The sequence below is a fragment of the Dama dama genome, chromosome 13 (assembly GCF_033118175.1).
Source record: "Dama dama isolate Ldn47 chromosome 13, ASM3311817v1, whole genome shotgun sequence".
Classification (NCBI taxonomy): domain Eukaryota; kingdom Metazoa; phylum Chordata; class Mammalia; order Artiodactyla; family Cervidae; genus Dama; species Dama dama.
The window spans coordinates 66,416,329-66,477,276 of record NC_083693.1 but is presented as its reverse complement, the minus strand read 5'-3'; the positions used below and the strand labels follow the sequence as shown (position 1 = coordinate 66,477,276).

At 48.7% G+C, this 60,948-nt stretch overlaps 4 protein-coding genes across 10 annotated transcripts; 1 reads left to right on the top strand and 3 right to left on the bottom strand.

Moving 5' to 3' along the window:
• Nucleotides 1-1,129: 1,129 nt before the first annotated feature.
• LOC133068208 (uncharacterized) lies at nt 1,130-8,856 on the bottom strand. 6 transcript variants are annotated; one of them, XR_009695468.1, is made up of 4 exons: nt 5,688-8,856; nt 3,748-3,921; nt 2,249-2,335; nt 1,130-1,928 (listed from the first exon to the last, which is right to left on the bottom strand). XR_009695468.1 is itself a non-coding variant. In XM_061159358.1 (2 exons), exons 1-2 carry the CDS (start codon nt 4,403-4,405, stop codon nt 2,070-2,072), a joined length of 924 nt encoding a protein of 307 aa, XP_061015341.1. In that variant the 5' UTR covers nt 4,406-5,680; the 3' UTR covers nt 1,130-2,069. The 6 variants fall into 6 exon arrangements, 1 of the variants encoding a protein (XP_061015341.1); XR_009695467.1 differs by having other exon boundaries at nt 1,130-2,335; nt 3,748-3,949; XR_009695466.1 differs by having other exon boundaries at nt 1,130-2,335.
• Nucleotides 8,857-22,128: 13,272 nt separating this feature from the next.
• On the bottom strand, nt 22,129-30,621 carry LOC133068209 (serpin A3-7-like). 2 transcript variants are annotated; one of them, XM_061159359.1, is made up of 5 exons: nt 30,545-30,621; nt 28,121-28,756; nt 25,943-26,213; nt 23,532-23,682; nt 22,129-22,520 (listed from the first exon to the last, which is right to left on the bottom strand). In XM_061159359.1, exons 2-5 carry the CDS (start codon nt 28,752-28,754, stop codon nt 22,320-22,322), a joined length of 1,257 nt encoding a protein of 418 aa, XP_061015342.1. In that variant the 5' UTR covers nt 28,755-28,756; nt 30,545-30,621; the 3' UTR covers nt 22,129-22,319. The 2 variants fall into 2 exon arrangements, with proteins under 2 accessions (XP_061015342.1, XP_061015343.1); XM_061159360.1 differs by having other exon boundaries at nt 30,549-30,584.
• Nucleotides 30,622-36,947: 6,326 nt separating this feature from the next.
• LOC133068487 (AP-4 complex subunit sigma-1-like) lies at nt 36,948-37,724 on the top strand. The gene has a single exon (XM_061159708.1). It carries the CDS (start codon nt 36,996-36,998, stop codon nt 37,428-37,430), a length of 435 nt encoding a protein of 144 aa, XP_061015691.1. The 5' UTR covers nt 36,948-36,995; the 3' UTR covers nt 37,431-37,724.
• A 12,656-nt stretch (nt 37,725-50,380) lies between these two features.
• LOC133068486 (serpin A3-1) lies at nt 50,381-58,465 on the bottom strand. Its single transcript, XM_061159707.1, has 5 exons — nt 58,426-58,465; nt 55,987-56,613; nt 53,115-53,385; nt 51,835-51,982; nt 50,381-50,780 (listed from the first exon to the last, which is right to left on the bottom strand). The coding sequence occupies exons 2-5, from the start codon at nt 56,609-56,611 to the stop codon at nt 50,595-50,597; spliced, it is 1,230 nt and encodes a 409-aa protein (XP_061015690.1). The 5' UTR covers nt 56,612-56,613; nt 58,426-58,465; the 3' UTR covers nt 50,381-50,594.
• Nucleotides 58,466-60,948: the final 2,483 nt, after the last annotated feature.

Genomic DNA, 60,948 nt, shown 5'->3' with positions numbered 1-60,948 from the left:
CAATTTTTAAAAGACATAAAGAGAGTAAAAGAGTTAGGGATGACGGAGACCCATCCTGGGGAGGGAATCTTGAAGGAGGAGAAGTTTCCACACAGCAGGAAACCCTTTCACCAGCAGATCTGTGGGGAGTTTTGGAATCTCAGAGGGCAACATAACCGGGAAGAAAAAACAAAACACAGAGTATGCTCCTAACCACAACTGCAAGCAGAGAAGTAGCCCAGATGTTCGCCTCTGCCACCAGCAAGTGGGGGCTGGACAGGGAGGTGCAGGCTGCGTGCTTAGGATGACTGGGCCTGAATGCCCTGAGGACAATCTGAGGGAGCTTAGGTGAGATAGCAACCCAAACAGTGGGATAGCCAGAGAGAAAAAAAAGAGAGAGAGAGAGAGAGAGAGAGAGAGAACTTTCCAGCAAAAGGCTCTAACCTGATGTGCAACCTGGCCCTCTCACAGAACAAAGGATTGAGCGAACACCAAAGGAAAGCTAGCCACCTGCATACAGGCCCCTCCCCGACCACTGGAGGCAGAGAGGCAGGCGAGCCATAGCCAGAGTTGGAAGGCGAGGGGCAATCTTGGCCCCAGAGATGGCACCTTCCACCAAACTGTGAGCAGGCTCCCAGTTGCTAACCATGTCTTCCTGGGATCCTGGATGGTTGACATCCACCAGGAGGGCTGCAGCCTGAGATCAGCTCTCCAGAGCAGACACAGGGCACATCTGAGACAGTGTTCCCCAGGGGGGTGGGTGGGGGGAGTGGGCAGAGTGTCTGAGACCAGGGAGGTGATTAAGATGCCCGGCCCACACAGGACAGTGCACTCACCAAGCACCTGGTTCGCTGAGCTGCTCGGACTTGGGAAGGGCACAAAATGCATGCTCAGCTGAATCTGTGCCCTTGTGGAGTACCCGAGAAACTGAACCTCAGCAGCATAGACCCGGAATGTGCACGAAATGCAGGCTTGCTTTGGACAGTGCCCCTGCAGAGCAACCTGGAGCCTGGGCAGTGTAGACCCAGAAAACACATGCTGCTGTGAGCTGGGGCACACTCATGTGTGGTCCATATACTGCAGGCACTCCCAACACATGCCAGCTCTATTTGTTTGCAGTGTTCACCCCTCCCCACAACACAACTGAAAAAGTAAGCCTAAATAAAGTGACCACCTTCGTCCCCTTCTGTCAGGGCAGAAATTAGGCACTGAAGGGACTTGCAAAGAGAGGAAGCCAAAATAAACTGTCAGGTGAGTGTATGCTCCTCGGTTCTTTGTCTCATCACAACAAAAATTTGGAGTGACGGACCTCGAAGCCCCTTGGTGGGTCACAGCTCTAGGAGGACAGACGGTGTTATAGCTCTTAAATAAATCAGTGTTACAGCTTTATTTATTTAGATAATAGCAGGAAAATCCATCTTTGAGGCGTGAGGGCACGTCGATCCAAAGACACAAAGAGAAGAGTGCCCCATCGTGCGGGAGAGAGAGAGGGGAGAGAGAGAGAGAAGAGGGCTTTGACTCCTCTTTTTATATGTTTTTTTGTTCCCCCTGGGCCTGTCCTATGCAAATTGGGCTTAGGCAGGAGCGTTGTTTGTTTTATCTGAGGTTCTCACTCTGGTCCTCGGACCTTCCTTTGTTCTATTTTCGCGGGCTTTTCCTTTCCAGGTCTTTTAGCCACCGCCATTTTAGACTCCTTATCCCTATTCTAACTAACTAACATTCCCCCCTCAAGAGATGGGAGGCCCAGTCCTTTGGGAATAGGGGTGTTGAGGTCTCTCTGGCTACTTCCTGCTGAACTGGGATGGCGAGGGGCATTGGGCCTCCCCCTCTTGCTAGTCTCAGGCCTCAGAGTCCTTCTAGCGGTGTCCGTCTAAGGGTGACTGATGTTTTCCGTGGTTGGCTGTAGTTTTGTATCTTTGTTGAACTGGCGCTGCATGTTGTAGCTTGACCTGGGCAGAGACAAGACAGGTTAGACCATTGACAGTACATGGAACAGTCATTAGCAGCATCAGTGTGGCATAACAAGGACTAGTAGGGGCATTAGCCAATTTTAAATTCACATCACCAGGATGGCTCAAGTCTCTCCTTGTTCAGAGATCAGAAGAACTATCTCCTGTCTGTTTTGGAGTATTACTTCTGCAAAGCTGTGTTGGCTCTTTAGAGCTGTCTTGAGAAATCTTATCCCCAGAGACCAGATTTTGGGGTTGTTTATTAGAATGGCACTCATTTGTAGTTCTGAATCGGTATCTGAGATCTCCCAGGGGCTCACAGGTGTATTGAGTGTCCTCTTCTGTTTTCTTCCATGGCTTGACTCGTGAGTAGTGAATCCAGGAGTCATGTCCTGGCACCTTGACCGCTGTGGGAGTAGAAAGTATTACAGGGTAGGGGCCCTTCCATGTGGGCTGGAGTTGAGCCTTTGGGGACCCATCTTTCCAGACTGTAATTAGGACTTCAGTCCCTGGAGCATATAGTGGTGACTCCTTGGAGTCTTTTGGGTCCTGGCTCATACCCCACAAGCATATATCCTGTTGGAATTGCCCAATAGCCATGGTATAAGACTGGAGGGTCTGAACCTCTGGATCTAGGAAGAGGTCATTGACATAAACAAAAGGTCTCCCATATAGCATCTCATAAGGACTAAGACCAACCTGTTCCTTAGGGGCAATATGGGTACGGAGGAGAGCTATTGGTAAAGCCTCCTTCCATCCCAGGGAGGTCTCTTGGGTTATCTTTTTTATCGCTGATTTTAAGAATTGGTTGGCTCTTTCTACTTTTCCTGAAGACTGAGGTCTCCAGGCACAATGGAGATAATAAGTAATGCCCAATGCTTTACAGACTCCTTGGGTGATCTTAGAGGTAAATGATGTCCCATTGTCACTTTGTAATGACCTGGGCAGCCAAACCTTGGAATGATTTCATGGAGCAGTTTTTTTTTTACTACCTCTTCAGTCTTCTCAGTTCAGGTGGGAAAGCCTTCAATCCATCCTGTGAATGTATCTATCATGACTAATAGGTATTTATACCCTTGAGAAACTGGCATCTGGGTGAAGTCCATCTGCCAGTCCTCTTCTGGATAGGCCCCACGTTGTTGGACGGGCTGGGCCAGCTGGGGTCTTTGAGCTCCTTGGGGGTTGTTTAATTGGCAAGTGAGACAAGAGGAGACCACTTGTCTTATAGTTGTTTGGAAGCCTGTTCCTCTGAAAGACCTTTCTAGTAATCTTTGGAGGGCCTTTTCTCCTAAATGAGTGGTAGCGTGTAAGGAGTTAACCAACTTCCATTGGAGGTTTCCAGGCAGAAAAAGGAGCCCCTCCTTTTGGAATCACCCCATATGATCTTCTTGAAAGCCCTCACTCTTAGCTTTAAGAGTTTCACCTTCAGTATATGAAGGAGTTTCTGACAAGTTAGTCTGTGGAACTAAGGTGGCAACCCCTATTAGGTCATGGTTCTGTAACGCTGCTCTCTCAGCTGCCTGATCGGCTGCTTGGTTCCCTCGTGCCACTTCAGTGCTCGCTTTTTGGTGTCCTTTACAGTGGGAGACTGAAACCTCAGCGGGCAGATGAACTGCCTCCAAGAGTCTAAGAATTTGATCACCATATTTGATTGGGGACCCTCGGGTGGTCAAGTGGCCCCTTTCTTTCCAGATAGCTGAATGTGCATGTAGCACCAGAAAGGCATACTTGGAGTCAGTGTAAATGGCTATTCTTTTTCCTTTTCCCAGCTCTAAAGCTCGAGTCAGGGCTATGAGCTCAGCTAATTGGGCTGAAGTACCTGGCAGCAGAGGCTTAGCCTCTATGATCTCAAAATTGGAGACTACTGCATATCCGGCTCTTCTTTTTCCATCCAAGACAAAGATGCTTCCGTCAGTGTACCAGATTTCTTCAGGATTGATCAGAGCATCTTCTGACAATCCCTCTCGGGGTTTTGTCCAGTGGTCCAAGGTTTCTAGACAGGAGTGAAAGGGGAGAGAGCCCTCGGGGGTAGGCAGGAGGGTGGCTGGGTTAAGAACCTCACAAGGGGGTATAGTGAGGCCTGGATTTTCCATCAGTATTACTTGATATCTGAGGATTCTTTGATCAGACATCCTTAAATGGCCTCTCCCATTTAGGAGTTGTTTTACTTGGTGGCTGGTAAAAATAGTTAGTTTGCCCCCAAAGGAGAGTTTTAAAGCATCTTCTATCATGATTGCAATAGCTGCAAGATATTTGAAGGTGGGGGAGGGGGGCCAGCCTTGGGCGGTTGGATCAAGTCTCTTGGATAAGTAAGCTACAGGCTGGGGCTCAGATCCCAACCTTTGAGTTAACGCTCCCAAGGCTATTCCCTCTCTTTCATGGAATGCTTTTTTTGGATCTGGCAACCTCAAGGCAGGTGCCTGAGTTAAGGCCTGTTTTAGTGTAGCCTCTGCCTTCTTTTGAGGAGTTCCCCACATTAGTGGGATTGAATCATCTCATCCTTTTAAGCTTTTATATAAGGGCTGGGCAATTAGACCATAGTTGGGTATCCAGATTCTACAGTACCCAGTTAGCCCCAGGAAAGCTCACAATTGTTTTCGAGTCGTGGGGGAGGGCAACTGGAGGATTCCTTGTACCTGAGGACAAGGCCTCAGAGGACAGCCTCCTGGACTCGTGTGTAATCTGAACTCCCAGGTAAGTGATTTTTGTCTCGACCATCTGTGCCTTAGCACGGTAGACTTTATATCCCCTTTCTGCCCAAAAAGTTTAGAACCTGAATTGCATGCTGTTGGGCACTTTTCTCATCTGGAGAGCAGATTAGTAGGTCATCTACATATTGTAATATTTTCCCATTAGGTCCCAGGTCCAGATCTAGGAGATCCTGGCTAAGGGCCTGTCCAAACAAGTGGGGGCTATCTCTGAACCCCTGAGGTAATACTGTCCAGGTCATCTGTTGGTGTTTTTCTCCTGGGGCCTCCCACTCAAAAGCAAAAAGATATTGGGATTCTTTAGCCAGTGCTATGCAAAAAAATGCATCTTTGAGATCCAAGACTGTAAACCACTTGGCACTGGGTGGGATTTCTCCCAAGATTACATAGGGATTGGGTACTGTGGGATGGACGGGGACTACAGTTTCATTTATGATCTGGAGATCTTGAACCATTCGCCAGATTCCATCCTTTTTCTTTACTGAGAGGATTGGGGTGTTACATGGTGAACTGGTGGGGACCAATAGCCCACAAGCAAGGAATTTATTTATTAAAGGCTGTAGTCCCTCCCGAGCCTCTCTTTTGAGAGGATATTGTTTCTGGTTAGGAAACCGAGTGGGATCTCAGAGGACAATGATGACCGGTTCGGCTTGGTGGGCTCGTCCAGGAATCCCCTGGTCCCACACCTGGGGGTTAATTTTGTCCTCCCATAGTCTTTGTTCTCTCTCTCTTGGAGGTGTAATGGGTTCCTCAGTAGTAACCAGAAGCTGTAGGGCCCTAGGGGCTGAAAAGCTTCCCATCACAAGGGTGGTCCCCAGTTTAGTGAGTATGTTTCTTCCCATTAAGGGAGTAGGACAGTCAGGGACAACCAGGAACTGGTGGGAAAATATCTGTCCATCCCAGCAACAAAGAAGTGCTTGGGTGAATCTTCTAGTAGTTGCTTTTCTTATAGCACCCAAAATGGTACAGGTTTGGGAGGAGAAGGCTCCAGAGTAGGAGATCAAGACAGAGTAGGTAGCCCCTGTGTCAACCAAGAAATTCTCGGACCTACCTGCCACATCCAGTTGCACCCTTGGCTCCAGCCCCGTGATGGTTATCCGTGACAGGCAGGCTGGCTGGAGCAGGCTGCTTCAGTCCTCTTGAACCATCGTGAGGGAAGGCTTGGCGCTTGACCTTAAGGCTCTTGGGTCCCGAGGGCAGAGTGCCGCCCAATGTCCCAGTTGATGGCATTTGTGGCAAGCTGTTCTAGGAGACTTGTCACGGTTAGGACACTCTTTGGCCCAATGCTCCGCTTGTCTACAGATTAGGCGTTTGCTTCGTGCCTTGTCATTCAAGGGCTCGGGGTGTGCCATAGGGCTTCCCTGGAGGGCGGCCAGCATCTGGGCATGCCTTGTCTCTTTTCTTCTCTCCCTCGCTTGGGCCTTGGCCTCCTTCTCCTGTTCTCTGTTATAAAAGGTATTGGTGGCTGTCTGGATCATCTCATCTAAAGAGGCAGCAGAGTCCTGCTGCTATAGCTGTTGTAACTTAATTCTGATATCTGATGCACATTGGGACAGGAATTTGTCCTTTAAAATCACCTGTCCTTCGTAAGAGTCTAAGTCCAAATTGGTAAACTTTTGGAGGGCCTCTTTCAGCCTTTCCAGAAAGGCAATGGGGTTCTCATTGGACTCCTGAGTTATTGCTGAGACCTGGGCATAGCAGATTACTTTTTGCTGGGCTGCTTTCAGTCCTGCCTTTATACAGATTAGAAAATGATCTCTTTCCCAGATGTGCTCAGGGTCATTATAATTCCAGTTAGGATCAGAGGAGGGAATTGCAGTTTCCCCTACTGGGTATCTATCGTTTGACATGTGAAGCCCTGCTGCATACCTCCGGGCTTCCTTTAAGACCCTAGTATGTTCAGGGTCAGATAAAGTTTGACTAAATATGACCATGGTGTCCTTCCAAGTCAAGTCAAAGGCCAAGGTAATATGTTGGAACGTATCTATGTATTTGCCTGGGTCATCTGTATAGCTTCCCAGGTCTTGTTTGATCTGTCTTAGTTCTAAGAGGGAGAAGGGTTTATGGACTCGGGATGGTCTGAATTCTCCTCCAGTTTCAACTAAGGGACATACTCGAGCTGACTTTTGTGGAGGGGGTGTTCCTGGATATGGGGGAACGCTTGGAGGCAAGGAAGAAGCACCAGGCAACTCGGGAGCTGTGGGAGGTGAGCCTTCACGGGGGGCTTCCTTCTCTTGGTTGCCTGTGCCTAACACCATTTGCCTAGTGGGCTCACTTTTAGGGCGTACAACAATCCCATACTTAAGACAGAGTTCCTTCATATCTCTCAGTCTGAAGAAAATTTGGACATAGGGGATCTCTGTCCATTTCCCTTGTCTTTTGCAGAATAATTCTAATTGCAGGATGGTATTGTAATTTAAAGTCCCATCCTCGGGCCAGTGTTCCTCGTTCCCCAGTGGATACCATGGCCACGCAGTGGCACAAAAGAATTTCAAACGACCCTTCCTCAGAGCTAGAGGATCGAACAGCTTCCAGTTGTCAAGGATGCATCTCAAGGGCGTCTGCCGGGAAATGGATTGGTTATTTCCCATCTGAAAAACAGTCATGTTAGGGAGGAAAAGGAAAAGAAAAAAACTAATAGGCTTTTTGAAGCTTATCCTACCCAGTACTGTAGCAACCTGAGAGCCAGGCGTCCCCGGGTCAGGATGCAGATCTCCAGGCAGGCTGAGGCGTGACAGCCTCCTGAGATCGAATCCCTGGGCAGGTCGAGGCATGACGGCCTCCTGAGAATTGAGCCCCTGGGCGGGTCGAGGCGTGACGACCTCCTGGGACCCTTGGGACTGGCGGATCCCCAAAAGGCTGAGGCGTGACAACATTTCAAGAACCAGATCCCTAGGCAGGTCAAGGCGTGATGACCTCCTGGGACCCCTGGACTGGAGTTTGGGCGTCCCCAAGATCTCCAGTGTGACCAATGCTAGGTAGGACTAAGGGGTTGGATATTATACAGTACTTGCCTCCTAAGGCCAGCTATTTTTTGGTTATCCCTCTAGAAGACTGTAGAGGCAACATTGTGGGCCCGGATGGGGCTGAGGAAAGGAGCATGAAACAGGAAGGAAGAGGGGCAGAGCACAACCTTTGGAAGAATGACATAGCACCAGGGCATAACGTAAACCGATTAATAAAGTCAATTGGGTCTATCAAGACAAGTCAAATTCCAGCAAACTTTAATCCCCAATCGGTAAACCAAAAGACACACCCAGAGATGACAGAACAGCCCTAAGGCACTGTCAACAGAGGGAGGAGTGGGTGGTTCCCCAATGGCTGGGATGATCCTCCCACTCATTAGCATATGAATTCTCCCCGTTTGCAAAACTTAGTTAGGTCACATTCCATGGCCGGTACCCTATAGAATGGGTGCTTTTCTCTGAATCCTAGCAAATCCACCTCCCACTTATCGCTTTGTCTATCACTGAATTTTTGTAATAAGACCTCAGAGCCTGAGCTGGGCATCCTGGGTTTTGGTCGGGCTCGCATCCCGGGAGAGAGAGCTGAAGGAAAAGAGGGAAAAGCAGTGGGAAAGGTGTGCCAAGGAATCCCCTTCATAGCCTACTGGAAAGTTTGCTAGATATCTAGCCGGTGCTCACAGTTTTCATTGGCCTGATTTTTGGCACAAAGAGTAAGAACAAAAGAACCCCCACCAGCTTCGGTAACCGCTACTGGGGCCCAGCAGATAGTGCCTTTGGGACATACTGAAAAATAGCCTCTCCAGAGTCCCTCAATTGCACCCACTGCCGCCTGCCTGTTCGCGGGAGGTTCAAGGAAATGAGAAACGAGAGATTGTAATTGTTAGGCATGTCCTTCCAGCCATAGGAGCGAGGACCTCCTACCTTAACCGGAGGTCGTCTGGAATGTGAGGCTGAGCCACGTGGGCTTTCTGCCGAGTTCGTTTTTCACTACACCGGTTTCCAGCACGACGGCCTTCCACTGCGCTGGGTTTTCTTCGCGTTCCACTTCTACAGGAGCTTCACTGAGTTGGGCTCCTGCTGCGCTTGGCCTCTTCAGCTTGGAGGTTGTTTCAGCCAGGTTAAATCCGAGTCACGGCACCAGAGATGTCACACGAGTGTATGCTCCTCGGTTCTTTGTCTCGTCACAACAAAAACTTGGAGTGATGGACATTGAAGCCCCTTGGTGGGTCACAGCTCTCAGAGGACAGACCGTGTTATAGCTGTTAAATAAATCAGTGTTACAGCTCAGTGTTACAGCTCTATTTATTTAGATAATAGCAGGAAAATCCATCTTTGAGGCGTGAGGGCACGTCAACCCAAAGATGCGAAGAGAAGAGCGCCCCATCGTGTGGGAGAGAGAGAGCAGAGAGGGGAGAGAGAGAGAGAGAAGAGGGCTTTGGCTCCTCTTTTTTTATGTTTTTTTGTTCCCCCTGGGCCTGTCCTATGCAAATTGGGCTTAGGCAGGAGTGTTGTTTTTTTACCTGAAGTTCTCACTCTGGTCCTCGGACCTTCCTTTGTTCTATTTTCATGGGCTTTTCCCTTCCAGGTCTTTTAGCCACCGCCATTTTGGACTCCTTATCCCTATTCTAGCTACCTAACAAAACAAAGAGGAGGGAACTGCTCTGGAAGTGACAGAGCAACAGATGAAAACACCCTAGTTAACATTCACTAACCATTGGAAGGGGCCTACACACCTTGAGAAGAAGGACAAGCTGGAACAAGGAACTATCTGAAACTGAACTGACTCCACACTGCCCACAAAAGCTCCAGAGAAATTCCTAGATAGATTTTTACTATTATGACTTTTAAAATTTTAAGTTCTTTATTACTCCTTTAATTTTTATTTTTATAACCTACTGAAGTGAAGTGAAGTCACTCAGTCGTGTCTGACTCTTTGCGACCCCACGGACTGTAGCCTACCAGGCTCCTCCCTCCATGGGATTCCCAGGCAAGAATACTGGAGTGGGTTGCCATTTCCTTCTCCAGGGGATCTTCCTGGCTCAGGGATTGAACCCAGGCCTCCTGCATTGCAGGCAGATGCTTTAACCTCTGAGCCACCGGGGAAGCCCTATAACCTACTATTACCTTCCTGGTCACTTCTATCTCCTCCTCCCTCTTCTGTTCTTCATGTAACTCTGTGAACCTCTCTCAGTGTCCCTCACTGTGGAGAATTGTTTCACCATTAACCTTGATGTTTTATCATTTGTGCTGTATGGATGGAGAAGTCTTAAGGCTACTGTAAGAATAAGATTGAAATCCAGAGGCAGGAGGTTTAACTCCAAAACTTGATAACACCAGAGAACTCCTGATTCCAGGGAACATTAATAAACAAGAGCTCATCCAAAAGCCTCCATACCTACACTGAAACCAAGCTCCACCCAAGAGCCAATAAGCTCCAGAGCAAGACATACCAAGCTAATTCTCCAGCAAAGCAGGAACACAGCCCTGAGCACTAAAAGACAGGGTGCCCAAAGCCATGCCAAACTCATAGTTAACTCAAAACTCACTGCTGGACTCTTCATTGCACTCCAGAGAGAAGAGATCCAGCTCCACCCACCAGAACGTAGATGCACGTGCCCCAACCAGGAAACCTTGACAAGCCACTAGTCGAACCCCACCGACAGGGAGCTAGCTCCACAACAAAGAGGAACCACAAACTTCCAGCCTACAGAAAAGCCACCTCAAACACAGCAATCTAAACAAAATAAAAAGGCAGGGAAATATTCAGCAGGTAAAGGAACATGATAAATGCCCACCAAACCAAACAAAAGAGGAGGAGATAGGGAGTCTACTTGGGAAAGAATTCAGAATAATGATAGTAAAGATGACCCAAAATCTTGAAAACAAAATGGAGTTACAGATAAATAGACGAGAGACAAGGATTGAGAAGATGCAAGGAATGTTTAACAAGGACCTAGAAGAAATAAAAAAGAGTCATCAGTAATGAATAATGCAGTAACTGAGATCAAAAGAACTCTGGAGAGAAGCAACAGTAGAATAACTGAGTCAGAAGAGAGGGTAAGTGAGGTGGAAGATAGAATGGTGGCAATAAATGAAGCAGTGAGAGGAAAAAAATTAAAAGAAATGAGGACAGCCTCAGAGACATCTGAGATAATGTTAAATGCCCCAACATTTGAATCATAGGAGCCCCAGAAGAAGACAAAAAGAAAGGGCATGAGAATTTACTTCAGGAGATAATAGTTGAAAACTTCCCTAAAATGGGTAAGAAAATAGCCACCCAAGTCCAAGAAATCCAAGATGAAACACCCCAAGACACATATTAATCAAATTAATGAAGATCAAACACAAAGAGCAAATATTAAAAGCAGCAAGGGAAAAGCAACAAATAATACACAAGGGGATTCCCATAAGGATAATAGCTGATCTTGCAATAGAAACTCTTCTATTGCAGAAGGGAATGGCAGGACATAATTATAGTGATGAAAGAGAAAAACCTACAACCCAGATTACTATACCCAGCAAGGATCTTGTTCAAATATGAAAGAGAAAGCAAAAACTTTACAGACAAGCAAAAGCTGAGCGAATTCAGCACCACCAAACCAGCTCTTCAACAAATGCTAAAGGATCTTCTCTAGACAGGAAACTCAGAAAAGGTTTATAAACATGAAGCCAAAATAACAAAGTAAATGGCAATGGGATCATACTTATCAGTAACTACCTTAAATGTAAATGGGTTGAATGTCCTAACCAAAAGACAAAGACTGGCTGTATGGGTACAAAAATGAGACCTCTATACATGCTGTCTACAAGAGACCCACCTCAAACCAAGGGACACATACAGACTGAAAGTGAAGGGCTGGAAAAAGATATTTCATGCAAATGGAGGCCAAAAGAAGGCAGGAGTAGCAATACTCATATCAGATAAAATAGACTTTGAAATAAAGGCCATGAAAAGAGACAAAGAAGGACACTACATAATGTTTGAAGGACCAATCCAAGATGTTCAGTTCAGTTCAGTTCAGTCGTGTCCAACTCTTTGTGACCCCATGAACCACAATATGCCAGGCCTCCCTGTCCATCACTAACTCCCAGAGTCCACCCAAACCCATGTGTATTGAGTCAATGATGTCATCCAATCATCTCATCCTCCGTTATCCCCTTCTCCTGCCCTCAATCTTTCCCAGCACCAGGGTCTTTTCCAATGAGTCAGCTTTTAACATCATGTGGCCAACGTACTGGAGTTTCAGCTTCAACATCAGTCCTTCCAGTGAACACCCAGGACTGATCTCCTTTAGGATGGATGGGTTGCATCTCCCTGCAGTCCAGGGGACTCTCAAGAGTCTTCTCCAACACCATAGTTCAAAAGCATCAATTCTTCGGTGCTCAACTTTCTTTACAGTCCAACTCAATGTCTCTGCTTTTTAAAATGCTGTCTAGCTTGGTCATAACTTTCCTTCAAAGGAGTAAGGGTCTTTTAATTTCATGGCTGCAATCACCATCTGCAGTGATTTTGGAGCCCAGAAAAATAAAGTCTGCCACTGTTTCCACTGTTTCCCTATCTATCTGCCATGAAGTGATGGGACTGGATGCCATGATTTTAGTTTTCTGAATGTTGGGCTATAAGCCAACTTTTTCACTCTCCTCTTTCACTTTCATCAAGAGGCTCTTTAGTCCTTCTTCACTTTCTGCCTTAAGGGTGGTGTCATTTGCATATCTGAGGTTATTGATATTTCTCCCGGCAATCTCCATTGCAGCTTGTGCTTCTTCCAGCTCAGCGTTTCTCATGATGTACTCTGCATATAAGTTAAATAAGCAGGGTGACAATATACAGCCTTGACGTACTCCTTTTCCTATTTGGAACCAGTCTGTTGTTCCATGTCCAGTTCTAACTGTTGCTTCCTGACCTGCATATAGGTTTCTTAAGAGGCAGGTCAGATGGTCTGGTATGCCCAGCTCTTTCAGAATTTTCCACAGTTTTTCCACAGTCTACTGGACCATTCACTTTTATAGGCCATTTATAGTCACATTCTTATAGACCATTATGGTATGACCTAAAACAAATCCCTTATGACTATACAGTGGAAGTGAGAAATAGATTTAAGGGACTAGATCTGATAGAGTGCCTGATGAACTATGAAGGGAGGTTCGTGACATTGTACAGGAGACAGGAATCAATACCATCCCCAAGAAAAAGAAATGCAAAAAAGCAAAATGGCTGTCTGAGGAGGTCTTTCAAATAGCTGTGAAAAGACAGGAAGCAGAAAGCAAAGAAGAAAAGGAAAGACATATCCATTTGAATGCAGAGTTCCAAAGAGTAGCAAGGAGAGATAAGAAAGCCTTCCTCAGTGATCAATGCAAAGAAATAGAGAAAAACAATAGAATGGGAAAGACTAGAGATGTCTTCAAGAAAATTAGAGATACCAAGGGAACATTTCATGCAAAGATGGGCTCAATAAAGGACAGAAATGGTAGGGACCTAACAGAAGCAGAAGATATTAAGAAGAGGTGGCAAGAATACACAGAACTGTACAAAAAAGATCTTCATGACCCAGATAATCACAATGGTGTGATCACTCACCTAGAGCCACACATCCTGGAATGTGAAGTCAAGTGGGCCTTAGGAAGCATCACTATGAACAAAGCTAGTGGAGGTGATGGAATTCCAGTTGAGCTATTTCAAATCCTGAAAGATGATGCTGTGAAAGTGCTGCACTCAATTTGCCAGCAAATATGAAAAACTCAGCAGTGGCCACAGGACTGGAAAAGGTCAGTTTTCATTCCAATCCCAAAGAAAGGCAATGCCAAAGAATGCTCAAACTACTGCACAATTGCACTCATCTCACACGCTAGTAAAGTAATGCTTAAAATTCTCCAAACCAGACTTCAGCAATATGTGAACTGTGAACTTCCAGATGTACAAGCTGGTTTTAGAAAAGGCAGAGGAACCAGAGATCAAATTGCCAACATCTGCTGGATCATCGAAAAAGCAAGAGAGTACCAGAAAAACATCTATTTCTGCTTTATTGACTATGCCAAAGCCTTTGACTGTGTGGATCACAATCCAAGAACAAGATATAACAATTTTAAATATATATGCTCCCAACATAGGAGCACCGCAATTCATAAGGCAAATACTAACAAGTATGAAAGGGGAAATTGTCAGCAACACAATAATAGTGGGAGACTTTAATACCCCACTCACACTTATGGATAGATCAACGAAACAGAAAATTAGCAAGGAAACACAAATTTTAAATGATAAAATGAACCAGTTAGACCTAATTGATATATCTAGATATCAAATTAATTTGATAAATTCATTTGAATTTATGAATTTCACCCTTTTCTCAAGTGCCCACAGAACATTCTCCAAGATGGATCACATCCTGCACCATAAATCTAGCCTTGGTAAATTAAAAAAAATTTGAAATCATTTCAAGCATCTTTTCTGATCACAATGAGGTAAGATTAGATGTCAACAATGGGAAGAAGACTATTAAAAATACAAACATATGGAGGCTAAACAACACTCTTCTGAATAACCAACAAATCGGGGAAGAAATCAAAAAAGAAATCAGAATATGCATAGAAACAAATGAAGATGGAAACACAACAACCCAAACTATGGGATTCAGTAAAAGCAGTGCAAAGGCAAAGGTTCATAGCAATACAAGCTTACTTCAAGAAACAAGAGAAAAATCAAATAAATAATCCAACTTTACACCTAAAACAACTAGAAAAAGAAGAAATAAACAATCCCAGGGTTAGTAGAAGGAAAGAAATCATAAAAATTAGGGCAGAAATAAATGAAAGGAAACAAAAGAGATTATAGCAAAAAATCAACAAAACTAAAAGCTGGTTCTTTGAAAAGATAAATAAAATAGAGAGACTATCAGCCAAACTCATCAAGAAAAAAAAGGGAGAGGAATCAAATCAACAAAATTGGAAATGGAAATGGAGAAATCACAACAGACAACACAGAAATACAAAGGATCATAAGAGACTACTATCAGCAACTATATGACAATAAACTGGACAACTTGGAAGAAATGGACGAATTCTTAGAAAAGTATAACCTTCTAAAACTGAACCAGGAAGAAAGAGACAACCTTAACAGACCCATCACAAGCACGGAAATTGAAACTGTAATAAAAAATCTTCCAACAAACAAAAACCCAGGACCAGATGGCTTCACAGCTGAATTCTACCAAAAATTTAGAGAAGAGCTAATACCTAACCTACTCAAACTGTCCAAGAAAATTTCAGAGGAATGTAAACTGCCAAACTCATTCTACGAGGCCACCATCACCCTAATACCAAAACCAGACAAAGATGCCACAAAAAAAAGAAAACTACAGGCCAATATCACTGATGCACATAGTTGCAAAAATTCTCAACAAAATTCTAGCAAACAGAATCCAACAATATATGAAAAAGATCATACATCATGACCAAGTGGGCTTTATCCCAGGGATGCAAGGATCCTTCAATATTCAGAAATCAACCAATGTGATACACCACATTAACAAACTGAAAGATAAAAACCATATGATTATCTCAATAGATGCAGAGAAAGCCTTTGAAATTCAACATCCGTTTATGATAAAAACCCTCCAGAAAGCAGGCATAGAAGTAGCATACCTCAACATAATAAAAGCCATATACAAGAAACCCACAGCAAACATTATCCTCAAAGGTGAAAAATTGAAAGCATTTCCCCTAAAGTCAGGAACAAGACAAGGGTGCCCACTCTTACCACTACTATTCAACATAATTTTGGAAGTTTTAGCCACAGCAATCAGAGAAGAAAAAGAAATAAAAGGAATCCAGATTGGAAAAGAAGAAGTAAAATTCTCACTGTTTGCAGATGCCATGATCCTCTACATAGAAAACCCTAAAGACACTACCAGAAAATTACTAGAGCTAATCAATGAATATAGTAAATGTGCAGGATATAAAATTAACACACAGAACCCACTCACAACCCCACCTGGGACGATTGTCAGCAGCTGGTGCAGGTGCTCTTCACCACAGAAGAACGGGAGCGAATTCTGGCAGAGGCACGGAAACGGGTCCCCGGGGGCCGACAGGAGACCAACCGCCCAGCCTCATCTCATGGACGAGGGGTTTCCTCTGTTGCGGCCTAACTGGGATTTTGAGCGAGCGGAAGGTAGGGAGCGTCTCCGAGTGTACCGCCAGACTCTGATGGCTGGCCTGCGGGCCGCAGCAAGAAAGCCGACAAATCTGGCAAAGGTAAATTTAGTAAGGCAAGAGCCCACTGAGAGCCCAGCAGCCCTCCTAGAGAGGCTGATGGAAGCTTTCAGGCAATATACTCCTATGGACCCCCAGGCTGAGGAGTCACGCGCTGCAGTTCTGTTAGCGTTTGTGAATCAGGCAGCCCCAGATATTAGGAGGAAATTACAAAAGATAGAGGGATTGGGAGAACAGACGATACAGGATTTACTGAAAGCAGCTGAAAAGGTATTTAATAATAGGGAGACCCCAGAAGAAAGGGAAGAACGAATTCGACGGGAGGAAAGGGAATTAGCTGAGAAGATTAGGAAGGAAGATAGAGAACATAGAGCGAGGGAAAGCCGGAAGAACCAGAGGGAGCTAGCCCAGATTCTTTTTGCGGGGATAAAGGCTGGAACAGAATTGAGGGAACCTCGAGACCCCCGGACGAGAGAAAAAGAGAAACCAAAAAGGCAGGCCCTAAAGAAAGATCAGTGCGCCTACTGCAAAGAACAGGGGTACTGGAAAAACGAGTGCCCTAAGAGGGACCCGAGGAGAGGAACGACCCAGAGAGAGAGAATCTCCCCTAGAACTCGAGTTCTATATGCGGGGGAAGACAGTGACTAGGGGAGTCAAGACTTGGCACCCCTCCCCGAGTCCTGGGTAACCATACATGTGGAGGGGAAACCCGTTGACTTCATGGTAGATACTGGTGCCCAGCACTCTGTTTTAAATAAAAAACTGGGACCAATGTCTAAGAAAACCAGCTTGGTGCAAGGAGCCACGGGGACAAAAAGATATTGTTGGACCACAGAACGAAAAGTAGATCTGGGGACCCACCAGGTGCCCCATTCGTTTTTGGTGATACCAGAATGCCCAGCCCCTCTACTTGGAAGAGACTTGTTGACTAAAGTTAATGCTCAGATTCATTTTGACCCTGGGAGAATGACAGTCACGGATGGACTTGGACAGCTGATACATGTCTTATCCCTAGCCTTAAGAGATGAATACAGACTTTTTGCGCCTAAGCCTTCAGAGACCATAGCACCAGATGTACAACCGTGGGTCCATAAATACCCTTTGGCCTAGGCTGAAACGGCAGGGATGGGACTGGCCAAACAGAGACATCCGGTCATCATCGAGCTAAAGGCCGGGGCAACTCCTGTGAGGGTGAGACAGTACCCCATGAGCCAGGAAGCTCGGCAGGGGATCACTCCCCACATTCGACGTCTCATGGCTCCAACAGGGTGGGGTGTGCCCGGCTCTGGGAAAAGAATGTTGTTTACAGATACCAGAGCCCAAGACCCCCCGCCAGGTGAGAGAGTTTCTGGGGACTGTTGGATATTGCAGACTGTAGATCATGGGGTTTGCTGAGAAGGCCCAGCCCTTGTATGAGGGAAGTAAAGAGACCCCAAACTGGCGCCTGGATCAACGAGGATACCACCCTCCAGAAGGATGACAAAGATGGATGGTACCAGGATCAAAACAACAACCTGATATTGCCTGCCATCCTGGGTCGTCACCTATGTGAACACCTGCACACAACTGCACACCTGGGAGAGAAAAAGACCTTAACACTTCTCCAGACGGCCTGCCTGAGGTTCCCTCGACAAAATGCAACTGTACGAGAGATAATTCAGGAGTGCAAAGCGTGCCAGCTAGTGAGGGCAGAGAAGAAGGAGCACAGGGGAACGAGGTACTGAGGGGAAAAGCCAGGGCAACACTGGGAGATAGATTTCACTGAGGTAAGGCCTGGCAAGTACGGGTATCGCTATCTATTGGTTCTGGTAGATACCTTCTCGGGGTGAGTGGAGGCCTTCCCCACTAAGGGAGAGACAGCAATAGTGGTTGCCAAAGAGATCTTGGAGGAGATAGTGACTAGGTACGGGCTGCCATTGACTATGGGCTCTGATAATGGACCTGCCTTTTTGAGCCAGTTTGTACAAGGGCTGGCCCAAGCTCTGGGGACGAAATGCAAGTTACATTGTGAATATAATCCCCAGAGCTCAGGACAGGTTGAGAGAATGAATTGGACCCTAAAAGAAACTTTGACAAAGTTGGCAATAGAGACTGGCAGGGACTGGGTGACCCTCCTTCCCTTTGCACTCTTTCGGGTGCACAACACCCCTTATAAGCTGTATCTTACCCCTTTTGAGATTCTGTATGGAAGACCCCCTCTTGTGTGTCTTATTTTGAAGGAAAATGCCTGCCACCCCCTCTGTGTCTTGGTTGCTGTAATGCCAAAAATCTTATACCACTCTGAAGAGGTTATGTACTCACATTGGGACTGGGAAATGCTAAGACAAAAGAGAGAGCCAATCAGTGCGATCACCATAGCAGCCTTGTTCAGTTTTGGGCTGGCAGGAGCAGGACTTTGGGACAATTCCAGCAAACTCTGATGGCATGAAGTAAGGTGCATAACCATGTTTGGATATTGATTCAAGAGATACACGAGGGTCAAAATAAGGGGGCCATCCGCTCACATAATATTGGCCCAGGTGATTGGGTTTGGGTAAAACGGCACCAATCTAAAGTATTAGAACCTTGATGGAAAGGCCCTTATGTTGTTCTCCTTACCACTCCTACCGCTGTCAAGGTCGACGGGATTGGACCCTGGGTTCACTGCAATCACGTGCGGATCTGAAGGGAGTCTTCCCCGGGGAAGGACCCCAGGGGAAATACCCACAATTCGGGCCATGGGGGACCATAGGGACCGGGAGAAAACTCGGCCAAGAAGGGTTCTTTGCGTGCCTGGGCAACATAAGAAATAACTGGAAAACCTGTGGTGGCATGGAAAGCTATTGTTGCAGGAGCTGGAGCTGTGTAACCTCTTGTGATGGGCCCTGGGAACGGGACATAGGAAACAGAGATTAGGTAGCCCCGAGTGTGGTGCAATCCCCAGGGCCCAGTACCTCAGATACAGGTGCAATTTAACCAAGCTTCACTATCTCTGCAAGGCCAAGGGCTTTCCTCCCTACGAGCCGCTGTAGATGCTATGCAGACCATACAAGAGTGGTAAGAGAATCTATGGCAAAAGTGAGAGAGGGACTGGTGCAATGAAAGAGAGAACGGGAAGCCCAGCAGAGATGGTTTGAGTCTTGGTTTCAACACTCCCCCTGGCTGACTACCTTAATTTCCACCCTCCTGGGTCCACTTATAGTCCTATTCAGTATCAGCCAGTGGCCCAAGATGGAAAAGAGGAAGATTCCTCTACTTGAACAACAGACAGGGGGGAATGTGAGCCGAGCAGAAGTCATGCCATGGCAGGCAGCTTAGATTAGGAGTAGGCCTTCCTACTTCTGGGTGGTAAGATTATCAGGCCACCTGGGTCAGCTTTCGCTTAACACCGACCGCTGTTGCCAATTAGGAACGGGGTGGAAACCCCTGGGAAAGTCCCGCGCGTGCAAAAGTTTTGACCAATGAAATTGCTTTGCAATCCGCTTAAGCCAACTACCAACAGCGTGTGCTCACCCTATAAATTTGTGTAACAGCTTGGGCTCAGGGCTCTCTGACCCCACACCACTGTGTTGGATGCAGCAGGAGCCCTGACTCGAGTCAGCAATAAACTTCCCTTTTTGCGAGTTGCATTGTCTTGGAGGCCTTCTCTCTTCCCGCTTGGGGATGCGGACATCAGGCATAACAGACCTCCTGTCTTCTCACACGTGTTCATACATGTACACACGCACACTGTCACACACACACACTATACCGTTTATCCCACTGTCAATGAGAAAACTGAGGGCCAAGGAGGCCCACCCCTGTGCCAGGGGGCAGAGTGGGCTTTCTCCGTCTAACCGACACCCAACAGACTGTTTATGCCCATTCCGGTGACCCCAGGCCTCTCACCCTCAACTCTTTCTGCCCTAGGCTGTGTCCTCCCACGCTAAGTCTCAGACCCGTGACTACATGTCTCTCTGGGCCGTGTTTTCAGGCCTCTCCACCTCCATCCTCAGCCCTGCAGATGGCATCTCAAACTCCACAAGGAGACTGACAAGGAGGGAGACAGAGAGCCCACAACTCGGAAGGGCGAGAATCAGGAATTCCTGGAATCAGACGTCAGGGAACCCCTTGCAGAGCCTGGCAGATCTACATGACACCATGGTCCCCTCTGTCCCATCTCAGGCTTCCCCCTACCCCACCCACAGGGCAAATACCACACAGCAAGGATGTTGGCTCCTACTCTGGAAATCAGCAGAGGCTTTGGAACTAAGGAGAACCCACAGCATCCTGTCAGGAAACCCACCTGTCCCTCACGGGGGACGTCTTGACCTTAACTCTCATGCTCCACTGGTCAGGATCCCCTCCCACCTCCTCCATCCCAGGCACTCTGCTCTCTCCAGGGATCCTGGGTGCCAGCCCCCTGGGTTCTTCCTGTGGAGCCCCAGGTTAGGGGTGCGGTCAAGTCACATCTATTAACTTTCCCTTAGGACTGTGCCATGCTGCAGCCTTGCTGCTGGTCATCCCACCTCCTGAATCTCTCCTAAGTCCACACAAACAGACCCAAGGAACTAGCAGCATCTTTATAACACGCAAGCCAACTCCAGCCCAGCTCTTGCCAGGCTGAAGGCTAACCTCTAGGAAAGTTGACAGCACCCCCTCTTGGCTTGCCTTCTCTCACCTTCCAGCCAGGGTGGGGCTTCCCTCATTCTGCTCACCTTGTCCTTGCCCCGCCCCCCTGTGGCTTTAGATCACTGCATCCCAGGAACCGCTCATTCTCCCCTTACCCCTAAGTCCCCTTCCTCGTCTCCCGTCTGCCTCTCCCGTGGTCCTGGGGTGATGGCTTTCCCCTGGGCTCCCTGCTCCTCCCTACTCTGTTCCTCTCCCTGGTGCCTTTCCCTTTTGGGTGTCCTCCTCTTTACACCCCTTGGCACTCAGCTTAGGGGACCACCTTCCATCCATGCTCACCTGCCCATCCTGGGAGGATGAATCCTGATGTTTCCTGCCTGTCTGATTCTCTCCTGAACTTCCCCTGAGCAGATCCTTAACCTGCCTCCTGGAAACCATGCAAATCTCATATTGACCCTCTGTTTAAATCCCTTTAAAGCTGCCTAGGACCCTATGGAACTTTCCCAGATCCCTCGCTGAGCCCCAGGCCGCCGGTTCTCCAGCGGCTCCATCATGGCCCCATGCTCTCTGCAGTTCCTCACTGTCTGCTCCAGTTGTGCCAATTTCTTTCCCTTTCTTGAAAATGCTCCCCTCACTTTTTCTCTTGCTGGGAACACTTTGCTCTCTGTTTACCCACAACCTTCTACCTTTCCTTTGTTGGCAGCACTGCAATCCCCTCCTCCAGGAATCCTTCCCTGACTTCCCGCTGAGTCTGGTCCTCCCCTCTCAGCCTCCAATTCCTTTGTTCATCACCCATCTTCCCCATTATATTCTAAGTCCCAAGAGGGCCATGGCTGCAAAAATCTTTATGGCTTGAGTGACTCTGTGGTTTAAAGTGTTCCTCTGACATCCGTCTGGTTGGGATAACATCTTGCTGGCAGTAATTTCTAGCTGTGTGGCCTTGGGGGAATTACTGAGCCTCTCTGTTCCTCAGTTTCCCCATTGGTAAAATGGGATTAGTAACAGCAAGTATCTCATGTGACACAAGGACTAAATGGGTTATTCCAGGTAGAGGTCTTAGCAGCTTGCTTGGAGGAGAGATCTCTTCCAAGTGACGTCAGTTGTGGGTGATATTGTCATTACTGTGTGCTCTTCCTAGACATCTCACAGCCCCAGTACATCAGGGGGATGAAGGGCTGTGTGTTCACTGCTCTTTCACTCCTAGGACCACCATAGTGGCGGCTGATGGGGATCCTCTGTCAGGGGAGGAGGTGGGACTGGCCAGGCGGTGGAGGAGCTCAGCTGGGAACCTGGAAGTCGCTGGTCTCCCAGGTTGGGGAGCTTGGGGGCAGAGGGGTGATCCTGGGGGAGGAGGCCCAGCTCAGCCGCAGGAAGGAGGGGTCCAGGGGCTGTGCCAGCAGAGGTCAGGGTCAGAGCCCCTGCATGTAGGCACGAGGGGACATCCCAGGTCCTGGGGAGGGAGGAGTGAATCTTGACCTGGACCCAGAGCCCCTGGAAGTGGTCATCGGCAGCAAGCGCCCCACCCAGTTCTAGTCCTGAGGTCCAGTGGGCTTGGTCACAGGCTCAAAGCCTGCTCCTGGGCTGGCTGGTGAGGCTGAGGCAGAGGGGCCCAGAGGTGGGGTGGGCTGAACGTGTGTGGCAGGTCAAGGAGCTTGGCCTTGGGACCCAGCAGCAGGGTGGAGACGCACAGGAAAGCATCCAGTCCAAGGAAGGAGCTTTATTGTTCTGTGGCTCAGAGCCTCCTTGTCACCAGGCACACAGCCCCTGGGCACACGGAGCCCCTAGCACTGTCGCGGTCACCTTTCAAGGATGAGCAGATGGGGCCAGGCAGCTGCAGGGGGCGGGCCGTGCCTCGGTGCACAGGGGCCAGGCTGCTCCCAGGGACCTGGGCACCCAGCTCCTTAGGGAGGAGGGGAGCTCTAGGCTTCCTTGGGGTTGGTGACTTTGCCCAAAAAGATGATGCTCTGAGTGTCTTTGTGCAATATGGAAATCAGAAACGGCCTGTTGAAACTGATAGTTAATGCGTTAGTGATCAAGGATGTACCCACCACTAGGACAGCTGTGACGGCAGCTCCTTCCGTGCCCTCCTCGCCCACGTCGAGCACGGCCTTGTGGACCACCTGTGGGGACACCAAACGTTACCCACTGGAGTCGGGGGAGGCAGGGTGTGAGCAGGGGCCCGAGTGCCTCTAGAGACCAACATGCATCCACCTGCTCCTGGTCTGTCACTGCGCTATCAACCTGTTCAATCTGTCTGTCCTCCCATCCGACTGTCAGCTGGTTTGTTGCTGTGATGCATGGATGTGGAAAGTGACCTGAGAGTCCTGCGCCCAGGGTCAGAGAGGCAAACAGCAGGGGCTCCTGGATCTGGATCCCTCTCTGTCTGAGTCGACAGACTCTGCTGTCCCCCAAGCACCCCCTAGTGTAGGGGAAGGGGCCAGATCAAGGCGTTTTTCTTGCAGGGAACTGTCCACAGTCCTTCCATGCTGAAGTTGCACATGAGTGGCACTGCTTTCTGCACCACTGTGGCCCTCAGCTATCTTGCCTAAGATTGGCTTCCCAGCCCTGGACCACGAGGCCCCATGGCCCTGTATCTCTTTTACCAAGCCCTCTGGCAGGTGGGATGCAGGGGAGACTGCAGGGCTATTCAGCCACCCCCATTCATTCTAACCTCTGCTTCTAGGATGGCAGTACCAGGACCCCTGGTGTCCTTCTCTCTTGCTCTTAGTATATATTCATCACGCTGGCCCTGAGCCATTGTTAGTACCTCTTACCTGCTCTGCCAGTTTCTTCATGCTGGGTAAGAACTATCACCATATTTTATAAATGGAAAAACTGAGGGCCACAGGACTTTAACTATTTGCCTCTTTAGGCGTGAAAAGTAGAGCTTGGCACGGGGTCCACGGATTCCACTCCAGGGGAATTCTTTCCCAATGATGGACTCCTGGTCACATTATATTTCAGGGAAGGTGGGGACAACTCCCAGTATGATTGCAACCCAGTCCTGGGGAGAGTGATTAATTTACAGGAAATTCAATGAATTTGCAAATTCAGAATTAGCCAAACATCTGCCTGTCTGTCCCCGTTCAAGTTCCTATAAGAAGGATGAATTCTCCAAAGTTTAGACTTACCTGGGAAACTGCCAGCTTGTGTTCATTTGTGATTCCTGAGAAGTTCGCATTGCTGGTGAAGATATTCTTCATACCCAGCTGGGAAAGGATGTCTTTCAGCTTATAGTCGCTGGAGATGGAAAACCTTGGCAGGTTGAGTTTATGTATATATCTAGGAAATGAGAAAGATAAACTTGAACTCACACTGGACACAGTGTCTGCCTTTCTTCCACCTCACAGTTTGATCTGTGGTTTCATCTCCAACCACCTCCTTAACACTGGAAAGATGAACTTCCTTCCTCAGTGTCTAGACCCCTCAGGCTAACTCTGCTTAATTCCTAATTATGCATTTCTGACTGCAGGAGTCTAATGTCCCAGGGATCTAATGCAGGATCCCTGGGTCAGGAGGATCCTCTGGAGAAGGAAATGGCAACCCACTCCAGTCATCTTGCCTGGAGAATTCCATGAACAGAGGAGCCTGGCAGGCTATAGTCCATGGGGTTGCAAAGAGCCAGGCATGACTGAGCAACTATCACTCACTCAATGTCCCTAGGGCTGGGCTGTGGTGTTGCCCACAAAGGTCCCACCTTAAGGCTGCAGGGCAAGGAAAATACCCTCCTCCAACAGGGATTTCACAATTTCTGGGAGATTGTGCTGGGGAGGCTGCTTCACAGGCACCAGGAAGGCTTCCTGCAGGAGGTGGCATGGAGCCTGAGTCCCAGGGGAGGGGATGGAGCTGACTGGTGAAGAGGAGCCTAGGAGGAGGTGGATACACTTGCAAGAATGTGGGAAGCCAGAGGGGCTGCTCCACAGCACAAGGGCGGCCTGAGTGTAGTCAGCAGGGAAGGAAGGAGCTGAACAGGGGCTTGGAGGGGACATGGGGGCTGGGAGCTGCAGTCAAGGGACTTGGGGACTTGAATCATCCAATTCAGAGTCTCCATCTGGCCTTCCCATTTGAGGACAGGACAGCTTCAGCTTCTGAGCCAAGCCGCCAGCAGGTTCTTGGAGCAAGAGATGCTGTCTCCCACCCTGAGGCTTCCCTCCCTCTCTCTCAGTCTGTATTTCCTTAAAGACTCTTGTCAGGGCGTCTGGTCTTAGATGCCAAATATGAGGAGGTTGAGACTCCCCTTAAACTGTGGGGTGCCCCCACACAGCTGCCCACACCCCCTCCCTATCTGCCCCCTTCAGACCCTGGCCCAGCACTGCCTCACCCTCTCCTGTCCCCCTGAGATCCGTCTCCTGAAGCCCACCTCCTGGCCTGTGTGTCTACCCTCAGTTTACCCAGAACTCAACCCCTCCCCACTCTTCCCGGCTCCTCCTGGTCGAGCCCCCAGCGCCCTCCCCTGGGTGACCCCACTGGGCTCCTGGCTGGCCTCCCTGCCTCCTTGCTTGTCCTCTGCTGTCTGCTGTCCACTCGGCACCTTGGGTGATTCTTCTAAAACATCACTCAGATCTTTTACTCTTTGACTCAAAATCTTGTGATGAATTTCCATTTCCCTTAGATGGTGGGGGAGTCAAGGGGTCTGCAAGGCCCTAGTGACCTTAGTCCTCCCTGAGGACCCCGACCTCACCCAACTTCCTTCTCACTCCCTCTGCTCTCCTGCTCTGGCCTCACTAATCCTCAACCACGCCAGGCTCGCTCCTGCCTCAGAGGCTTTGCACTGGCTGTTCCTTTGGTTCAGTGATGCTTTTCCTGCGACATCCACATGACTCAGTCCCTCACCTCAAACATCACCTAAGGGCTATCCTAATTATTATCACAAACTACCCCTGGGTCCAATTTTCTTTCTCTTTTTCCTTTATTTTCCCTCACCCCACCATTTCCCATCTCTCTGAATACAAAAATTATTTAGTTGTTTATTTCTTATCTGTCTCCCCCAATTACAAATTAAGTGCAGTGAAGGTGGGGAATTTAGTGCTTTATTTGCTGACTCAGGATCTAAATTATTCCCTTAGACATTGCATGACCTTCATTAATTAATTCAACCAGTGCTAAGTGGATGAGTGAATAAATGAGTGACTATGATGGAAAGACAGCTTGTCCTCAGAGCCTGTCTCACCTGAGCCCTCATCTGATCCCGATTCTATCTCTTCCTCTCCACTGTCGGAAGGTGGAGCCAAAAAAGAACCGCATGAGCGGTGGGTGATGTGTTGAGAATCCTCCTGACTCAATACATGTTGATGTAAGAGGGACCCTCAGTCCTCTTGCCCTCCCCTCCTCTGATGTCATCATCCCATGGAAGGAAAAATTTTGGCTTAAAGTCCCTAAGGTAGCAAAAGGCAAAGTCACCTCAGTACGGGCTCTCCCACCACTGTCCCTCCCCCGAACCTGCACATTCCTGAGGCCCTGTTGCTGGGGGTCAGGAGTCCAGGAAGAGGGGGAAGGACCGAAAAGGCAGGTGAACCCACAGCTCCGGGTCCTGGGGAGTCACCTGGGCTGCAGAGATTTTCGCCACCTCGTCAGGGTCTCCGCGTTCAGCTTGGCTTCTAGGTCCTGCATCTTGCCCTCGTCGGGGAGGATGAGGAGGGCGCTGTCGTTGCTGGTGTACGTGAGCTCCACCAGCGTGCAGCCCAGCTCCTCGTCCCGGAAGTAAGGGGTTTCCAGGCCGAGGGTCATCATGGGCACCTGCACCCTCGTGTCCTCGCTCACGTGGAACTCTGAGTCGTATGTACGGTGAGGATCAAATGGCGTCGTCCACTGGGCTGGAGGAGAAGGAATAGATGAGGACTCTGAGTACAGGGCTGTGTCCTGTCCCTCTTCTGCCCTGGGCCCTCAGTGGGGAAGACCCTCCCCGCACCAGCTGTGCCCCCTACCACCTGCCTCTAGGGCTGGGCCTGCCAGGGGTGCACATACTCCTGGGAAGATGGGTAAGCCCTTGGGGATGGCGGTGAACCCCACCGGTCAGGATTGAGAAGGGGGGCATGAAATACACCTGGTTAGTTGTGCTCCACAGGAAATCAACAGGAATGTGGAAGGCAAAGGAGAGACGGGGGTATCTGAGTCTGGGGACAAATGGGACCTCCTGGTCCTTCAGGGGAGTAGGTTAGTGACCAGGGGTTAGTCGTTGACTTTTCAGGGCGGACACACAACCCGGCAGCCTCGTGAGCCCAGCTGGAACAGGAACCACATGGGGACCCGGAGGGCAGGGCGGGGTCAATAGAGGAGAGGACTCGGGTCTCCACCCAGGAGGATGCATCCTCCCTGAGGCTGGGGCTTCTAGAGGAGTTTAGGGCTCTGGGGCTTCACAGAATGTGTATCTACCCCCACCTCCTGCTTTGTTTCCAGCCCTGCCTGTGCCCTCAAGGTTAGAGGCAGGGGTAGACAGAAAGGGAGGCTACCTGGGGTGCCCCTGGGGAAGAGACTTGTAAGGAGAAAGTCCGAAGGTGGAATAGGAAAGGGAAGCACAGAAAACTCAAAAAACAAACATAGCAGGACAGGCCTGGATGCGTTGTTAAGAATAATTCAGTTCTAAGCTTTCATTTACAAACAACCACGGTGGCCCAAGAGGGCTGCTCTGGACTCTGCCAGGAGTCCGCAGCTCTGGACTAACTTGTCTCCAAGAGTTGGTGTGTCTCTACACAGCTGACCGCATCCTGACTTGATAATTCACCTCTGGGTCCCTATTTGCCCTTCTTGCTCCCTGTGCAAAATCCATCTGCTTTTCTACTCCGCCCCTTGTGAATATCCAGCTGGGGTTTGCCATGCTGACCTCCTGACACTGGGACCGGGCGTCAGACCAGCTCAAAGCTGGGAGAGGAGGCTGTCTAGGGGGCTCCCTTCTGCAGAGGCTGCTCCCGGATGGTGGCCTGGCCTGTTCCATCTTCAGCTGATAGAAGAGCACCAATGAAGACCCTGGGGATGCACAGGCTCCTCAGAGTCTGTCTCACCGTGAAGACCACCAGCCTCACCGGGAGCCTCCAGAGACCAGGTCCCGCAGCAGGTCAGAACCAGTCCATGGTGGGCACAGCTGAGGGTTCCCGCGGGCTCCTACACCACCTCATCAGGAAGGACACACGCACGAGTGATGGGAATGGGAAGATCCTTCCTCTAGCAGCCGGGGAAGAGTAAGTCAAAGCAAAACTCTCCCTCTGCATCAGACAAAGGGTTAGCAGCTTCCCTCCACTAACGTCCTGTAATGACCATTGAGTTTGGGAAATCCCTAGACAGTCAAATCCAGTGGTTGGGGCAGGGCCTTAGTGCCCGAGCCCCTTAAGCTGAGGGCTGCTGCTGCTGCTAAGTCGCTTCAGTCGTGTCCAACTCTGTGCGAGCCTCCTCTAACTCCTCCTCTATAGTGTTTTTCCTAATGACAGTTGGCTGAGCCAGGAAATAGCCCTGCTGCTGCTGCTAAGTCACTTCAGTCATGTCCAACTCTGTGCGACCCCATCCCTGGGATTCCCCAGGCAAGAACACCGGAGTGGGTTGCCACATCCTTCTCCAATGCATAAAAGTGAAAAGTGAAAGTGAAGTCGCCCAGTCATGTCCGACTCTTCGCGACCCCATGGACTGTAGCCTACCAGGCTCCTCCGTCCATGGGATTTTCCAGGCAAGAGTACTAAAGCCTCATAAAAAAAAAGTGTCTGTTCCACTGAACCCCAGACTAGGCACCCACCTTTAAAGAAGATATAATTCAACAAGATTAAATCTGTGAGCTGGTCTTGATCATTGAAGAGCTTCTCAATTTTTCCATGAGTTTTATTCTTCACATATTCATTGATAAGCTTTATGGCAGCTTCGGAATCCTTGAAGTTGATGGATAAAACCTCAGAGGCGTAAAAAGCCTCGGCATCTTTCCTGAACTTGTCCAGCAGCTCCAGCTCCTCTGGCATGAACATGGCGTTGCCCACGCTCAGCTGCAGCTGGTTGCTGGGCCGATTGAATGTCTGCAGGAGGTGCTGGAAGCCCTGGTGGATTTCTGTCTCCGGGGTCTCTGTGAGGTTGAACTTGAGACCTTCCAGGATCTCCGTCAGGGTGGAGCCACGGGCCCCCAGGGACAGGAAGGCCAAGGCTATGGAGATGCTCAGAGGGGAGAAGATGACATTCTTATTGGGTTTCCCCAAAGCCAACTTCTTATAGAGGCTGAAGGCGAAGTCGGTGTTGCTGGAGGCTAATGAGTGGTCATCCACAGATGCCCCTTTGTGCTGTTCTTCCGGGGTCACGTTCTCTGGGAGGCAGTGGACACTGGAGCAGAGTCCAGCCACCAGGAGCCCGAGAGCCAGGAGGGTAGACATTCTCTCCGCCCTCATGTCTGAAAAGCAAAGCTCCTTTAAGTCTCTGCGTGTTAGAACCCCCATCCACTGTCCCCCGTTGCCTCTGTTCTCTTGGACCTGCTGCTCTGTGACCTCCCAGGGGTAGGCACCCTCCTGGGCTCCCAACACACATGAGGGGGCTCTGGGCTCCCTCTTAACTTTGACCAAGTGCTTTGATTGTTATCAATTTCCCCAGTGGAGAGACTCGGCAGAGTGGGGAGGGGCTTTTCCAAGGTCTCACAGCAAGCCATGGAGGAGTGAGGGGCAGGAGCCTGGGGTGCCTGGTTCCAGGGTGGGGAAGCTGGTGATGGGTGTGAGGTGCTGGCCAGTGAGAACCCATCTCCCTCCCAGGAGATGACATCGTCAGAGGGGCCTGGGAAGCCGGGTTCCTTTCCCACCGTGCCCCTCTGTTCCCCCAGGAAGGAGCCCTGCACTCATCAGGGGACAGTGCACCTCTCCCCGCCTCTGAGGACAAGGGTGTGACCTCAGGGAGGCTCTCCTGTCGAGGTGCCTGGTCACAGAGAGGGTTCAGGAGAGAGGCTGCCACAGGCAGCGGGAGCCGTGCTGGAGCCTGGCTGCCCTGAGCAGGGCTGGTGCAAAGAACGAGGAGGGCAGAGCATTCTGCCCACCGCTGCCATCTGGACATGTGGAGGGTGTTTCCAAAAAGAGCTTAGAAAGGCCTCCTAGTGGGGAGAAGCAGGTGAGCTCAGAGTCTCAGACCTGGTCGAGGATTTCGTTTGGACCACTTGTGAGTGCTGTGTGGTGACGAGCAGTGACTGAACCTCTCTGATCCTCAGTTCCCACCTCCGTCCAACATGTGGAACGGCTCAGGTGACGTATAGGATGAAGGTGCTGGGCTCCTAAGAGGAATTCCAGACATGTCACCCCCTCCATGAGCTACACTTTCTAGGACTCAACAAGCCAGACTTGTGATTCCTGGGGACAGAAGACAGAGCTACTGCCTGGGAAATCTCCAGGAGAGACTGAGGTCAAACTGGTGACCTCAGCAAAGAGGGCTGATTCCCTTCAGGCTCTGCCCCCTCATCTCAGGATTCAGAGGACAGAGCACTGCTGGGGTGGTGAGGGGGGAAGTGGAAGACCAAGGAGGGGAGGAGCCTGAGCTGCATCTCAGCCAGAGCCCAGGGGAAAGGCCTTCGGACAAGCCTGAGGACAGAGGCAATCAACTGCCCCAGCTATGTAGTTTGCTCAGGGCTGATGCAATGGTTTCTTTCAAAAAGAGTAAATACTTTCTTTCGAAATTATCCTGAAGGAAGGGTGCTTTTTTATTTGGCCAGGTTAAGGCTCTATTTCTAAGTAGACTCACCTCTCTTCTGCTTGGCTGGGGGCCCTAAAGGCACAGTGGAGCCCAGGAAACCCCCTGGAGACCCCTCTGCCCAGAGGGATCCACTGCACTAATTCTGTCCCCAGAGCTCTCTGAGAGCAGCGCCCTGTGCCAGGAAGGGGACGCACCTTAGTGCCCTCGGGGGAGCTCTGACCTGAAGGCAGATGCACAGCTGGATGGGGTGCACAGCTGGCTCAAATCACAACCCCAAAGAGTCAGAAGCAGAAATGCCCCCAGAAGCCCTGGTGGCACGTCCCTCCCTTTGCGGGATGAACACTGAGACTCAGAGAGAGGACTGGCCTTCAGAGGACTCAGAAGCCCCCAGCATCAGACACATGTCCTCTCGCCTCCCTCCCACCTCAGGTTCTACCGACCCCTGACTGAGGCCAGAACCACCCTGGGAAAGGGGTCCCTTGGCTCCCAGTGTGGGAGCATCACGGATTACCTGCCTGGGAGAATGGGATGTGGGCAGTGGATCCAGAGCCGCCGCCTGCCCGGATGCTGGAGTTTCCTGGGTGCTGCTGTGTATTTATCCTGCAAAGCCCTCCTCCCAGGCTTGTGAAACGTAGGCGGGGACAGCACAGGACTCTGTCCTCTGACTGGAAATGGGCAGATGACCATTCCTGGTAACAGGTTTCATTAGATCTATTCAAACAATCTCGTTCCTGAAATAGCCAACCACAAAGTAAGCATACACAAAAAGCCTATCCTGTGTTAGAGTTTCTTTCTGTTTATAAAATACTGATTGAGGAACATGTGACAACTCAGAAAACATCAAATGGGCCATTGAAAACGTCTCCAAATTATTGTTCTTTTTAAAGAGTTATTGACTCTTATTAGTGTTTTATTCCTGTTTCTAATATCCTCATTGAGGATCACATAGAAACCCTGAAAATGTAAAGAAGAGCTTGGAAAATATCCCCTAGAACTCTATCCCCCAGGAAAATCCCAAGTTAGCATTGAGTTGTGTGTCTTTATTGGTCAATTTTCTTTGAAGTGTGTATGTGTGCAAGTGTCTTTATGTGATAGGAATCTCCAAACACAAACTCACACTTGTTTTTCTTTGTTTTGTTTTTCATTTGGCCATGCTGTGTCTTAGTTGAGGCAGGCGGGATCTTTAATTTTGGCATGTGGGATCCCTAACCAGGGATGAAACCCAGGCCCTCTGCATCGGGGGCGCTGAGTCTTAGCCCCCAGACCACCAGGGAACGTCCTCTCACATGGTTGTTAATATGCTATAAGCTATTTGTATGCAGCCTGATTTGCAAGTTGAGGCACTCGTTTCTCATTCCCACAGGGCTGATGTGAGCCTGAGGACCCCAGAGAATGTCAGGAGCTCAAGTGTCTGGGGCCAATGGTCTCAGCCTTGACCTTCACCCTTCTGCCCATCACTACTGTTTCAATGTAAGAGCCAGTTGTCCTCCACCCCTGATATTGATGTCTTAGATGCTTCATTGAGCCAATCTCAGCTATTTTCCGGGCTCAGGGTATAAACCTACCCGTTCATGCCTCATAGTCGCCACCCTTAAGCCATGACAACTCTGACCGACCCCTGGGGATCGCTAGGGGTTCCATCAAGCACAGTTTGCAAACCGCTGGCTTCGTGGTGTGGTTATGGCTTTTACACGAAGTAACCTTCAATTCTGAAAGTACTATTTGCCAGCTGTTTGAACCCAGGCAATTTACTGGAAATCGATCAACCTTAAACTCTTCAACTCTAAAATGCAGATAACAACACTTCCCTGACTGGAAAGGGGTGGGAGGACATCTCTGTGAAGATTTACTCGGATAATACTGAATGTGCGCTCTAATAAAATAACATTTTTGTTGTTGTTGTGCATAGTGTGGCATCGTTTGTTGTTGAGATGCTAAGTGACACAAAGACAGTGTCTTTGTGACCCCAGGGACTGCAGCATGCCAGAATTCCCTGTCCTTCACTATCTCCCAGAGTTTGCTCAAGTTCATGTCCATCAGGTTGGTGATGCCATCCAACCATCTCATCCTCTGTTGTCCCCTTCTCCTCCTGCCCACAGTCTTTCCCAGCATCAGGGTCTTTTCCAATGAATCTGCTCTTCTCATCAAGTGAGAGGGACTGGAGGGACTGAGTGTCAACACCAGTCCCTCCAGTGAATATTCAGGGTTAATTTCCTTTAGGATTGAAGGTTTGATCTCCATGATGTCCAACGGGCCTCCGCATCCTTAGAGAACTTAAGAAATATTCAGTGACTGAAAGGCACTGAGATGATCAAGAAGAGCTTGGTCTTATCTTTCCTGAAATCATGATCTATGTCCTTTCAGTCTCCAAATATTTCCAGAATTGAGTGTAAATTTCTAAGTTACAGAAAATCACAAAGAAAATAGACATGAAAACAAAGCTGCAGTCTATTTTTCTCTTTTAAGTCCAGATGTAAATAGCGGGTTGACAAGGTAATTCCATGTTGTAAGGGATTCAGGGTGCTTCTATTCCTCATGATCTGTGCCAGGTCCCAGATGGCTCATTGCCACATCCACTTTCTGCTCCACGGGAGGGCAAGAGACAGGGCTTCTCTCATAGCTCAGTTGGTAAAGAATCTGCCTGTGATGCAAAAGACCCCGGTTTGATTCCTGGATTGGAATGATCCTCTGGAGAAAGGATAGGTCACCTATTCCAGTATTTTTGGGCTTCTCTTTGTAGTTCAGCTGGTAAAGAATCTGCCTGCGCTTGGGAGACCTGGGTTCAATCCCTGGGTTAGGAAAATCTAGAGAAGGGAAAGGCTACCCACTCCAGTATTCTGGCCTGGAGAATTTCATGGACTGTATACCCCATGGGGTTGCAAAGAGTCAGACATGACTGAATGACTTCCACTATCACTTTAGGGCTTCCATTATAGCTCAGCTGGTTAAGAATCTGCCTGCTATTCAGGAGACCTGGGTTTGATTCCTAGGTCAGGAAGATCCTCTGGAGAGGGAAATGGCAACCCATTCCAGTATTCTTGCCTGGAGGATCCCATGGACAAAAGAGCGTGGCAGACTACAGTCCATGGGGTCATAAGAGTTGGACACAGCTTAGTGACTAAATCAAGGGATAAAAGGAAAGGCACCCTACTCTTTGAGAGAAATTATCTAAATATCACCTGCCTTATTTCCACTTCTGTTCCATTGGCCATAGCTTGATCCTAGGGCTATATCTAACTGCAAGGAGGCTGTGCTGTGAGGTCAATATTCTACATTGGATAACCCATGTCACAGCTGAAAATGGGAGGTTTATTTTTCAAGAGGAAATGAGAATGGACATGCATCATGACTTCTAATCTTGCCACCACGTTTTACCTGAGTGTTCTCTAGTCCTCTGGCCCCAGGGGAGCCATCCTTTTTCTTGATGCTCTCATTAGGCTGTGCAGAGGACTGTGACATGACCATCCTACATGAATGGTGGTTGCTGGATTCCAAAAATGTCCTGGACCAATTGGTCTGCTGCTCCCAAATATTGGTACAGGATGTTTTTGCAGTTCAACAACCACTGTTCATGTCAGTTGGTCATGTCGCGGTCTTGTCTATAGCCTGATGAGAGGATAATTAGTAACGATCCAGAATCCACTGGCTCCTTTTCTTTGAAGTGAACCCCTCCAGATGATCTTTCAATAGCCACTAAGACTACAGGACCACTGGAGCCTGTTTACTGACTCAGTCTTTAATCCTTTTTCCATATTCCATCCCCTAAGTCCAAGGGACCCCAAGCATATTTCTGAACCCCACAAAAGGAGTTAAAAAGGAAATTAGGGACCTACTGTTGTGTTAAAAGATAATCTTGCTCTCTTGTGGTATACCACTCCAATCTCTCCTTCCATCATATCAATTTTCCTTTTCCAACAATCTCTTATCAGGACTCTTGGCACTTAGAGTTCACATGAATAACTCAGAATTAACTCCCCATCTTCCATTTCAATATCCTTCAGTTAATCAAAAGTGTTAATCAATAACACCTGTGACCTTTTTTTTCAGCATAAAGGTAACATTCATAAGTTTTAAGGAATTTGAACATGGATATATTTTGATGACCTATTTTTCACCTTATCACCAAAAAAAGGGAAATAAAGAACTCTCAAATGTTTTATAAAGAGAGGAAGAGAGAAAGTGTGTGTGGGGGAAAAAAGCATTTTTAATAGCTTCGTCTTATTAGGCTGGGAAATAAACACTGGATTTAAGGCAGCAGGGAGAATAATATCCCATCCTGGTAGGAAAAAAATAACTATATTTTGATTGGAAGAAAAGAGTTAGTATCTAATTTCCAAGGACATTTGAAACCTACACCTCATTTAGACCTTTGGGAAAAGGAAGATGAATATTAAGGGAAACAAATTTGAAAAAATGGCACAAAGGTAATTAATACAATTTTAGTCACAGTAGGAAATATAAGGAGAAGAAAAAGGAGTAAACAAAAAAGCACTTCATCCAAAATCTAAATTATGATATCAGGAATACTTGGTAGAATATATTTTGCAAAGAGAACGAAAACATCTTTCATCTCATGATATGACCTTGGCGATTCCTGACTGTACCTTTATGACCATCTCAACTGCTGTAGTGGAGGAAAATTGACCCTTTTTGATTTCTGGTCAAACACTTGGTGACTGCAGCCATGAACTTAAAACATGCTTGCTTCTTGGAAGGAAAGCTATGACAAACCTAGACAGTGTATTAAAAAGCAGAAACACCTCTTTGCTGACAAAGGTCAATATAGGCAAAACTATGTTTTTTTCCAATAGGCATGTTTGGATGTGAGTTGGACCATAAAGAAGGCTGAGGGCCAAAAAATTGATGCTTTTGAACTCTGGCGCTGGATAAGACTTTTGAGAAACCCTTGGACTGCAAGAAGATCAAAGCAGTCAATCCTAAATGAAATAAACCCTGAATATTCATTGGAAGGACTGATGCTAAAGCTCCAATACTTTGGCCGCCTGATGCAAAGAGTCAGTTCTTTGGAAAAGGCTCTGATGCTGGGAAAGATTGAAAGTAGGAGGATAAAGGGGTAACAGAGAATGAGACGATTGGATGGCACCACTGACTTTGAGCAAATTCTGGGAGATAGTGAAGGACAACAAAACCAACCCCAAGAAAAAGAAATACAAAAAGGCAAAATGGTTGTCCAAGGAGGGCTTACAAATAACTGAGAAAAGAAATGACGTGAAAGGCAAAGGAGAAAAGGAAAGATATACCCATCTGAATGCAGAATTCCAAAGAATGTCAAGGAGAGATAAGAAAGCCTTCCTTAGTGGTCAATGCAAAGAAATAGAGGAAAACAACAGAATGGGAAAGACTAGAGATCTCTTCAAGAAAATTAGAGATAACAAGGGAACATTTCATGCCAAGATGGGCTCAATAAAGGACAGAAATGGTGTGGACCTAACAGAAGCAAACAATATTAAGAAGAGGTGGCAACAATACACAGAAGAACTATACAAAAGAGATCTTCATGACCCAGATAACCACGATGGTGTGATCACTCACCTAGAGCCAGACATCCTGAAATGTAAAGTCAAGTGGACCTTAGGAAGCATCACTACAAACAAAGCTAATGGAGGTGATGGAATTCCAGTTGAGCTATTTCCAATCCTGAAAGATGATGCTGTGAAAGTGCTTCACTCAATATGCCAGCAAATTTGGAAAACTCAGCAATGGCCACAAGACTGGGAAAGGTCAACTTTCATTCCAATCCCAAAGAAAGGCAATGCCAAAAAATGCTCAAACTACTGCACAATTGCACTCATCTCACACGCTAGTAAAGTAATGCTCAAAATTCTCCAAGCCAGACTTCAACAGTATGTGAAGCATGAAATTACAGGTGTTCAAGCTGGATTTAGAAAAGGCAGAGGAACCAGAGATCAAACTGCCAACATCCGTGAGATCATCGAAAAAGCAAGAGAGTTCCAGAGAAACATCTACTTCTGCTTTATTCACTATGCCAAAGCCTTTGTGTGGATCACAATAAACTGTGGAAAATTCTTCAATAGATGGGAATACCAGACCAACTTACCTGCCTCCTGAGAAATCTGTATGCAGGTCAAGAAGCAACAGTTAGAACTGGACATGGAACAACAGACTGGTTCCAAATTGGGAAAGGAGTACATCAAGGCTGTATATTGTCACCCTGCTTATTTAACTTATATGCAGAGTGCATCATGAGAAATGCCAGGCTGGATGAAGCACAAGCTGGAGTCAAGATTGTCAGGAGAAATATCAATAACCTCAGATATGCAGATGACATCACCCTTCTGGCAGAAAGTGAAGAAGAACTAAAGAGCCTCTTGATGAAAGTAAAAGAAGAGAGTCAAAGTGAGTGAGTGACTGAGTGAAGTCGCTCAGTCGTGTCGAACTCTTTGCTACCCCATGGACTGTAGCCCACCAGGCTTCTCCATCCATGGGATTTTCCAGTAAGGGTACTGGAGTGGGTTGCCATTTCCTTCTCCAGGGGATCTTCCTGACTCAGGAATCGAACCCAGGTCTCCTGCATTGCAGGTAGACACTTTACCCTCTGAGCCACCAGAGAAGCAAAAAGTTGGCTTAAAACTCAACATTCAAAAAACTAAGATCATGGCATCTGGTTCTATCACTTGATGGCAAGTAGATGGGGAAACAATGACAGACTTTCTTTTCTTGAGCTCCAAAATGACTGCAGATAGTGACTGCAGCCATGAAATTAAAAGACACTTGCTGAAAAATGGCTGCCCCAAGGAAGCCCGCACCGCGCAGCCAGTGAGGTCTGGGTAACAAGCTTCTGGGGGAAAGGGGGTGGGGGGGTCTAGGAAGAGCCGTCTCCAGGACCATCACCCCCCGAGCTGCACAGGTTCTGGTTATAGCCACCCCTTGCCATATCTTTTGAATTATACTTGGAAAAATGGTGGCCAGAGGAAAAAAAAATGATAAAGTTTTTCCTCATGGTGAATAAACAAGGGCAGACCCGACTTTCTAAGTACTATGAACATGTGGAGATTAATAAGTGTACGCTTCTGGAAACAGAAGTCATAAAGAGCTGTCTCTCTCGATCCAATGAACAGTGCTCTTTCATTGAATATAAGGACTTTAAGCTGATATACCGGCAGTACACAGCTCTCTTCATTGTGGTTGGAGTTAATGACACAGAGAACGAGATGGCAATTTATGAATTCATCCATAACTTTGTGGAAGTTTTAGATGACTACTTCAGCCGAGTGAGTGAACTAGATATAATGTTTAATTTGGATAAAGTACACTTCATTTTGGATGAGATGGTATTAAATGGCTGCATTGTGGAAACAAATCGGGCAAGAATTCTTGCCCCTCTGCTAATTCTTGATAAGATGTCAGACAGCTGAAAACAGAGATGCTCTGCCAGACAACATTGACTCAAAGGAAATGAGAATACCATGGAGTACCTCTCAACATCGCTAGCCCACAAGAACCTGGAAGACCAAACATCTCAAAACAGGCTATCCTTCCAAAGACTTTTAAACAGGGGTTTTCCACAGTTCCTAAATGGAAAACAAAAGTGTATTTTAAAATATGATGTACAAAGAAAAATTTTCTCTAAACAGAGAGACAAGTTTTATTTTCTGACCATAAGCATTTTTTTTTTTCCTCACTTGTTTAGATTTTGAGTAGTACTAAGGGAAACTTTTTGGTCTCTGCTTGACTTTGCAAAGAGATAAGTTCAGGAATAGCACCACCGGGTGGGAAGAAAATGTGAGAGCTCTCCGTTGGCCAATAAACTGTTAAAATTTAATAAAAAAAAAAAAAGACACTTGCTTCTTGGAAGAAAAGTTATGACCAACCTGGACAGCATATTAAAAAGCAAAGACATTACCTTGGCAACAAAGGTTTGTCTAGTCAAAGCTACAGTTTTTCCAGTAGTCATGTATTGATGTGATAGTTGGACTATAAAGAAAGCTGAACACTGAAGAATTGATGCTTTTGAACTATGGTGTTGGAGAAGACTCTTGAGAGTCCATTGGACTGCAAGGAGATCAAACCAGTTCATCCTAAAGGAAATCAGTCCTGAATATTCATTGGAAGGACTGATGCTGAAGCTGAAACTCCAATACTTTGGCCACCTCATGAGAAGAACTGACTCATTGGAAAAGACCCTGATGCTGGGAAAGATTGAGGGCAGGTGGAGAAGGGGATGACAAAGGATGAGATGGTTGGATGGCATCACCGACTTGATGGACATGAGTTTGAGTAAACTCGGGGAGTTGGTGATAGACAGGGAGGTCTGGTATGCTGCAGTTCATGGGGTCTCAAAGAATTGAACATGTCTGAACAACTGAACAACAACAAAATAACAAATTATATACAATTTTCTTCAGACAACCCAAAAGAGGAAAAGGTTTGGGAGGCAGGAAAAATTACATTGGCCCAGGTTGATAATGACTGAAGCTGCTGACATGTATGTGAGATTCATTACATCATCCTGTCTATTTTTATATGTATCTGAATTTCTCCATAATAAAAACATGAAGCAAAAAAATCCTTGAGGGAGAGATTGTGCTTTGTTTCTCAGTATTTAATGCATCCTCAGCATGAAGTGGGTGCTCAATATTGAACAGATGAAGGATGAAAGAGGGAAGGAGTGAAGCCATACACCTCATCACAGCCCCTGCTGTGTCCTCCCTTTAATGAACATCAGGAGAAAAAATTGAAGGTTCCTGAGAAGTCAAGGAAAAGTGAGACTGTGGGTGTTTATGTCCAGACAGTAGATGAGAAGTCAGAATAAAGCTGGGAGAAAATGAAGTCTGGTGCAAATGCATTAACCCATGTTCACGCTGACTCTGCGCTCAGTCTGGAGGCCACCTGTGTGCCATCCCTGCCATCAAGCCAGCTCAGAAAGGACCAGGCTTTTGAGTTGCAAAAAGTTTTGCAAACATGCTTTCTGCTGAGCACATGTTAACTTTTCTGTCCTTGCTGCATTAAAGTTGAAAGTTCTATTGATTTGTATTTACCACGGAAAACCACTCCAGCCAAAACAAATAAACTATTGTGACATCTGAAAGAGTCATAACTCAAGCTTCTTGGAGGCGAGATCATTGACCTGGGCTGTGATCCTGTGACAGGCACAGTGTCACAGCAGGAGGTGTCCCAGAGGAGAGAATGACCCAGGAGAGGCTGGAGCTTGGCTCCAATGAGCTCAGCCTTCCCTGGTGTAACGAATGTCTATCAACATCTCTGGTTTCAGCTTCATGATATCGACTTGAAGGGGGTGTCAGGTTATATGGAAGTTTGCAGCAAAAGGCAAGTATTCTGAACATCAAAAATATTTTGGCAGTTTTGTGAATTAAAGAAAACCAGATATCCCAAGTTAAGGAATGTAGCACTTTTCTATGTATGGGAAGAGACACGAGTCTGGGTTCACTTTCCCATACGTATCTCAGCTATATGAGGCCAATATCCTGTGTTTGCACATCCTCAGCCCCCTTGTGGCTCACCATAGGGAGTGGCTGCATCTGCATCTGATGGCTGCCATATCCAGCAGGGGTTCTTCTTCCTGAGTGCCCTTAGGGCTCATATTGGAGCACTGCAGTCGCTGATGACTGTGACATCCTTGTTTACTGATATGGCAGGAAATACTCCATTTCTTGGAGAAGGCAATGGCATCCCACTCCAGTACTCTTGCCTGGAAAATCCCATGGATGGAGGAGCCTGGTAGGCTGCAGTCCATGGGGTCGCAAAGAGTCGGACATGACTGAGCGACTTCACTTTCACTTTTCACTTTTATGCATTGGAGAAAGAAATGGCAACCCACTCCAGTGTTCTTGCCTGGAGAATCCCAGGGATGGGGTCGCACAGAGTCGGACACGACTGAAGTGACTTAGCAGCAGCAGCAGCTCCGTTTCTCAGTGGCAACCTTGAGTAGCCAAGGGGCAAAGGAGGAAACTGAGACTCAGAGAGTCAGGCTGCAAACACCTGAGCCTCAGCCCAGGACCTCAACCCCAGGCACAGCGCCTCCCATGCCCACAACTCTTTCTCCTCCATGGGTGGATACCCACACACTCCTCTCTTAGGGTTGTTCTCCTCACTGATGGTGGTTCTGAGGGTGGGTGATGGGCCAAAGGAGCCTCGGAACAGTCCGTATCATCTCAGGAGACTAGCCTGTCACTATCCCCCAACAGGGACAAGCTTCTGTGCCAAGGGCCCGGCTGATCTGCTGTTTATTCCCAGCTCCTCTAAGATTCAGGCAAAGATTTCAACTTCAGGTGAGTGTGGAACTGCAGCTGGAGCTGGAGTCCTGGCCCCTACTCAGCTTGGTGAGTTGGTCACGGGTCATGTCCTCACAAGAACACGTGTTCACTCATGCTCCAAGAGCTGTACATGTGGGCAACAAAGTGGTGTGGTCCCAGCTCATCCTACCTCCATGACCTTGACCATGCTCTTCTGTCTGACTATATCCCTCTCTGGTGTGCTCTTGATCCATCTCCCCATCTCAGCTCAGAGGCCACTTCCTCCAGGAAGCCTTCCAGAAACTCCCTTGCTTTATGCACCCTCTCCTGTCTAGGCCTTCTCGGACTGCCATTGCTCATGGAGCTGTAATCAGGGCTCCACATTTCCATCACAGGTGGAAGCTGGTGAGCTCTTTCCAGGCTGGATCTAGGCTGCCAGTCCCTCATGTCCTGATTGCCAAGTATTTGTTGAAGGAGTGAGTCAGTAGGGGAATGGACAAGCATCTCTTCAGGCTCAGAGAGCTCTGTGGCTTGGGGGCCCTAGGAATGCTGACACACTCACTTCAGTTCAGTTGCTTAGACATGTCTGACTCTTTGAGACCCCATGAACTGCAGCATGCCAGGCCTCCCTGTCCATCACCAACTCCCAGAGTCCACCCAAACCCATGTCTGTTGAGTCAGTGATGCCATCCAACCAACTCATCCTGTCGTCCCTGTCTCCTCCTGCCCTCAATCTTTCCCAGCATCAGGGTCTTTTCCATTGAGTCAGCTCTTTGCATCAGGTGGCCAAAGTATTGGAGTTTCAGCTTCAACATCAGTCCTTCCAATGAACACCCCAGGACTGCTCTCCTTTAGGATGGACTGGTTGGATCTTCGCAGTCCAAGGGACTACTTAAGACACACTGTTTAGTGTGAATTCTGCCTGTCAGTCCCCACTGGCCCTGAGCTCCCCCAGGAAGCAATTACATCTCATTGATTCTCCATTCCTAGCAGGTAGCTCAAGTCCCCACACATGGTAGATTTTTGGTCTATGTTTAGTGAATGAATGAATGAATTTTATATAAGAAAAGAGTATTCAGTTCAGTTGCTCAGTCATGTCCAACTCTTTGAGACCCTATGGACTACAACACACCAGGCTGCCCTGTCCATCACCAGCTCCCAGAGCTTGCTCAAACTCATGTTCATCGAGTCCATGATGCCATCAAACCATTTCATCCTCTGGCATCCCCTTCTCCTCCTGCCTTCAATCTTTCCCAGCATCATGGTCTTTTCTCTGCATCAGGTGGCCAAAGTATTGGAGTTTCAGCTTCAGCATCAGTCCTTCCAGTGAATATTCAGGACTGATTTCCTTTAGGATGGATGGACTGGTTGGATCTCCTTTCTGTCTAAGGGACTCTCAAGAGTCTTTTCCAACACCACAGTTCAAAAGCATCAATTCTTCAGCACTCAGCTTTCTTTAGAGTGCAACTCTCACATCCATACTGGAAAAACCATACTGGAAAAACCATAGCTTTGACTAGACAGACCTTTGTCAGCAAAGTAATGTCTCTGCTTTTTAATATGCTATCTAGGTTTGTCATAGCTTTTCTTCCAAGGAGTAAGCGCTTTTTAATTTCATGGCTGTAGTCACCATCTGCAGTGATCTTGGAGCCCTAGATAATAAAGTTTGTCACTGTTTCCATTGTTTCCCCATCTATTTGCCATGAAGTGATGGGACCAGATGCCATGATCTTAGTTTTTTGAATGTTGAGTTTTAAGCCAACTTTTTCACTCTCCTCTTTCACTTTCATCAAGAGACTCTTCAGTTCTTCTTCGCTTTCTGCCATAAGGGTGGTGTCATCTGCATATCTGAAGTTATTGATACTTCTCCCGGCAATCTTGATTCCAGCTGTGCTTCATCCAGCCCGGCATTTCATATGGTATATTCTGCATATAAATTAAGTAAGCAAGGTGACAATACACAGCCTTGACATACTCTTTTCCCAATTTGGAACCAGTCTGTTGATCCATGTCCTGTTCTAACTGTTGCTTCTTGACTTGCATACAGATTTCTCAGGAGGCAGAAAAGAGAATAAAATCATAAAATTTTCAATCTGGCTACGATATTCAAAAAAGCAGATTATCAGACAAATGGGTATATAGAGACTGGTGTCATCTCTGCTGATAAAAATCTGATAGGGAACAAACATTGACAGAAAAGGCTTTCCTAGAGGCTGAGTTTTAGTTGTTTCTTCTTTTTATTTTTTTTTTTTTATTTTTATTTTTTGTTTCTTCTTTTTAAAAACAAGAGAGCTCAAGTTTAGAAAAGTTAAGGATTGGCTAAGGACACCTAGGAAACCAGAGGCACAGTGGAGAGGTATGATCATGATCAATTCTGTCAATAATTAATCCAATTCCAGAGGGGCCAGGCAGGACTGTGACAGGGTAGCCAGGATGGTTAGGGGTTGGGAAGGGGTCTCAAAGGAGCAGAGAAGTGCTTGTGCTCCAGGAGAAGCGCTGAGACCCTAGACTGGGGTTTTCCAAAGGATGCCCATGGACCACTAGTTCTTTGAACAGATAGTGTTTGAATGTCCACTACATGCAGAGCACTAGGAACTGAGCTTTGAAGGACACAGGCAGGCCTCTGCCCTCAGACAGCTTACCCTCTAGCGAGAAAGCCATATGGTCATATTGTGTCAGATGGGCCAAAGAAAAACTAAAGCAGGGTAGAGAGTGATGAGGACAGAGGCAGTGAGGATAGAGGTGGGACCTCTCTGAGAAGGTGACCTGTGAGCAGAGGATGAGTGGAGTGAGGGAGTGTGCCATGCAATGGGCTGGGGAAAGGCAGCTCTAGCAGCTAACAGCAAGTGCAAAGGTCCTGAGGCAGGAAGCCACTTACATTCTAGAATAGCCGGAAAGCCAGGGTGGTTTGAGTAAAGGAAGGGAGGGGAAGGATAGTCAGAGAAGAGGGCAGAAAGTTGGCAAGAGCAGATCATGTGGGGCCTCGAGGTTGTGGTGAGGAGTGTGGATTTTTTTCTCAGAGATCTGGGGGCTATCAGGGGTCTCCAGCAAGAAATAAACAAATCTGATTTGTGATAGAGGCTGACACACCAGAAGGTATGGTGACAAAGGCTGGTTCCATGGACCGAAGGGTCAGCTAAGGCCCTAACTGACATAGATTCTGGTTCCCCCTGAGACCTGCTGAGTCAGAATCACTAGGCAGGACATGGCCTCAGGTCCACCAGGGGAACAAAGCCTGCTGCCTCCTGGGGGCCTGCCCTGAGCCAGGTCCTGGGCAGGGTCCCCAGTCAATGATCACTGTGATTTCCTATAGCCCTGGGATGAGGGATCCTGACGTCACCCTACAGAAAGGACCAAGCGGCCCAGAGAGGTCGGGTGACCTGAGGAAGGGGGCGGGGCCCCTGTGCAGCAGCGGAACCTGGAGCTGAGCCCAGGTCCCCAGGACCCCCGTGCACAGGAGGCTCTTCCCGCACCTGCACCCCCTCAGCAGCTCCCTGCGAGTACAAGACCAAGGATGAGAAACGGGGCTCAGATGGGCTAAGTCAATCACCCAAGGTCAGGCTCTGGGATAAGAGGATCTGAGGAGGGGTCAGCTGGAGGAGGAGCTCTGAAGGTGTCTGATGAGACTGATGCTCTGTATGTGAGTCTAGCAGGCAGCGGGGTGGGAAGGGGGCTTGTGCGCCATCTGGAGAGGCAGAAGGCCCCTCCCAGGCCAGGGGATGCAGCTGGAGGAGACCCAGCTGACTTGAGACCTATGATGCCTCTGGATTCCAGGGACTGGTGTGGAGGAAGCCAGATCCCCACCCTGGGTTGGTGAAAGAGAACTTCCATGAACGGGGAGGTCAGGGCACTCCAGCAGGTGCACAAGGTCCCTGGCCTTCTTTTCAGACCAGCTGTCTGCTCCATGATCCTCTCATCTGGTCAGGAATAGGCCCCCACTGGACTCTGGTCTTAGTCCTGACTCCACCACCTACCAGCTGCTGGGCCTTGGGCAGCTTCCTCACCTTTCTGAGACTCCCCTTTTTTCTCTATTAAATGGCGGTGTGAAAATAGTGCTCACCACCAATGACTGGTAAAAATGAAAAGAGGTCAGGATCATGCGGCATTTGCACAGTGCCTGGCACAGGGCAGACATTCCAGGAATATCATTACAGTAATGATGACCATTACTGCTGTGTCCTTTCCTGCTTCTGCTTCCAGACCAAGGACCCCTGAGCATGAAGGGCCCTCAGTGGTGGCCACTGATCACTGTGCTGTTGGCTGTGGTTCACTGTCTGGCCCAAGAAAATTCTGATCATACCAATCTCAGCCCCCAGGACAGCCCTGGACAGCCACAAACTCTCCAAGAGCAACATAGGCTTTGCCTTCAGCCTCTACAGATGGTTTACCATGGATGCCTCTGGATAGAACATTCCCTTCTCCCCAGTAATCATCTCTTTGGCCTTGGGCATGTTCTTTCTTGGGGTCCAGCACTCAGCAGCGCCTACCTCCTGGAGCGCCTGGTTCAACCTCATCTTGGTGGCAAGCCCAGGATGCAGGAAGGCTTCCAGGATCTATCACTCAGTCTCCCTGAGCAGGAGCCCCAGCTTCTTCTGATCATAGGCAGTAGAAGATCAGTGGCCGGAGCCCATGGGCCAGCCAGGAACCCCCGAGGCCCTGAAAACATCCACGAGTGTGTAGAAAAACAGACTCAGGGGACTCTTGAGGCCTGGGTGGAAGAGCTCAGGGTGACACTACCGCAGTCTTGAGAATCACATGCTCCTTGGAGGTGAGACAGGGTATATCCAGTGTGGAATCTCCATCTGGGAATCACGGCTTCAGTCACTCCCCAGACCCACCCTGCTCAGCATCTGGGTAGCCTCTCCTGCTGACTTAGACAGAGGAGGCACTCAGTCAGCGTCTGCCTGGATACTTCTGCTTGAATACCTCCAGTGATGGAGAACGCATTGTCTCTCCTGTTTTAATGCTACTTGTTGAAAGTAAAAGTGTTAGTCATTCCGTATGCCCGACTCTTTGTGACACCATGGACTATAGCCCACCAAGCTCCTCTGTTGATGGAATTCTCCAGGCAACATTACTGGAATGAGTTGCCAATCCCTTCTCCAGGGGATCTTCCCTACCCAGGGATTGAATCCGGGTCTCCTGCATTGCAGGCAGATTCTTTACCATCTGAGCTACTTGTTGAGTTTCTTTCAAAGAAGGGTTTTCTAGCTTCACTGCCCATGACAAATTCCTGGGGACTTTGTTTAACATGCAGGTGCCCTGCACTCACCCCAGGAGATCCTGATTTAGGGCAAAAGTAAGTCAGGGACTCTGCATTTCAGAACCCCTCGTTTCTTCCCCCAGCAAGTGATTCTTCTGCAAAAGGACTGTGAGGACTGCAAGAGGACTATGGAGGAACCCTGGAGGCAAGTACTAAATTAAGGAACATGAGTTCCTTCCCTCTGGCAGGTCCCCAAAGGCATGGATTAATGCAAGAAGAATGCCATCACAAGGAGGTCTTTTATCTTTTCCAAAAGAGCCAGTAAAGTTACATGCCTCCCTCTTAATTACGCTCCTAATTCAACAAATGAATTCAATCTTCCTCATATTTGTACAGTACTCTCTGGGTCTCAAGGGGTATTCACATCCATTATCTCCTTTGACCTGCTCACCTGGATGAAGCTGATGGGGCTAAGACTGATGGTCCCATTTTATAGATGAAGAGACTGATATTTTAAAAGAAAAATAATTGTTATCCTGAGGCATCATGGCATTATTCATATACACATCTATGGATTGTCATCATGTGTTATATGTAAGTGTTTTATATACATGCACACATGAAATCTAAATATGAAATCCTTATCATCATGCCAGGCATTGTGCATAATTAGTTTTTGTTGAAATCTCTTTGCATCTCAGCAAGGTAGACAGTATCATGTCTACTTGAGAGACTGGAAAACTGAGGCACAAATGTTAGGTATTTGCCCCAGATCTCAAAGCCAGGCAGACCCTCACCTTCAGATCCACACCTACCTCAGAGCAGTTGGTACCATAGGATACATTTTTTTCTCTAAAGTTAACCAATTTCTGGAGAGGTTAAAGAGACTAGGAAGAGCAATCCTATTTATATAGCGTTATACTCTTATGCTAAGGTAACAGTATTCACCTCCATTTTACAAGCAAGGAAACAGAAGCTCAGGGTGGTGAGGGGCCTCGCCCCGCAGGATCACACAGGTAATAAGGGACAGCCCAGATACTTTGGCCACCTGACGTGAAGAGCTAATTCATTGGAAAAGACCCTGATTCTGGAAAAGATTGTAGGCAAAAGGAGAATGGAATGGCTGAAGATGAGATGGTTAGATAGCCTCACAGACTCAATGGACATGAATTTGAGTAAACTCCGGGAGACAGTGGAGGACAGAGGAGCCTGGCATGCTGCAATCCATGGGGTCATAGAGTTGGACACAACTTAGCGACTGAACATCAGCAACAAATCACCTCTGTTATCTTCCCCTTAGGACTGTGCCATGCTGCAGTCCTGGTGCTGGTCAGCCCACCTCCTGAATCTTTCCTGAGGGAATGTGCCCAAGGCTCCAGCATCTTTAAAGCACATAAGCCAACTCCAGCCTAGCTCTTGCCAACTGAAGACTAAACTCTAGAAAGGTCGTCTGCGCCCCTCCACCTCTACTTCTTTCCCCCTCGAGCCAGGGCAGGGCTCCTCTCACTAGGCTGGCCCTGCTTTCGCCCTGCCTCCTGTGGCTTTAGATCACTGCATCCCATGGACCACTCACCCTTCCCTTACCCCTAAGGCCCCTCTCGTCCCCTGAGTACCTCTCCCGTGGTCCTGGAGTGACAGCTTTTCTCCAATGCATCCTCTCCTTGGTGCTCTGCCCTTTCAGGATTTCTCCTCTTCACATCCTATGGTACCCAGCTTAGGGGGCCTCCACCCATCACTGCTCACATGCTTGTCCTGGGGGCAAGAATCCTCGTGCTTCCCTCCAGCCTGATTCTCTCCTGAACTCCCCTGAGCTGATCCCTTGGTTGCCTCTGGGGAATCACACACCTGGGGTTCAAACCCAGAGGGGTCCCCTCCCCCACAACCTGCTCCTCCTGCTATGGGTCCTTCCTCGGGAGTTGCTTTGTCATCACCCAGGAGCCAAACTGATGGTGGGTTGTTTTTCCTTCTTCTACTCACATCCACCAACAGTCGTATAATGCTCTCTTCACAGGCTTCCAATCTTCCCATTCTCCCTCTCAAGCCTGGACCCGTTTTGGCCCCAATTCCTGCCATAAACTGTTGAATACTAAGAAGTGGAGTATTTCCTGCCATATCAGTAAATAAGGATGTCACAGTTCAGTTCAGTTCAGTCCCTCAATTGTGTCCGACTCTTTGCGACCCCATGAACTGCAGCACACCAGGCCTCCCTGTCCATCACCAGCTCCCAGAGTTCACCCAAACCCATGTCCATTGAGTCGGTGATGCCATCTAGCCATCCTCTGTCATCCCCTTCTCCTCTTGCCCTCAATCTTTCCCAGCATCAGGGTCTTTTCAAATGAGTCAGCTCTTCTCATGAGGTGGCCAAAGTATTGGAGTTTCAGCTTTAGCATCAGTCCTTCCAGTGAACACCCAGGACTGATCTCCTTTAGGATGGACTGGTTGGATCTCCTTGCAGTCCAAGGGACTCTCAAGAGTCTTCTCCAACACCACAGTTCGAAAGCATCAATTCTTTGATGCTCAATTTTCTTTACAGTCCAACTCTCACATCCATACATGACCACTGGAAAAACCATAGCCTTGACTAGACAGACCTTTGCTGACAAAGTAATGTCTCTGCTTTTCAATATGCTGTCTAGGTTGGTTATAACTTTCTTTCCAAGGAGTAAGCATCTTTTAATTTCATGGCTGCAATCACCATCTGCAGTGATTTTGGAGCCCAGAAAAATAAAATCAGCCTCTGTTTCCAGTGTTTCCCCATCTATTTGCCATGAAGTGATGGAACCAGATGCCATGATCTTAGTTTTCTGAATGTTGAGCTTTAAGCCAACTTTCTCACTCTCCCCTTTCACTTTCATCTTTAGTTCTTCTTCACTTTCTGCCTTAAGGGTGGTGTCATCTGCATATCTGAGATTATTGATATTTCTCCCAGCAATCTTGATTCCAGCTGTGCTTCCTCTAGCCCAGCATTTCTCATGGTGTACTCTGCATGTAAGTTAAATAAGCACAGTGACAATATACAGCCTTGACGTACTCCTTTTCCTATTTGGAACCAGTCTGTTGTTCCATGTCCAGTCATTAGCAATTCTGGCCCCCCAAAAGTGAATTCCTGAGCCCTAAGGGTACTCAGGAAGAAGAACACCTGCTCCCTCTTGCAGGATTCAGGCTGCAGTCACTCCCTATGGTGAGCATTGAGGAACTCTGGATGTGAAAAACACAGGATACTTGTCCCAGATAGTTGAGACGCATGAGAAAGGAGTGATTGCAGTGAGCCCAGACTGCCGCATCTTCCCATATATAGAAAAGCTCTAGATTCCTTAACTTGAGATATCTGTTAATTTCTTTAATTCACAAAAAAATTTTGATGTTCAGATGACATGCCCTTTGTTGCAGACTTCTGTATAACTTGACTCCTCTCCCTACCTTCTGGCAACAGTTTTCTCAGGGTTACTAGAGATGCTGTCTCTGAGGTTTGAAGTCCTAAAAATTTCCACCAAATAAAACATAACTCTCAACTTTTAGGTTGTGACTATTTTTTATTTTGACAATACCCAGCCTGTATCCCTGACATAGATCCTGAATCACTTCTCTACATAGCAGCCAGAGTCATTTCTCTACCATGCACATCTGCTCACATCAACGCTCTGTTTAAATTCCTTTAAAGCTGCCCAGGACTCTATGGAATCCTAGAGTATCCCTACTGAATGCCAGGCCACTTGAGGTCCAGTGGCTCCATCACGGCCCCACCCTCTGTGTAAGCCCTTCAATTCCTACTCCAGATCTGCCCACATTTTTCCAGTTTCTTGAAAATGTCACCCTCACTCTTTCTCCTGCTCAGAATATTCTCCTCTCTCTTCACTCCATGACATTCTTATTCTTCCTCTGATAACATCACAGAAATCACCGCCTCCAGGAAGCCTTTCCTGACCTCCTGAACTAAGTTTGGCCTTCTGCTCTCAGTTTCCAGGGCCTTGCTTCCTCATACATCCTGCCTATCAGATCTGAAGTTCTAGAGGACCATCACTGTGGAGACATTTATGGGGCAGAATGGCTCTGCGGCTCAGAGTATTCTGATGGAGGAGGTTGGGATAACATTCTGCCAGCCATAATTAGTAGCTGTGTGAACTTGAGGGAAATTAGAGAGGCTCTCTGTTCCTTGGTTTCCTTATCTGAAAAGTAGGGTGAGTAATAGGATGTATCTCCTATGATCATCACGAGGACTAAAAATGGGTTATTCCAGGTAGAGGTCTTAGCAGGCTACCTGAGAGAATTCGACCCTTCAGTTATGGATGACACCATCATTACCACTTGGAGCTGTCCTCCCTGGAGATCACACAGCCGTCCATACATCAGTAGGATGCAGGGCTGGGTGTTGCTCTTATCACAGGTGTATATTTGCTGCTCCTTCCCTCCGAGGACACCTCTTCTGCCTGCTGATGGGGATTCACTGTTCGGGGAGGAGGTGGAACTGGTCAGGAGGTGGAGGTGCTCAGCTGGGATCCTAGAAACAGTTAGTCTCCCAGGTCTGCTGCTGGGAGGCAGAGGGGAGGTTCTGGGGGAGGAAGACCCAGCTCAGCTGCAGGATCAAGGAGTCCAGGGGCTGTGCCAGAAAAGGGCACAGTGTGGGCCCTGGGGAGGGAGGGGTGAACCTGGACCTGGAATCAGAGCTCTTGAACGTGGGCATCGGGCAGCAGGACCCATTTTAGTCCTGGACCTGTGGTCCAGCAGGCTTGGTCACAGGTGTGAAGCCTGCTCCTGGGCCAGCTGGTGAGGCTGGGGCAGAGGGAGGGGCTCGGAGTCTAGGATGGGCTGAACAGATGTGGTAAGTCGGGGTCGGGGGGGTTGGCCTCAGGGTTCAGGCAGCAGCAGGGTGGAGACACACAGGAAAGAGGCCAGTCCAAGGAAGGTGCTTTATTGCTCTCAGAGGTTTCAGAGCCTCCTTGTGACCCGGACACAGACTCCCTGTGCATGAAGAGCCTGAGCAGAGTCACTGTCGCCTCCCCAGAGGTGAGCAGGTGGGGAAAGGCCGGGAGGATCTTCAATGCACAGGGGCCAGTCTGCACCCAGGGACCTGGGCACCCTGTTCCTTAGGGAGGGGACCCACAACTCAGAGGGGAACTCTAGACTTAACTGGGGTTGGTGACTTTCCCCAAAAAGATGATGCTCTGGGTGTCTTTGAGAACTATGGCAATCAGGAAGGGCCTGTCGAAACGCACAGTGATTCTCAAGATCGTTCTTTCCATGCTGATTCCCGTGGCAGCAGCTCCTTCCGTGCCCTCCTCGTCCACATCCAGCGCAGCGCTGTGGACCACCTGTGGGGACACCAGAGCAGTACCCACCAGAGACAGGGTGAGCGGAGGTGAGCAGTCACCTAGCGCCTCTAAGGGGGCTGACATTCACCCACCTGCTGCTGGTCTGTCGCTCTGCTGTCTGTCTGTTCTATTTATTTGTCCTCCCAACAAACTGCCCTGTTTGCATAGTTGTGATACGCAGACACGCAAACTGAAGGCAAGGTCAGTGAGTGATGTGCCCAACATCTGAGGCAAAGAACAGGGACTCACTGTCCTAACCCAGAGACTGTGCGGCCTCCAAAGACCCCCTAGTCAGGGGGAAGGGCCAGGTCAAGGCATTTTTCTTACAGGCAACTGTCCACAGTCCCTCCAAGTCGAAGCAACTGATGGCCGAGCACTGCTTTCTGCTCCTTTCCTGCCCCAGCTGACGTGTCCCTGAGCCCTCAGCCACCTTGCCGAGGATTGGCTTCCCGTCCCTGGACCACAAAGCCCCAGAGCCCCTGTGTCTCCTTCACCAGGTCCTCTGGCAGGTGGGGTGCAGGGGAGACTGCGGGGGTGCCCGGCCCCCCCACCCCACCATTCACGCTGAGTTCTCTGCCTCTAGGACCACAGGACCAGGACACTAGGTGTTCCTCTCACGGGCTCTTAGTACATTTTCACTGTGATTCTTCAGAGACTTTGTTAGTACCTATAACCTCTTACCTGCTCTGCTAGGCACAAACAGGAACCAAGAACTATATGCTCCTTTTAAATATGAAAAGTTGGGGGATGCAGAAATGTGATCATTCCCCTCCATAGGCAGTGAAAGATGGAGCCTGACATGGGCTCCACTGCTGTTTCCACTCCAGGTCCTTCCCAATGACGGGCTTCTGAGTCACTTTATAACTCAGGGAAGGTGGGACCTGATGTCACCGTGATTGCAACCAGCTCTCCTGGGCTTGGGGAGTCCCAGGGAGGGAGACTGAGTCACAGGGAAAGCATTTATTTTACAAATTCCAGGTGAGCTGCCATCTGCCTGGGCTCCACGTTTCGCACTTTGATAGGAGGATGAATTGTCCACACTTAACAGACTCACCTGGGAGACTACCAGGTCCCCAGTCCCTGTGATTCCTGACAGGTCAGGGTCGGCGAATATTTTCTTAATACCCAGCTGGGAGAGGATCTTATTCAGCACATAGTCGCTTTTGATGGAAAATTTTGGCAGGTAGAGTTCATGTATTCGACTAGGAAAATAGGAAAATAAATTTGAACACCTGCTTGAAAAGATGTTTGCCTTTTTCCACCTCACAGCATGGTCTTCCAAGGATTCCTCTTACCATCCCCCTTCTCCCTGGAATAAGGACTCTTTTTCTCAATTTCTAGACCTCTCACGCTAAATCTCCTTATTTTGTTAATTTTCCATTCCAATCTGCAGGAGTCTAACATGCCAGCAGGCACCAGGGCAGGGGGAGGTTAAGGAGTCTGCAAGGCCCCACGTGACCTGAGTCCACCGTCGGGGGACCCTGACCTCCCAGCTTCCCCTCTCACCCCTCTGCCCTCCTGCTCTGGCCTCACTCATCCTCAGCCACACCAGGCTCGCTCCTGCCTCAGGCTTTGCCCTGCTTATTCCCTTGGCCAGAAATGCTTTTCTCAACACACCCAGAAGGCTCAGTCTCTGACTGCAACATCACCTAAGGGCCACCCTATTTCCGATCACAATCTACCTCTGGATACAGTTTTCTTCATCATTTTACTGTGCTTTACTCTCCCCACCTCCCCATATCTCCCCTCTCAACGTACTGAGGAATTTACATTTCTTTCCAGTCTGTCTCCCACAATTATAGAGTGTCATGAGGACAGAAAATTTAGCGTTTTATTTGCTGACTACCCACAGGGTCTAAGTTAGTCCCTGAGGCATAGTATGTCCTCAGTTAATCTATACAACCAGTGCTGACTGGATGAATGAATAAATGAGTGACTGTAATGGAAAGACAGTGCAATTATGGTTCTCAGAACCAATCACACCTGGGCCCACACCTGATTCTAATACCACTCCTTCTACCTTCAAGAGGAGGAGACATGGCGAGAAGAACATGAGTGCTGGGGGTCATGTCGAGTCCTCATGACTCAGCTCTTCTTAGTGTGAGATGAACCTTCGGCTCCCGCCCTCTCAGATGTCATCATCTTACAGAAGGATTCAAGCCCAGAGCCAGGCAGGCAGCAAAGGGCAAGGTCATCCCTGATGGCTTCTCCCACCATTTCCCACACCGCTGCACCCCATTCCTGAGGTCTTGTTGCTGGGGGTCAGGAGTCCAGGAAGAGGGGGAAGGACCGAGAAGGCAGGTGAACCCACAGCTCCGGGTCCTGGGGAGTCACCTGGGCTGCAGGGATTTTCGCCACCTCGTCAGGGTCTCCGGGTTCAGCTTGGCTTCTAGGTCCTGCATCTTGCCCTCGTCAGGGAGGATGAGGAGGGCGCTGTCGTTGCTGGTGTACGTGAGCTCCACCAGCGTGCAGCCCAGCTCCTCGTCCCGGAAGTAAGGGGTTTCCAGGCCAATGCTCATCATGGGCACCTCCACCGTCTTGTTCTCGCTCACATGGAACTCTGCCTGCTGAGTGTGTTTGGGGTCAAAGGGAGTCTTCCACTGGGCTGGAGGCAGGGGGACAGGTCAAGAGTCTGTGAGTGCAAGAGCTGAAGTCATTCCCTCCTCAGTCCTGGTCCCTGAGCAGGGAAGACCCTCCCCACGCCAGCAGCCCCCATATCATGGACCTGTATGATGGGCCTGCTAGGTGTGCACATACCCCTGGGCAGGTGGGTAACTCCAAGGGGGTGGTGTTGAACCCTGCAGGTCAGGATTGGGAAGCGGGATATGAAACAAAGCGGGTTAGTTGTGCTAAAGGCGAAGTCAACAGAAATGTGGAGGACAAGGGAGAGATTGGGATGAGACTGGGCCTGGGGAGATATGTGACCTCCTGGTCCTTCATGGGGAGATGTTTGTGACCAGGGGTTGGTCATTGGCTTTGTAGGGAGGACACACATCCCCACAGCCTCGTGAGCCTGGCTGGAGCAGGAGCCACACTGGGACCTGGAGGGCAGGGCGTGGTCAACAAAGGAGGGGCCTTGGGGGTCCCCCAAGGAAGATGGAGACCTTAGTGTCGGGGGTCGGCTTCTTGGGGAGACTGGAGCCCTGGGGCTTCATGGAGGATTTATCCACCCCTGCTTCCTGCTTTGTTTCCACCCCTGCCTGTGTCCCCACGGTTAGAGACAGGAGGAGAGGGAAAGCTGGGCTGGGGGGGGGGGTACCCCTGGGGAGGACAGAGTCCTGGGACAGGGCAGGGTGGTAGGAAATGAGAGCACAGAAAAGTAAGGCACAATATAGTAGATCTGGCCTGGATTATTAACAATTTTCTAGAGAACTGGGAATCTAGGCCTTCATTTACAGAGGAAAATACAGATCCAGGAGGGCTCCCCAGGGCTCTGCCAGGAGTCCCCAGTTCAGGGCACACATGTCCCCTCCAGCTGGTGTCCCTTAGGCACCTGCCCACCCCCTCGCTCGGTGATCATTCTTTGTGTCTTTATTCCATGTCCCTTTTGCACTGCTGGCTCTGTGTGTGAAATCTTTCTGCCTTCACTCTGCCCCTATGAGTTTCCAGGATCAGGTTTGCAGTGTTGGGTTTCTACCAATGGGTTGGTCCCTGGACCAGCTAGAATCTGGAAAAGAGTCTGTCCCGGGTATTGTCCTTCCCTGAGGCTTCCCTCTGGGGTTGGCATTGCCAGTGTTACCCTCATGGCTATAACGGAGCACAACTGAAGTTCCTTGAGTTGGCCAGGCTGCTCAGAGGCTATCATAGCATGAAGTCAGCCACCAGCCCCGCCTCCACCCGCTGAGACCAAGTCCCCTTGGAGGGAGCCCAGGTCAGACACAGCCCGCAGAGTGCAGAGCAGTGGCCTTCCCCGCATGTGTTAAAAGAAGCTGGGGTTCCCAGCCACTCCAGAGTGACCTTAGAGGAGAGATCCTTCCTCCAGCAGCCAGGCAAGTTTGAGAATAAAAAGACTCCCTATGGCTCAGACAAAGGGTTAATGGCTCCCTTGCCCTTGTGTGATGCAATGACAGCTCTGATTTAGAGAACCCCCAGATAGACAAAGACCCGTTAAGAAGCAACAGCTAGAACTGGACATAGAACAACAGACTGGTTCCAAATTGGGAAAGGAGTACATTAAGGCTGTATATTGTTCACCCTGCTTATTTAACTTCTATGCAGAGTATGTCATGGGAAATGCCAAGCTGGATGAAGCACAGGCTGGAATCAAGGTGGCTGGGAGAAATATCAGTAACCTCAGATATACAGATAACACCACCCTTATGGCAGAAAGCGAAGAAAACTAAAGAGCTACTTGATGAAAGTTAAAGAGGAGGGTGAAAATTCTTGCTTAAAACTAAACTTTCAAAAAACTAAGATCATGGCATCCAGTCCCATCACTTCATGGCAAATAAATGGGGTAATAATGGAAACACTGACAGATTTTCTTTTCTTGGGCTCCAAAATCACTGCAGGGGGTGACTGCAGCCATGAAATTAAAAGGTGCTTGTTCCTTGGAAAAAAAGCTATGACCAATCTAGACAGCATATTAAAAAGCAGAGACATTACTTTGCTGACAAAGGTACATCTAGTCAAAGCTATGGTTTTTCCAATAGTCATGTATGGATGTGAGAGTTGGTCTATAAAGAAGGCTGAGCACCGAAGAACTGATGCTTTTGAACTGACATGTTGGAGAAGACTCCTAAGAGTCCCTTGGACTGCAAAGGGATCCAACCGGTCAATCCTAAGGAAATCAGTCCTGAACATTCATTGGAAGGACTGATGCTGAAGCTGAAACTCCAATACTTTGGCCACCTGATGCAAAGAACTGATTCATTGAAAAATACCCTGATGCTGGGAAAGATTGAAGGCAGGAGGAGAAGGGGATGACAGAGGATGAGATGGTTGGATGGCATCACTGATCGATGGACATGAGTTTGAGCAACCTCCGGGAGTTGATGAGGAAAGGCAAGCCTGGCATGCTGCAGTCCTTGGGGTCGCAAACATTCAGAAAAGACTGAGCAACTGAACAGAAAGTCAGGACAGGGTCTTAGTGCCCAAGACCCCCTCACCGATGACAGCTCCCTCTATGATACCTAAAAACACAGTTGACTGAGCTGAGAACAAAAACTAAAGGTATATTTCCTTCTGAATCAAACAGGGCACCCACCTTTAAAGTAGATGTAATTCACTAGGACCAACACTGTGTTTGGAGAAAGGTACTTGAACAGTTCCTCAATTTTCCCCTGGGTTTTATTCTTCACATACTCGTTTATTAGCCTCTTGGCAGCTTCAGGATCCCTGAAGTTGGTTGAGAAGGCCTCGGAGGAATACAGCACCCGGGCATCTTCTATGAACTTGTCCAGCAGCTCCAGCTCCTCCTGCACAAACATGGCGTTGCCCACGCTCAGCTGCAGCTGGTTGCTGGGTCGATTGAGTGTCTGCAGGAGGTGCTGGAAGCCCTGGTGGATCTCTTTCTCCTGGATCTCTGTGAGGTTGAACTTGAGACCTTCCAGGATCTCTGTCAGAGTGGAGCCACGGGCCCCCAGAGACAGGAAGGCCAAGGCTATGGAGACACTCAGTGGGGAGAAGATGACATTCTTATTGGGGTTCTCCAAAGCCAACTGCTTGTAGAGGCTGAAGGCGAAGTCGGTGTTGCTGGAGGCTAATGTGTGGTCATCCACCCTTCTGCGTTGGTCCTTCACCATCACATTCTCCGGGAGGCAGTGGACACTGCAGATCCCAGCCAGCAGGAGCCCCAGAACCAGGAGGAAAGAAGTTCTCTCTGCCCTCATGTCTGAAAACAAAGCTCCTTAAGTCTCCATGTGTCAGATGACATCCCACCCCCCACCCACTGTCCCCTGTAGTCTGTTCTCTCGGCCTCTGCTGCTCTCTGACCTCCCAGGGGTAGGCACCCTCCTGGGCTCCCAACACACCTGAGGGGGCTCTGGGCTCCCCCTCGCCCTTTGACCAAGTGCTGTGATTGTTACCAATTTCCCCGGTGGAGAGACTGGGCAGAGAGGGGAAGGGGCTTTTCCAAGGTCTCACGGCAAGCCGTGGAGGAGTGAGGGGGAGGAGCCTGGGGTGCCTGGCTCCAGGGTGGGGAAGCTGGTGATGGGTGTGAGGTGCTGGCCAGTGAGAACCCATCTCCCTCCCAGGAGCTGACACCGTCAGAGGGGCCTAGGAAGCCGGGTTCCTTTCCCACTGTATCCCCTCTCTGTCCCCCCAGGAAGGAGCCCTGCACTCATCAGAGGACAGTGCACCTCTCCCCACCTCTGAGGACAAGGGTGTGACCTCAGGGAGGCTCTCCCGTCGAGGTGCCTGGTCACAGGGAGGGTTCAGGAGAGAGGCCGCGCAGGCAGCGGGAGCCGTGCTGGAGCCTGGCTGCCCTGAGCAGGGCTGGTGCAAAGAACAAGGAGGCCAGAGCGTTCTGCTCAGCCCTGCCAGGTGGACACGTGGAGGGTGTTTCCAAGAAGAGCCTGGAAAGGCCTCCTAGTGGGGAGAAGCAGGTGAGCTCAGAGTCTCAGGGACCTGGTCGAGGATGTCATTTGGACCACTTGTGAGTGCTGTGTGGTGACGAGCAGTGACTGAACCTCTCTGATCCTCAGTTCCCACCTCCGTCCAACATGTGGAATGGCTCAGGTGACATAGAGGATGAAGGTGCTGGGCTCCTAAGAGGAGTTCCAAACGTGTCACCCCCTCCACAACCCACCTTCTCTAGGATTCTAGAAGCCAGACTGTGATTCCCTGGGGACAAAGGACAGAGCTACTGCCCAGAAGCCTCAGGAGAGACTGAGGTCAAATTGGTGACCTCAGCAAAGAGGGCTGTTTCCCTGCAGCCTCTGTCTCTCATCTCAGAGTTTAGAGGAAAGAGGGCTGCCGAGGTGGTGTGGTGGGGAGGGGAGGAGAAGGAGGAATGCAAAGGGAGGAGCCTGAGCTGAGTCTTGTCCACAGGCCAGGGAAAGGTCCCAAACAAGCCTGGGCACAGAGGTAAGCAATTGCCCCAACTTGGGGCTGATGCAACCGTTTCATTTCTTTAGAAAAGAGTTAAACATTTTCCTCCAAATTAGATCTGGAGTAACTCCTGTATATTTGGCCATATTGGAGGGCTGGCTCTATTCAGTTCCTGTCTGGCTCTGGACAGACTCAGTTCCTATCCACTTGGCTGGGCACCTTGGACAGTGGAGCCCAGAAAACCCTCCTGGAGACCCTGCAGCCTCTGCCCAGAGGGACCCGGTGCACTAATTCTGTCCCCTGGGCTCTCTGAGAGCAGCGCCCTGTGCCAGGCAAGGAGACGCACTTCAGGGCCCTCGGGGGACCTCTGACCTGATGGTGGATGCACAGATGGATAGAACACAGCTGACTCGAATCACAACCCCAAAGACTCAAAAGCAGAAATGCCCCCAGAAACCCTGGTGGCATGTCTCTCCCTTTGCAGGATGAAAACTGAGACCCAGAGAGTCTTCTTCAGAAAACTCAGAACCCTCCCAGCATCGGACACATGTCCTCCCACCTCCCTCCTGCCTCGTTCCACAGACCCCTGACTGAGACCAGAACCACCCTGGGAAAGGGGTCCCTTGGCTCCCAGTGTGGGAGCATCACAGATTACCTGCCTCAGAGAGTGGGGTGTGGGCAGTGGATCCAGAGCTGCCGCCTGCCTGGATGCTGGAGTTTCCCCGGTGCTGTTGCCTATTTATCCTGCAAAGACCTCCTCCCAGGCTTGTGAAACATAGGCGGGGACAACACAGGACTCTGTCCTCTGACTGGAAATGGGCAGATGACCATTCCTGGTAACAGGTTTCATTAAATCTATTTGAATAACCTAATTATAGAAAGCACTAACTTTTTGTCTGTTAAAACTAAAAATACATTTTAAAAATTTTCCTTGAGAGTGTTTTCTCCTGTTTAAGAAAACTCATTGCAGAGTATGTGAAAATTCAGAAAATGTAAAAAAGGAGATTGAAAAATATCCCTGATTATTGTGACTTTTTAAAACAATGTTGGTCTTGTTAGTTCCCCCCATGTTTATGATATCCTCATTGAGGACCATGTAAAAATCCAAAGATTGTAGAGAAGGACGTTGGAAAACATTCCCTGGAATTGTGTCGTTCTGGGGCAACCCCACCAGCATTGTGCTGTGTTTCATTTATAAGCCACCTTTCTTTGTGTATATGTGTGTACCTGTGTGTATGTGGTAGGAATCACCAAACGCAATCTCAGATATGTTTTAACAGGTAATGCGCTTTGTCTACAGCAAGATTGACTTTCCCAGAGAGGGGGTGTGAGGGCCCTGAGAGGGTTTACAGCACAAGGGCCTGGGACCTCTGCTCTCTAGTCCCATCTGTCTTTGGGGTTCTGCTGTGTCTCAGCCTTTGTCCTTACCCCTTCGTTACTGGTTCACCCCAATAGCTAGGTGATTTTCATCTCTGGCTTTGAGGTCTCCTTAGATTTCTCTTTGAGCTAATCCCAGGTCTTTCTAGGGCTCATGGGAAAATCCTTCCCTTTTATCCGTCATAGTCACAACCCTCCATCCATGACAACCCTTGACAGACCTTTGTGACCTGTAGGAGTCCCACCAAGCAGTTTGGAAACCACTGGCTTTGGACTGAATGCCTCAGTCAAAGAAGTGCCCCTGGCCAGGTATGACCTCAAGCTGCTGCTGCTGCTGCTAAGTCGCTTCAGCCATGTCCGACTCTGCATGACCCCATAGACGGCAGCCCTCCAGGCTCCTCCGTCCTTGGGATTCGCCAGGCAAGAACACTGGAGTGGGTTGCCGTTTCCTTCTCCAATGCATGCATGCACGCTAAGTCACTTCAGTCGTATCCGACTCTATGCGACCCTGTGGACAGCAGACCACCAGGCTCCTCTGTACACAGGATTCTCCAGGCAAGAATACTGGAGTGGGTTGCCATTTCCTTCTCTAGTGACCTCAAGCAATTTACTGTAAATCCCTCATCCTTAATCTCCTCACCTCTGAAATGAAGATAACAAAATTTCCCTGACCAAGGTCTCTACAAACCCTAAGTGAAATAGCACTAAATGTAAGCTCTAGTAGGACAGGATTTGATAGTGGGGATGGGGGTTTGGGGGGATGATTGTACAGTGTTACCACCTCTAAGTACTTAGTAAATGTTTCTTGACTGCAAAGCATTGATATGACTAAGAAGATTTTGGCCCCACCCTTCCTGAAATGAAAGTTTACATCCTTTCAGGCACCAAACATTTCCAGAATAGTTACGTATTTTTAAGCTACACAGAATCCCAACGAAACAGTGGATGAAATAAAACTGCAGCTTATTTCCCTGCCATGTAGGTCCAGATGCAGGGGCCATCTGGGTGGGGTTGACATGTTGGCCCCTACTCTGTCAGGACCTAGGTTCCTTCTATCTCGTTCTGCCATTTCTTATGTTTATTTGCCCTTTCCCAGATGGATCACTGCTGAGTCCACATTCCAGTTAAGGGCCAGAGGGAAAGGGAAAAACACACCTTTTTCTTCGAATGAAATGTGCTAAATGTTGCCTATGTCATTTCCACTTCTGTTCCGTCAGCCAGAGTTTGGTCTTACAGTCACACCTAGCTGCAAGGGTGGAGAAGGAAATGGCAACCCACTGCAGTGTTCTTGCCTGGAGAATCCCAGGGACGGGGCAGCCTGGTGGGCTGCCGTCTATGGGGTCACACAGAGTCGGACATGAAGCAACTTAGCAGAAGCAGCAGCAACAGCTGCAAGGGAGGCTATTTGCTGCAGCCAATATTCCACACTGAGTGCCATGCCCTAGCTAAAAATTGGGAAGGGGATAATTACCTTGAGAGACAATGAGAATAGACATTAGGTATCATTACTAACATTGTCCCAACCTTTTCCCTGTGTGTTCTCAAATTATCTAGCTCCAGGAGAGCTATCATTTTCCTTAAGACCGAAATGGCTTAGTCTGGACCTCCAGGCAATGTAAAGGCAGAAAAGTTTTCTACTTTTTCCAACTAACTTGAAGGATGGTGTAGAGGTCTAAAAAGTCCTGGGTGCCACCAGTCACCTAGAGTTCCAAGCTAATACTCCGGGGCCACAGGCACCTCTGGCCACCTCTGACCATCTTTCAGCCTCTTCTCTGAGCTTTCAGAAACTTTATTGGCCTGC

Bases quoted from the DNA above. Each gene is read 5' to 3' on its own strand.
- LOC133068208 (XM_061159358.1), bottom strand. From the start codon at position 4,405: ATGTGGGGAACTCCTCAAAAGAAGGCAGAGGCTACACTAAAACAGGCC. The intron at 2,336-3,747 runs GTACTTCAGCCC...CTACTCCCACAG, and splicing joins GGCTAAGCCTCTGCTGCCAG to CGGTCAAGGTGCCAGGACAT.
- LOC133068209 (XM_061159359.1), bottom strand. From the start codon at position 28,754: ATGAGGGCGGAGAGAATGTCTACCCTCCTGGCTCTCGGGCTCCTGGTG. The intron at 26,214-28,120 runs GTGGGTGCCTAG...CTTCTCCTCCAG, and splicing joins GAATTATATCTTCTTTAAAG to CCCAGTGGACGACGCCATTT. The intron at 23,683-25,942 runs GTGACTCCCCAG...CTCATTTCCTAG, and splicing joins CGAAAATCTCTGCAGCCCAG to ATATATACATAAACTCAACC.
- LOC133068487 (XM_061159708.1), top strand. From the start codon at position 36,996: ATGATAAAGTTTTTCCTCATGGTGAATAAACAAGGGCAGACCCGACTT.
- LOC133068486 (XM_061159707.1), bottom strand. From the start codon at position 56,611: ATGAGGGCAGAGAGAACTTCTTTCCTCCTGGTTCTGGGGCTCCTGCTG. The intron at 51,983-53,114 runs GTGACTCCCCAG...CTATTTTCCTAG, and splicing joins CGAAAATCCCTGCAGCCCAG to TCGAATACATGAACTCTACC. The intron at 50,781-51,834 runs GTGAGTCTGTTA...GTGTCCCCACAG, and splicing joins GGGACCTGGTAGTCTCCCAG to GTGGTCCACAGCGCTGCGCT.